This window comes from Acinonyx jubatus, chromosome A2 (genome assembly GCF_027475565.1).
Source record: "Acinonyx jubatus isolate Ajub_Pintada_27869175 chromosome A2, VMU_Ajub_asm_v1.0, whole genome shotgun sequence".
Taxonomy (NCBI): domain Eukaryota; kingdom Metazoa; phylum Chordata; class Mammalia; order Carnivora; family Felidae; genus Acinonyx; species Acinonyx jubatus.
Genome location: NC_069383.1, coordinates 164,703,562 through 164,764,509, shown reverse-complemented (window position 1 = coordinate 164,764,509; position 60,948 = coordinate 164,703,562). Strand labels below are relative to the sequence as shown.

General features: G+C 63.5%; 2 protein-coding genes and 1 long non-coding RNA gene across 17 annotated transcripts; 1 reads left to right on the top strand and 2 right to left on the bottom strand.

Annotated features, from left to right (window-relative positions):
- Nucleotides 1–283: 283 nt before the first annotated feature.
- Nucleotides 284–2,719, bottom strand: LOC106983706 (cytochrome b-c1 complex subunit 10). Of its 2 annotated transcripts, none has more exons than XM_027049512.2 (3): nucleotides 2,563–2,719; nucleotides 1,014–1,162; nucleotides 284–566 (listed from the first exon to the last, which is right to left on the bottom strand). In XM_027049512.2, the coding sequence occupies exons 1-2, from the start codon at nucleotides 2,610–2,612 to the stop codon at nucleotides 1,042–1,044; spliced, it is 171 nt and encodes a 56-aa protein (XP_026905313.1). In that variant the 5' UTR covers nucleotides 2,613–2,719; the 3' UTR covers nucleotides 284–566; nucleotides 1,014–1,041. The 2 variants fall into 2 exon arrangements, with proteins under 2 accessions (XP_026905313.1, XP_026905314.1); XM_027049513.2 differs by having other exon boundaries at nucleotides 284–420.
- A 5,708-nt stretch (nucleotides 2,720–8,427) lies between these two features.
- Nucleotides 8,428–39,701, bottom strand: TCF3 (transcription factor 3). Of its 14 annotated transcripts, none has more exons than XM_053220196.1 (20): nucleotides 39,394–39,699; nucleotides 37,389–37,520; nucleotides 34,032–34,104; nucleotides 23,189–23,262; nucleotides 22,913–22,991; nucleotides 21,135–21,202; nucleotides 19,850–19,979; nucleotides 19,181–19,230; nucleotides 17,933–18,035; nucleotides 17,731–17,837; nucleotides 17,524–17,656; nucleotides 17,162–17,220; nucleotides 16,977–17,055; nucleotides 16,097–16,170; nucleotides 15,602–15,760; nucleotides 15,388–15,511; nucleotides 12,065–12,200; nucleotides 11,653–11,888; nucleotides 9,039–9,228; nucleotides 8,428–8,998 (listed from the first exon to the last, which is right to left on the bottom strand). In XM_053220196.1, the coding sequence occupies exons 2-19, from the start codon at nucleotides 37,458–37,460 to the stop codon at nucleotides 9,086–9,088; spliced, it is 1,899 nt and encodes a 632-aa protein (XP_053076171.1). In that variant the 5' UTR covers nucleotides 37,461–37,520; nucleotides 39,394–39,699; the 3' UTR covers nucleotides 8,428–8,998; nucleotides 9,039–9,085. The 14 variants fall into 14 exon arrangements, with proteins under 14 accessions (XP_053076171.1, XP_053076173.1, XP_053076172.1 ...); XM_053220198.1 differs by lacking the exon at nucleotides 11,653–11,888 and adding an exon at nucleotides 9,375–9,598; XM_053220197.1 differs by lacking the exon at nucleotides 11,653–11,888 and adding an exon at nucleotides 9,375–9,601 and having other exon boundaries at nucleotides 39,394–39,698.
- LOC128314978 (uncharacterized) lies at nucleotides 19,133–20,994 on the top strand. Its single transcript, XR_008297375.1, has 3 exons — nucleotides 19,133–19,292; nucleotides 20,292–20,642; nucleotides 20,845–20,994. It is a non-coding gene; the product is annotated as an uncharacterized LOC128314978 (long non-coding RNA).
- Nucleotides 39,702–60,948: the final 21,247 nt, after the last annotated feature.

Below are 60,948 nucleotides of genomic sequence, written 5' to 3'. Positions count from 1 at the left end.
GACTAAGTTACTCCTAAATTCTTGCCCACAGAAACCCAGAGGTAATAGACGTTGCGTTTGCTGTTTTACACCAAGTTGTGGGGAAATTTCTTAAGGTAGCGATAGGTACGCTTTACAGGTCTTACCCATTGAGCATCTTAAGTAACCAACTTCTGCCAGCCATTGAGAAATTTCTAATTTGCAAAATTTTGGAACTGAAAGGACCCCAGGGGTCGGTCACTCGAGCCACCAGGGCTGCGGTGAAGGTTACCAAGTCGCCAGCATGACCACGTCGGGGGGGGGGGCGGGTTTCAGAGCACGGTTTAATGCTGTGTGCATTCAAACATGAAAGCTGCTGTCAGAAACACAGAGTCCTGAGTCACGCTGGGCTGTTCCAGGCACCACAGGACCTCACGTGGGAGGGGGCAGCACCGCGGACACCTGGAGGGGAGACGGCAGGGTGAGCCCCCGGCTCCTGCTCTTGTAGGAAAGGAGGCGCTGAGTGGTGATGAGGGACAGACGCCACTGTCGGGCTCCAAAATCAAATCCGGTGATGCCGCTTGGCTGCCGCAGGCCCGGGGGCCCTTCTGGAAGATGGGGACGTAGGAGTCGCTGCAGCCTGTCATGCGGACTGCAGACTGGCACACAGGCAGGCCAGCAGCTGTGGGTCAGCTCCCCCCTGCCCCGCTTGTAAAATGGGGTATCCCTCCATCACGCCCGGGGCTGGGCCGACCGGGGCGGCATGGTGTGGGATGCGCAGTCAGCCCCCGGGCTGGCCGTGCGGGGGCACTGCCCCTTCCCCAGTCCCACGCCCAGGGGTGCTGGTTGGCAGTTCTGCGTTGGCGGGCAGGAGGTGCGTGCAGGGCCCAGCCCAGAGCCCCACCCTCGGGCAGGATTCTCCAGGGCCGACGGTGCAGGTGAGCCTCCCGGACGTGCCACCCCAGCTCTGGGGGTATGGAGAAGCAGCCCCACGGAAGCCCCCTCTGCCACGTGGGAACCGCAGGGTTCACCTGCTGACGGCTGCCGAAACTTACCACAGGGATCCGAGGAGGGTCAGTCTCACTAATCGTCCTTCTTAAACTTGCCGTTGATGTAGGGCACCCAGTCCAGAATGAGCCGCCAGTCCGTGGCCCACACCAGCCCCACGGCGCCCACGGCGCCCCACATGCCTGCTGTGGGAATCCTGCCAGAGGACAGCGGGGGTCAGGTCCTGCCCGGGAATGTCCCTCCCAGCTGTATTTCTGGGTCTCTCCCCGTCCCCAGCTGCCACCGATTCAGCACCCACCACCCCCCAGCCCCTGCCCGGTGTATGCAGAGCCTCTGACAGCTCCACGGGGTGGGCACACAGCAGAAGAGCCTGAGTGGCCTTCACTCCCATCTGCTTTTGCACTGGGATCTTCTTAAGGTTTTTTTTTGGGGGGGGGGGGGGATTTGCTTAAAAAAAGTTAAAACCCCAAGCTCATAACCACCCATCACAATAGCTAACGTCTGCGTGCAGGCACCAACTATGAGGTTTACAGTTGACTCATGACGGCCATAGGACTGAGGGGAGTATCAGGGTCTTGGTCTTAGGGACGGGGAGCACACAGCACAGGAAGAGCAGGTCACTACCCCAAGGATACTCGGCCACATGGTGCAGATCCAGGGCACCGAGCTGAGTCTAGTTCTGACCCACCATGGCCACTCCTCACTATGTCCTGTGATTTGTGGGAGTCCACAGTGGCTCCCACAGTCCCCCCTGATGTTCATGCCTGGTGTACCTCCCCCCTCGGCGCCTGGGCAGGACCCAGTGTCTGGTCTGTAATGAGCGAGGTTCGCAGGGGTGACCTTATGAACACAAGCTTCCAGCACAGGCGCTCTGGCTTGGTCCTGCTCTCTTTGGGGGAAGCCAGCGGCCACCTGAGCTGCCCTACAGAGGAGCCCACATGGCAGAGAACTGAAGGCGCCCCTCCGGCAATCACACACTCGAGCCTGGGAAGACCCCCGAGCAGAGCCTTTGGACGAGACTGCAGCCTCCTGAGACTGTGTGGTGGCCCCAGCCCAGGGGTGCCCGCATCCTTGACCCACACAGACTGGGACAGGATACATGCTGGTAGTTTGAAACTGCCCGCTCTGCGGAGCCACTAGCTATGTAACTATTCCAGGTCCGTCCTCACCTGGCCGGATCGTGGTCAGCTGCGCGCCTGCGACGGTGGGGGTGAGGGCTGGAAGGCCCCCCACCTCGCCAGTGACGACCCCCGAGTGCGGCCCACGCCCCCCACCTGGCGCCTCGGCGGGCTCACGGGTTATTGCTGATGTGGGCACAGCCTCTGGGCTCAACTTTTCCTGCCGCCGCCCCACGGCCGCGAGGCTTAGTGATGTCCCAGGAGCCTTCCCTCTAGGGAGGGTGTGCGCCACCCGCCCCGTGTCCCTGCTGTGCCCGCGGGCGCCCGAGCCGGGGGTGCTGCAGAGACCCGGCGGCCGTGTGCGCCCAGGCGGAGGTCAGGAGCCTGCCGCTCCGCCGCTCTGCGCCTGTCCCATCTGGGACCCGACTCCAGAAGGGGTCCCGGTTGGAGACGACGGGGCCCGGGGGCACATGCTCACCAGTTTCTGGCCAGCTCCCGGTAGCGCGGGCCCAGGAACCTGCTCAGCATCGCGGCGCGGTGCGCAGCTCAGGGTGACCCCGGCTGCCTCCCCGTCGTCCTGCGCACGCGCGGCCGCCGCAGCGCGCAGGCGCACCGGAAGGCCCCGCCCCGGGCGAGCCGAAGGCGCTACGCCCGGCGCCCCCGGTTGCTGCGCGCGCGGACCCGGAAGACATTTGCAGCCACTTCCGGGGAGAGTCGGAAGTCGTTACGGATGCAGCAGAGAGTGGGCAGGGCCGGGAGGAGGGTGCGGTCTCCGCGCCCGCGGTCCGAGTGGCCCCCAGCAGCGCAGCCGCTGGCAACATTTGGCTGGTGATTCTGTGTCTTGGCTGCCTGCCAGAACTTCGTTCGCAATTAAGGAGACGGGCCCCGCGGGGAAGGGGACTTGCCCGGGGTCGCACAGAGGGAAGGGTGCCGCTTGAAGCCACGCCTGGAACGGTCGGCGGGACGTAGGCCACATGGCCGCGCCTCCGCAGCCACAGTGCGCGCCCCGGAGCTGCCTGCCGTTCGGAGGCCCGGTGGGCAGCTTCTCGCACGTCGACCTCGCCCTGGCGGCGGAGGGCGGCCCGGCTCCTGGAGCCGCAAGCGTCCGTTCTGTTCGCGGACGGCCCGCCGGGACCGGTGGGTCCCCCGGGCCCGCCTGGGCTCGCCCGCTCCAGTCACTGCCTCTGCGGCCCCGGCACCGAATGCAGGAGGTAAGGACCGGAGCCCCGCCTTGCCCCGCTCCGGGCGGCCGCTCCCCGGTTTCCTGCAAGACGGCAGTTCCCATGGGGGCTGCAGGTCCCGACCCGGCCCTGGCCGCAGACAGAGACCACGGTCGGGGCTCCGCAGGTGCTCGTTGTTCCTGGATTGGACGTCGTTTCTCGTCTTTACAGTTGCTCTGGGGTTTTGAGCTTGGGATCGCAGGGGATCTGTCGGTTGGTGGAAACTTAAACCGGATATAGAGGCCGTCACGAAGATTGTTGAGAGAGAGACAGAATAACGCTGCCTGAAAAAGTGAGTAGAGATGGGCATAGGGACCTGAGGGCTGCAGGTCCTGGGTCCAGCAGTTCCTGAAGCCTTGCCTCATTGCTCCTTCTGCCTAATGCACTTCAGCTCATGAGGCAGAATGTTTTTCTTTCAAGTGATACAAACCAAAAACCAGTGTAAGAGAAAAGAAGGAAGTTTTATGGCATGTTGGATGGCTTCAGGCACGGCTAGATCCAGGAGTCTGGCAGTATCATTACGGATCTCTCTTTCTCCATGTCTCAGCTCATCTGAGAGCTGTCCCTGCCCTTTGGTGAGCTCTCTCTGAGCAGTGGCGTGTGGAAACTCTGGGTTAACGTTCCAGCAGCCCTTGAAGGAAGACCGCTCTTCTTCCCCAGTCATTGCAGGAAACGTTGTGAGGCCTGTTGTCTTTGGCCTGCTGTGGAAGTGGAGCGGAGGCAGACACTCCTCAGAGGACGTGAGCTGAAGCTGGGGCGGGGAGGACCCCCAAAAGGGAATAGCCAGGATTCTGAGAGCCCAGGAGGTGGTAGATAAGCGAAAAGTGCCCTCCTTTCTCACATCCTGCTGGTCCTCTGCCGGGGCCTCCAGGACTCCCTGTGATAGTTCTGTCTGGCCCTTGGGGGAAACGGGACTCCTTTTCTTTTTATTGCTGTGGCATTCATACAGTTAACCGTTTTATTTTTATTATTTTTTTTTAATGTTTATTTTTGAGAGAGGCAGAGACAGAATGCGAGTGGGTCAGGGGCAGAGAGAGGGAGACACGGAATCGGAAGCAGGCTCCAGGCCCTGAGCTGTCAGCACAGAGCCCGACGCGGGGCTCGAACCCACGAACCGTGAGATCATGACCTGAGCCGAAGTCGGAGGCTCAACCGACTGAGCCACCCAGGCGCCCCACGTACAGTTAACCATTTTAAACTGAATTATTTTGGTGGCATTGAGTGCGTTCACAAAGTTGGGCAACCACTCCCTCTGTCTAGTTGCAGACAGATTTCATCGCCTCCAGAAGAAGCTCCGTTCCGTCCCCATCAGCTGTCACCCCCCCCCCCCCCCACTTCCCAGCCCCCGGCCGCCACGAGCCCCCTTCCTGTCCGTGGATGAGCACGTTGTGGATATTTCACATAAACTGAGTTTCACCCCGTGTGGCGTCTCGTGTCTGGTTCCCTCCCTGAGTGTCGTGTGTTCGGGGTCTGTCCGCGGGGCGGCGGGTGTGGGCGCCTCGCTCCTGCTGTGGCCGAGGGACGTGCCCTCGTGTGTGTGGTGGACGCATGTATCTGTTTCCCCGCTGATGGATTTTTTTTTCATTTAAAAATCTTTACCGCTTAATGAGATATACTTGACCTACAAAAACGCACGTCCTGAAAACATACAACGGGGTATTGGACCTGTGCGTGCGCACGGAAGCACCGTGGCGGTCAAGGTGCCCTCGAGCCTTCCTCCCGCCCTTCTGGACCCTCTCCCACCCCTCCCAGCCCCAGCAACCACCCTTCTGTCAGTTCACCTGCATCTTCTAGACTTTTCTATGCAGTATGTTCTCCTTGGTGCCTGGCTTCCCCCGTGCGACACGGTGACTGCCGAGTGCTCCAGCTTACCGTGTCTGTCACTGGCATGTTCCTTCTACCCCTGGTCGTGTTCCGTGGAAGGGTGGACCTGTGTTCACTCACTCACCTGGTCAAGGGCATTTGGGTGGCTCCCGGTTTGGGCAGTTCCAGATGTGGCTGATGAACAGTCACGTCCGGGCCGGGAGGCACGGGTAGGCGTAACTGATGTGCAACATGACCTTAGCGCCGGGGGCACGACAGCGCATTTTTCCGAAGCAGTCACACCTGTTGAGGCTCCTGCCAGAGACGTGTGAGTTCCTGCTGGATTTGGGTATTTTGCTGCTTTAAAAAGGACACCCACACTGTTTGCCGTGGTCACACTGGGTGGCTCGAGACGACAGACAGGATTTCCGGGGCGGTGTCACGGGGCTGCCTCCATCTGCCTCTTCCAGCCCCTGGGGGCTCCAGGTGCCCCTGGCTCGCAGTTTCTCTTCTCTCTTACGAGGATGCTTGTCACTGATGGGAGGCCCATCCTGCCCCAAGATCCTTAATTACATCTGCAAAAGCCCTTTTTCCAGACAAGGCCACGATCTCAGGCTCCGGGGTTGGACGTGGGCATCTCTTAAAGGGCCGTTGGCGTCACACCGTGGCGTGGGGTGGTCTCCGAGGACAACTAGCGGGGAGGGGCTGTCCCTGTCTTGGTGTGGCACGTGCTGTTCTGCCCTGGCCGGGGTGGGGGAGGGGGCAGCAGGACTGCTGGGGGTTCTGGTCAGGCCTGGGCCGAGTGCGGCCTCCCAAGAGCCGGGAAGGCCTGGGGCTGTCTGGGGCCGGGGCGAAGGCACGCGGCAAGAGCACAGTGACCTGCACGCTGCGACTGTGCTCAGGACACCACTGCCGCTGCTAGGTCGTGGGCACATCCGTGGCACTGAGTCTCCTGTGGCTGCTCCCTGCCTCTGCAGTTCCTTCCGGCGGGTCAGACAGTGCTCCTCCCAGAATGCCCATGAGATGGTCCTGGGGGGGGGGGGGTGATGCCCACGGAGCTGGTCCTGGGGGGGGGGGGTGACGCCCACAGAGCTGGTCCTGGGGCGGGGGGGTGGTGCCTCACTGAACACTTCATTGTTTTTAATGTTTATTTTTGAGAGAGGAGACAGAGACACAGAGCATGAGCAGGAGGAGGGGCAGCGAGAGAGGGAGACACAGAATCCGAAGCAGGCTCCAGGCTCCGAGCCGTCCGCACAGAGCCCGACGCGGGGCTCGAACTCACGAACCGTGAGATCATGACCTAAGCCACTCAGACGCCCCCTTTATCATCTGTTTTTAAACACCTTTTTTGTACAATTCATACACCATCCAACTTACACAACGTGCATAATCTAGTGGGCTTTGGTATATTGCATTATTTTAAAAATTAACAGGCAGTATCTCAGGGAGTGGCTTTTGCCCCGGTGAGCCAGGCCCAGGCCCAGACCCCCAGGAGCCCTTGTTACAAGTGCAGATTTCCCGCCTGACCTGAGCTTTGGTTCTGGAACCATCATGCTGAGCACCTTTCCTGTCACTCTGTGGCTTTCCTTGTAAGAGGGGAATTTGGACGCAGACATGTGCAGAGAGAGAGAAGCCACGAGAAGGTGGAGGGAGTGGTGTGGCCACAAGCTGAGGGCCACCTGGACCACCAGAAGCTGGACGAGAGGGAGGGCAGGCAGCCCCTCAGCATCTTGTCCTGGGACTTCGCTTCCAGAATGAGAATAAATTCTTGGAGGTTTAGGCCACATCCGTGTGTGTGTGTGTGTGTGTGTGTGTGTGTGTGTGTGTGTGTGTCTGTCACGGCTGCCCCCGGAGGCTCGCATGCCCAGGGCCGCAGCCTCTGTCCCCAGACCCCCAGCGTGGCCACCTGCCATGGGACCCTCCCCTGTTGCTCTGTAAGCGCAGCAGCTGAGAGCCTTGGGGCAGCTAGCATTGTCATAAAATGTCACTTATTGCTACAGTGCTGTTATGTACAGGACAGCTCTCCAGGTCAACTTCAGGGAGGATTGCTTAAAAACATCCCAAGGAATCCAGCCGGCTGTGGTGACATCTGGATAAAATCATTTTTCTTAAAGAGCTTTTTTTTTTTTTTTGAAAACCAGTTACCTTGAGGCACTCAGCACACTTCCCCAGAATCGTGGGTCTCCCCTCCCCCAAGGCTGCTTACACGGAATACAAAGTCAGGTAGTGGGGGAGTGGGGCAGAGGCTCCTAGGCAGGTTCCCCAAAAGACACACGAGACACACACAGGCTGGGGGTGCCAGCAAGGAGAGTCCCTCACAAGCCCACGGCTCCTCACTGACCCCTGGCCAGTCTTGATCAGTCTTGGATGGGGAACCACCCAGCGGGAGGCCCCAGGGGACCTCGGGATGGGAGGTAGCTCTGGATGTCCTGCCTGGTGCTTCCCTTGCGGGCGCCCAGCTCCCTAGCCTCGGGGAGTCCCAGGGCTCCGGGAGTGTGTCAGGCTGGTGTGCTGCGGTGAACCCTGGGGTCCATACGACCCGTGTGGGTGTGGGGGTACAGGGAGGAGCCCAGCAGGCCTGATCTGCACCCAGAGATCAGACGGAGGGGCCAATGGTCCTGGCTTCCCTGGGGCTGCAGCGACTCCGAGGACAAGGGCTTTTCACTATAAGCCCCGGACGGTCCTGGGCAAGCTGGGAGGAGCTGGTCTGCTGGGTGACACGTGAGACCAGAGTGGGGACTCAGGGAGACCTGGGCCTGGGATAGGGCCGCCAAGGGCCGAAGGGGCCCACCCTCCTGGTCTTATAGGTGAGCAGGTGCAAAGCCTGAGTGCTTTTTGGGGTCTGGGGACAGTCACCTGGTGGGTGAGGGCTTCTGAGCCAGCCCTGAGTGGTATGCAGGCCAGGTCCCCAGGTCAAAGGAACCGAGGACGGGGTCTCGGGAGGCCCTTGTAGCACCGGGCTCAGCGGTATGGTCCCTGTGCCCAGAACACTGGTCCCAACAAAATCCAAGTTGGGGAGGCCTGCAGACTGGGAGGGCAGCTTGTGGGGTCCCGGGGAGGGACATGGGGGCCCGCAGGCCGTGGGGAAGCGCCTGGGGACCAAGCTGCTTTCAGGAGCTCCTAGGCAGTCCTCATGGGAGGACCACTGCCTCCCTGCAGACACCACCCCCCTTCCAGAGGGAGGGGAGAGGCCGGCCCACCACTTCACAGTCTCTGCAAACCAAGGGAACCACCTAGACTCTTAAACACCAGCTGGGAGACACTTTGTGCCCGACAGCTCCCGGGGTTTGGGGGAGGGGGGGACCTCAGGTTTACAGTGGTCTTTTCAATACACTTTTAATAATCTGTTGATCGTGAAATGCAACGCTCAGCTCTAGAATCAGCAGCAGAAATAGCAAGAGACAGGAGACTTTTATACAAAAAAATTTGTTGCTTACAAAACATATGCAAAAAAGCTTAAAAAAAAAAGATCAAAGGCATCCTTGTTGCTAATTTCCTAATACATTAAAAAAAAAAAAATCTCCTAACTAACGTCCTTTGTTTTCCTTAAGAAAAGAGTCAGGCGTAGGCACGTTCGCCGGCTCGTCCAGAACCGGCCGGTCTGTGCAGCTTCCGCGTCCGGCGAGCGGCAGGTTCGGACTCCCCCGCGTTTTAGACTTAAGGCATTTTTTGTCTCTTCTGACAAAGTGTATATCTTGCTCACTTTCTGGTTTTGTTTACAAATAAAAAACAAAACAAAACTGCCCCTTTGGGCCGGGCCTGGGCTGCAGTTTCAGGATCCGTCAGGTGAGTCCCCAGGTGTCAAGGCCGTGAGACCTGGGGGTGGGGGGCTCAAGGCCGGGGAGGGGCGCCCCCCCCTGCCCCCTCCCCCCCCCCCCGGGGCGGTGCCGGCTCAATGCCGGACCACAGGCGCGCACGGGGCGTGGGCCGGTCACTCGTCCCGCTCTGTCCCGCACTCTGTCCCGCGCGGCGCCCCTCTCACATGTGCCCGCCGGGGTTGTGGGGCTCACTGAGGCCCGGGTGGGCCGCCGAAAGCACCATCTGGGGGTCTCCGACCACGCCCGACACCTTCTCCTCTTCTCTGCGCTTCAAGCAGGCCGCTTTGGGGTTCAGGTTACGCTCTGGGGGAGGGAGAACAACGTGGGAAAGCGTCCCCTCCCGAGAGAGCGAGCGAGCGCTGGAGGAGGGGGCGGGGGAGCGGAGCGACTGGAGCCGGGGCGGGGGGGCGGGGCGTGGCGGGGGCGGGGCCGCCCGGCCGGGAGCCTACCTCGCACCTGCTGCTCCAGGCCCAGAATGACCTGCACGGCCTGCTGCAGGATGAGCAGCTTGGTCTGCGCCTTGTCCGACTTGAGGTGCATCTGGCACATGCGCCCCAGCTCCCGGAAGGCCTCGTTAATGTCGCGCACGCGCACCCGCTCCCGCGCGTTATTGGCCATGCGCCTCTCCCGGTCCCTCAGGTCTTTCTCCTCCAGGGACAGCACCTCCTCCGTACTGCTGGGTCACAGCACCGGGGCCTCTGTTAGTTACGTGTGGGGCGTGCAGGCAGGCACCTGCTGATGTGTGTGCGCGTGCGTGCTTGTGTGTGTGTGTATGTGAGCACGTGCGTGCTCACGCCCACAAGAACGTGCTCATTTGTGTGCACAGGGCACACACTCCTGGAGCGGAGACCCTGGGCGTGTGCCTGTCTCTGTGCCCACCCTTGGGGCCGGCTGTAGGCAAGGCTGTGTGTGTGTGGTTCCTTGCAAAGGAGACCGACGTGTGACTGTTCCCAGAGAGGGGAGGTAGGGCCTGGGGTTCCCATCTGGGGATCTGTGGGGTGCAGGAGGGCATCCCTTGCCCTCTGCCCATTCCACATGCCCAAGGACTGGCCGGGAAGGCAGGGGAGGAGACCCGGGCCAGGAGGATCCCGGAATGATCTTCCCTGGCCAGAGCAGGCTAGGAGTGCCAGGCCTGAGCTGACCGGACCAGCGTGGGTGGGAGAGGCAGAGGAGACTCTGGCTCAGCAGGCAAAGGCCTGGCCCCCACCTCCTGCCCACACCGGACTCTGGCCGCCCCAAGAGCCGGACGTGGCGTGGCCACAGGCGCCCTGTCCACAGGCCCCGACTCTGGGCTGGGAGGGGGGGCTCCCTGGGCCTTCTGCTCTCCCCACTACCGCGAACAGCCCCACCTGACCAAGCAGTGGCTCCGAGTTCCCGAGCACCTGCTGTGGACCGGGCCGCACTCACACGTGACTCTGGAGATCAGACACCTGCCTGCTGGGTCCAAACCCTGGCTCAAGCCCTACAAACTGTGTAGCCATGCGGTTCTGCCCAAGGGACTTCACTCCGTGCCCTTGTCAGTGGGGTGGGGGCACATCGCACTTGGGACACTGCCACGCTTGGTCCCACGGAACATGAAACCGACACGGCGAAGGCCGGCTGTGGTGTGCGCCCAAGACGCGGAGGAGCAGCCCAGGCACCTGCATCTGGGCGGCTCCCTGCTGCCCTGTCCTGCTCCTGTGTTGGGGTGCTGCTGCCCTGCCCCCACCCACCTGCCCTGGGCCTGAGCGGATCCTGCCGGGTGGCAGCGGCGGCGGCGGCCCCCGGAGCCCAGGACAAGCACGCAGACCAAACTGACAGGCCTGAGGCTGGCGCACCCCTTGGTCTCCTTTCTTCCCTCAAGTCCCGACTGGGGGGCTTTGGGGGGAGGAAAGACCCCCAAGGTCGCAGCCCTGCCATCCGGGGCTTGGGCAGCAAGTGCGAGGTAAGGAGGGGCTGCCGTGGAAGCAAAGGGTCGGGTGGGCGGAGACTGGGGGGGGGGGGGCGAGAGGCAGAGAGCAGAGAGCTGGCGCGGGGAACACGGCGGGGGGGTGCCCACACCACCATGGAAACACGGAAACCTCAGAGCTGAGGGGACAGCAGGCCGGGTGGGCTAGGGCCCCAGCTCCGGTCCAAGCGACAGCACTGCAGGAAAGAAAGGGTTAACGGGCGCGCGGGAACAGGAGGCGTTAAGGAAGCAGCTGAGATGGGGAGCCAAGTCCCACGGGGGTCTTTCTGGATCCACACATAAAGCCCTGGGAAACGGGGGTGCGAGACCCCCACCTGTAGATGGGGTCTGACGGGGTCTGATGGGCTGACATGGCCCCAGAATGTGTCTGCTGGGAGCGACAGTGACCTTTGCCCTGGGGCACAGGGGCCTCAGCCAGAGAGCTACAGGCTTCCCAAGAGGGGGAAGGGCTGGGGTGGGCGGGGATCCCCGGGCTCCAGGGACGCAAGTCAAAGCTGCAGTGTCCGGGCCTGAAGGGCTAGGGGTCCGAAGACGGTCCTCCTGTGCCACGGGGGACCCTGGAGCCAGGCTAGGCGGCCCTGGTCAATAGCGGGGACAGCGACTGGGGGGGGGGGGGGGAGGTCACAGCAAGGCAGGACGGTGGCTGCAGGGGGAGGTCACAGCAGGGCAGGACGGTGGCTGCAGGAGAGGGACAGTCACAGCAGGGGAGGCTGGCTCCAGGAAGTGGGGGGAGAGCGAGGGCAGCAGCGGCGGGGGAGGGGAGCGGCGCCCCCACTGACCTCGCACCTGCTGCTCCAGGTTCAGGATGACCGACACGGCCTGGTGCAGGATGAGCAGTTTGGTCTGGGGCTTCTCACTGTTGAGGTGCAGCTGGCACATGCGCCCCAGCTCCTTAAAAGCCTCATTGATGTCTCGGACCCGCAGCCGCTCCCGAGCGTTATTGGCCACCCGGCGCTCCTTCTCCCGCTCAGCCTTCTGCTCTGGGGGGAGAAGGTCGTCCTCGTCCTCGTCCGGGCTACGGGGGGGAGGGGGGGGGCCCGGGGGCCAGAGGGAGACAGTGAGGCGGGGGGGCAGGCGGGGGCCCGCCGACGGCCTCGCGGTGTGGGCGCCGTGTGCGTGTGCGCGTGTGCGTGCGTGCGTGCGTGCGTCCTGCGGGGCGGGGCGGGGCGGGGGCTGAGGGAGGGCTGGCACCTGGTCCGAGTCCGGGGGGGCTTCGACTCCTTCTTCTCCTCTTCCGAGTTGTCAGCCACTGAGGCGTCCTCCTCGTCCTCCTTCTCCTCCCGTTTGATCTCACCGGTACCCGAGACGGCACTGGTGCGCCCGAGTCCTAAGACAGGCCTGGGGTTAGGGTCCGGGGCACCTCCAGGGCCACTTAACCGATCCCTTCTGCCCCGTGTGAGCTGTAGTGAGCTCTCCTGGGAGAGCCAGGCCTTTGTTTGCAAAAACAACAACAACAACAACAACAACAACAAAAACCAAAAACCCAAAACTCCCCCCAACAAAACCCAATGAAACAGCAATAACAAAAAAACAAAAAACACACCCAGAATCAGGTCCCTCCCTCACGCCACAGTCATCAGTTCCAGACAGACCAAGGTCTGGTGGGAGAGGGGATACTCGACAACCTTTAGAAGAAAACGCGTGGAGACTCTGCTATGACTTAGAGGTGGGGGAACTAGTTCCTGAAATACTAAAAGAGCTATTCTCGAACGAAGAAAGAAATTGCTAAACTCAACTATGTCCATTGAGAATTTCTGATTACCAGGATACCATACCAAAAAAATAAGAAAATATGCCACAAGCAATACTTGTCACGTATAAATCAGTGAAGGCTTGGGCTCCATAATATGTAAACAGCTCCTACAAACCAATAAAAGGACCAGCGGCTCAACAGGAAAACAGGGAGGGTTCCCAGTGGGCAATTCATATACAAGGAAGCGGCCATGGCACCACACCACGAAACTGAGAAAATGCAAATCAGGATCCGGTAAGCCATTAAATCGGCGGACTCGGCAAGACCTAACAATTTGGAAGGACTGCCCGTGGGAGGGAAGTTGGCAGGGCCAGTTTGGGAAATAATCTGGCGTTATCGGAAGGGTACATGCAACCCCCGATCCCCACAACCTGGAATCACACTCAAGAAACTCTTGGGCACAAGCTTCGGAATGTGGCAGAAAGCACCACACGACAACAGAGTGCGAAACAACGTAACGGTCTACACTAGGGCCAGGGCCCATCCTCAGCCACCGGCAGCAAGGTGGCCCTCCCAGCCAGTGCATCATGCCAGCAGGGTGCCAACTTCACGAAGCCCAACACCGCACGATGAAATCTAGGCTTTGGGGTGCCTGGGTGTCTCAGTCGGCTAAGCGTCCGACTTCAGCTCGGGTTATGATCTCTTGGTTCATGCGATTGAGCCCCGTGTCAGGCTCTGTGCTGACACCTTGGAACTTGGAGCCTGCTTGGGATCCTCTCTCCCTCTCTCTGACCCTCCCCTGCAAAATCAACAAATTAAAAAAAAAAACAAAACACACACACAGGGTTTAAAGGCACACAGCAACGTTGAACTTGGAGCTCTGCAACAGGTGAACTCGGAGGGCAGGGCCAGGTCGGGGGGGGAGGGGAGGACTCGGGGATACAAGATTCAGCTCATGGAATCCCCCCAACACACCACGGACATCAGGGCATCCTGGGCACTGTGAGGGGTCAAGCAGCATCCCTGCCCCGCCCCCCTGAACTCAATGCTAGGAGCTCCCCAGTTGCGATGACCACACGTGTCCCAGATACCATCCAGTGTCCCCTGAAACCCTCGGCATAGAGTGATAAAAATCAAGACATGCAGAGGGGGCGCCTGGGGGGGCTCAGTCGGTTAGGTGTTGACTTCGGCTCAGGTCACGATCTCGCGGTTCGTGAGTTCAAGCCCCACGTCGGGCTCTGTGCAGACAGCTCGGAGCCTGGATCCTGCTTCGGATTCGGTGTCTCCCTCTCTCTGCCCCTCCCCCACTCACACTCTCTCACAAAGGGATAAACCAAAAAAAAAGAGAGAGACAGAGAGAAGCTGCCCTGACGTGGGCTGCGTGGCCGGCTCCTGGGGGCTCCAGACAGCAGGTGGCACTATCGTTACCCACATCCTGTTACCGTGTGATGTGGCATTTTCCACAAGGTGGGCACGTGATGTGTGCACTGCCCAGCAGGCCGGCCCCTGTCTGGACCTCGGTTTCCCCCACCACGGCGGAGCCAGTGTCAGCATGGCATGTGGGGGGGGGCGTCGCCCCCCCTCCCCCCCCCGGGAGGCCTCGGCCACAGCGGGAACGATGCCTACTGGCCACGGGCCTCCCTCCAGCCGCGTTCAAGGCAGTCACCTCCTCGGTCCTTTCCCTGGAAAGTTCACACCCCATGGCCACCGGCCACGACCCTGACCCCACGTTGTCCAGCTTGGGGTCCTCATCTCAGGAACCTGTGGTACAGTCGCCCCACCCCCCACCCCCAGCCCTGAACTCCACCAAACGCCGAGAAGGCCTGGACCCCACTCTGAACTCCAGACCCGAATCCCACCACCAACCCCGCATCTGAAATCCTGTGGCCTCTGTGCCTTCCGAATACCCGGAACTCGCCACCGCGCCCCCCGCAGGCCCAGCACAGTCCCCTCCACCCTGGATTTCAGGTGCCACACGGGTCTGTTCTCCTTGCTGCCACCAGAGGGCACCCGTGAGCACCGCGTCTGGCAGGTCCCTGCCCTTCCCACAGCCATCTGGGGCTCTCCTGGTACCTCGGGGTTAAAGCCCAGTCCTCCCCCAAGACCCTGCGAGACTTGCCTGGTCCCCTCCCTGACCTCACTCTCTCCTTGCCCGTCCTCCCCTTTCTCCCCCTCACTCAGCACAGGGCTCCTCACTATTTCTTCAACACACCATCACCCAGCCCCAGGGCCTTTGCACACGCCTCACTCAAGTACCTGTCAGCTTTTGCTCCTGCCTATCTCGGCTCAAACGTCACAATCTCGCACCCCTTCCTCCCCACTTTTGCCCCTTTCCTTTTGCATTGAGTCCACTGTTGATCTTCCCACTCCAGTGTCACCCCCGCAGGGACAGGCTTTTTTGTTTAATTCTCAGTTCACCCCCCAGCGCCGAGAAGAGCCCCAGGCGCACAGCTGACGCTGAATGTATATGTGCATGTGCCGGGAACCCCCAACGAGCGAACGTGAGGACATCAGGCTCCACCTCCCTGAAGGAAGGAACAGACAGGCTGACCTTGCTGGCCTCCTGAAGGGCCTCCCAGTGCAAGGTGTGGGGGATGCTGTGTATGGTGGGGGCCCCACCCCGGGGCCTGGCAGAGAGCAGACCCCTGGCCTAGCCCTAGCCTGGCGGCTCTCAGCAACTCTGCCACCGTTTTCCAGAAGACGAACCCCATTCGGGGGCACAACGCCCGCTGACCGGGCCTCGCACAGGACGTCCGGGCACAGCTGACCCCAAGGCGCCGGCCACCCCTTCCACCGTCCCAGCCGGGACGCGGAGGCTTACCACTGTAGGAGTCTGGTGGCCGAGAGAGGTCGGGGAGGGGGCCGGGCTGGCTGGGGAGGGCTACGTGGCTGTGCGTGAGGTTGCCGCCGCCTGTGGGCGTGTCTTCCGAGTGGCCGCCTCCCACCTGCAGGCAGGGGACACGGCTGGTCAGTCGGCCGGCCCACCTTGCCCCCCCACCCCCGTTCCCCTCAGCCCGCCTTCGGACAGCACTCACCAGGCTGGCGTGTCGCCCACCCAGGGGCAAGACGGGGCCGGGGAAGCCGGAGGCCAGGGCCCCATGGCCAGGCAGCAGCCCGTGACCATCAGCTGCCGTGCCCACCGCGTGACTGCGCAGCACGTGGATGGCCTCGTCCAGGCGGTCCTCTACCTTGTTCTGGAAGGGGGTGTTGGGGAGCTGGTGAAGGGCCGACTCGGGGACCCTGCATGGTTCTACTCCACCGGCCGGGAGGCCACAAGCACGGTCCGCCAGCTTTGTTCCTCCCGCCCCATGAATCCACCATCACCGGGGCGTCTACAAATTCCGCTGGTCACGGGCCATGGTTTCGAAGTCACAGAAGCCACTCACAGCAGACACGCTGAGCCGCCCTCACGGGTGACCCCTCTATCCCAGGAACAGGTATCCCTACCGATGTCACACCTACGAGGACCATGCCCCCCGCCCCCCGCCCCCCCCCCCCCCCCCCCCGGAAGGCTGGGGCAAGAGGCTCACCAGGCTGTGACGACCCCCATCGTAGCTGGGCGATAAGGCACCGGGGGCTCCTGTTCGGGTCCACTGAGACGTCCCTGGAAGGGGTGGGTGGTGCGTCAACGGGGGCACCCGTGGCTGGGTGTGTAACCAGCCGGATGGGAGCCGGAGGGAGAGAGCGGGTAGGGAGGCGGCCAAGGGGACGGTCACGCCCGGGCCGGCCACCCGGGGACCCTGATGCCCGCAAGGCCGGTCTAAGGGCCAAGTTGGGAATTTAGCTCCGGCGGGGAGGCCAGGCGGGGCTCCCGGGAACCCACCGTCTCCGAGACCCACACCCCGCCTCCCACGAGGAAGGCAGCCCGAGGGCACACGTGGCAGGAGTCTCAGAAGCCAGAGCAGGGCAGTGGTTGACCGAGGGCCCCTGCACGGGCCGAGGTGAGGCGAGGGCCCCTGGGGCTCCCTGCCGCACAGGTGAGGGCCTGCGGGGTTTCTAACAAAACCACCCGGCCTCCCCGAAACTTCACAACGAGCTGATGCCCGGGTAGGTCTTCCTGGGAACAGGAGGACCCATCCCCCCCTCGGCAGGGTCAAGCAGAGGGTCGCGCGACTGGTGCCTACCTATCGTCCAGGAGGTGGACGAACACCGACACGTGCGTGACCCAGAGTCCGGCTGCGGGGCTCCGCCTGCCACTCTGGCGGGTGGACCCCATGCCCTGGCCCTGCGAGATCCCATCTGCCCCTCACGGCTCACACAGCGCGGACTGGCTCAGAGCTCACCTCTCTGTCCCAGAGAGACAGCCTCTCTGGGATGCCCACGGGAACACGAGCTCCGGGGCAGGTGGCCCAGCCAGGGCCGGGGTACCAGATGTAGCCCCCCCCCCCCTCCCCAGCACCGCACACAGACCTGCCAGGCCCTGAGGGGAGCCCACGGGGGTCGAGGGGCTGGCGGAGAAGTTATTGCTCGAGTGATCCGGGGAGTAGATCTGCGACAGGGAAGAGAGATGGGGCCACCCGCCGCGTGGTCAGGGGCAGGCTCCGGCTCCCGGCTCGCCAGCCCCGCCTCGCCCGCAACCCCGTCCCACGCCTCACCGAGGCCAATGCCTTCCCGAGGGCGTCCCCAGAGCTGCCGGCCGACGTCCCGCGGGAGCCTGGGGGTGGAGAGGCGAAGCCCCACGTCAGGGACGTGGCGGCCCCAGCACCCAGCCGGCCCCACGCCCGGCTGACGGGGAGCCCCCGTGCGCTTGGTCCTTCCGTGCCTGACACAGGCGCCCTCGCCCGGCACCGGACAGCCCGGCCTGGGTCTGGGTTCTGGCCTGGCGTCCCACCACCCACCTCCACGGAGACTCTGACGCAAGGCAAAGCGGGACCCGCCCTTCCAGAAGCCGTTGCGGCCCACAACGCGGACACAGAGGGCGGGATTGGGAGAGGGAGGCGGCAGGACGAGGCCGTACCCAGGAGGCCGTCGGCCCCGCTGACGGGGGGCGTGTGGCTGGGGGCGCTGCCGTAGGCGGCCGCGGGGGCCAAGGAGAAGGTGGGCACCGCTGGCAGCCGTCCGTTCACCTCCGCTCCGTGCAGCTGGTAGCCCTGGGGGCGGGTCAGGCGGGGTCAGGCGGGGCGCCCCCTCCCCCCCAGCCCCCCACCACCCAGGCCGTACTCACCATGCGATCGTGTGGCTGCAGGCTGCCAAAGCCCCCGCCCAGCACGGGCCCGAAGCCCGCCTGGCCTGGGGGATTCCAGAGCTCGGCCGCAGGCTGCAGGCTGCCATCTGCGGGGGGGGGCGGGGGGCAGACGGTGAGGCGGCGGGGGGGGGGGGGGGCCGGCCCGGCCGGCCCCGGCCCCCTCAGGCGAGCCCCCACGTACCTGCCGTGTAGAAGGGGGTAGGGTAGGTGCCGCTGGGGGTCTTGGCGGTTGGGTAGGCGGCGGTGTCCCTGCCGTAGTCATCACCTGAGCTGGACGGGTACACCTGTGGGCAGGTGGGTGCGGTCAGGTGGGGGGGGGGGGGGGGAGGACACCCCACCCCTCTGTGCAGCTGACCTTCCCCAGCACTGGAGGCTCTGGTGGCGCCCTTACTCCTCTAGTTCCTCCCCTCCCCACCTCCTGTCTCCCCCTGCCCCCCCAAGTTCCAGGCTCTGGCACCTGAGGTCTTTGCAGACGGGACCCCCTGCTGAGAACGCCCCCCCCCCCCACCCCCCTCAGTCCGGAAGATGCTCTCGGTCCATCAGAGCAGAACCTGGATGTGATGCCCCCAGCCCTTCCTTCTTCCTCAGCCCCCTGCACCGGAGCCCCCCCAAGGCCGCAGCCCTGATCACAGAAGACGTGGGGGCCTCGGAGGCGGGGCCCTGGACTAACACCCAGCCCTTGGTTCCAGAGCGCCAAGAAGGCAAAGTAAGCCCTAGGGTCATGCTGACGTCGGAGGAACACTGCTTGAGGCGGAGGCCAGGCTGGCAGGAAAGCCCCGGGTCGGCTGGGAACGCCCGCCCTGGCCCTGGAGCGGAAGTGGGGTCAGTGCCGGTGGGGTGGGCCGGGCCGAGTCAGGCTCAGGGGGCTCTCAGCTCTGATGTCCCAGGAAACCGGGGCGGGGGCTCAGATGGGGAAAGCGGGGGTTGAGGTCTCAAAGGAGCTTGACCCACACCTCCCAGCTGCAGACCAGAGCGCCAACCCTGTGACCCTGACCCCGGGGTCTGGTGCAACCTGCGTCGGCCTACAGGGGCTGTGCCCAGCCCGGGGGGCCCAGGGGCTCCCGGACGCCGGTGCAGGAGCCAGACACCCCAGCAGATTGCCGTTTCTTCCAGGGAGTCCGTTGCCAGAGCGTGGCCCCCTGCCAATCGCCAGGCGGCAGGGCGGGGACTCTCTGACCTGGGCCTCCAGGGTGCCCCCGAGACCCCATCACACTCAACCCAAGGTGCCTTGCCCACAAGTGCCACGTGGCTCTTACAGGAGGAATCCAAGCTAGACCCGAGAAACAACGTCCTGGATTCCTGCATACCAGCTGTCACAGCTACGACCTCCAGCCTGGGGGCCACCCCCTCCCCCCCGCTGACGTGCGGTGGACCCCCAGAGGGACGACCCCGAGCCCGGGAACGTGGCACGTGGGACCCCGCGACTCACCGAAGACGGGAGACCTGGCGGCACCTTCCGGACCTTCTTGGGCTGTGTGTCTGTCAGGAGCAAGGGGAATCAGGGGTCCTCAGGGCGCCTCCTGCCCCCACCACGTGCCCAGGTCTCTGCTCCGTCCCTCCCTGCCACCTTCCTGGCTCCCGCCCTTGCAAACTCGCCTACTGCCCAACTCAGGGACCCAAAATCTCTACGTGCAGGGCTCATGCGGCCACTCGGGCACGCAAACCACAGGGACAGCGTGAGCCACCAACACACGTGGCCCAGCCGAGGAGGAACCGGGCAGTGCCCTGCTTCTGGAAACCAGGTCCTCCTCACGGCCGACTGAGTGCCCGGAGTCTTGCACCTTTGGGTCTTGTGGGTCCTGCTGCCATTTAAGGCGTCCCCAAGCACGGTGCCGCGGTGCGGGCCGGTGTCCCCAAGCGTGACAAGGCCACGATGTGGCGGCAGGGAAAACCCGCACCGGGCGGGTCACGGGGCTGCTGGCCCAGAGCCGAGCGCCGAAGGACCAGGAGGAGACCCTGCACGAGGCGTGCCCGGGGCAGACGCTCCCAACGCGGGGCCCGAGCACACCCGCTCCTTCCCCGCTACCACCCGTCCCTCCAGCCAGGCCCCGCAAGCAGCGGGGGGGGGTGGGGGGGGGGTGGCGGGGTCCCCACTCACCCAGTCCGCTCTCCGCGGCTCTCCGCCGAGGGTGGCCGGCGTAGGAGTAATACTGGGAGCTGCCCTTGGTGCCCGAAGGGGACAGTGGCCCCGGGCTGCTGAGGGCCAGCTCGCTAGGCAGGAAGCCAGCCTGGGGGGGAACGAGAGAGAGAGAGAGGTCATCGTGGGGCGCCGGGCCGGCATCTGGCCCCGCTGCTCGGAGCCGCCCGAGGGGTGCCGGCGGCCCTCAGCGGAGCCCCTTCCTGCCCTGCTTGGCACGGTCCCCTCCCGACACCAGTGCCGTTTCTCTGATCTCAGACGTGAGCGACCGTAAGCCTCAGGCTCTTTCCCAAGAGGGAGAAAGAAAAGCCGCCAGCAAACCGCAGCCCTTCTAGGACGCCGGGCGTCGAGGCGTCAGAGAAACCTGGTGGCTTCACTCCACGCGTTTTTTGTTTTTTTAAAGGTACCCGGCTTCGGCTTTGTTTTGCGTGTGTTAATTTGAAACAGACTTCCTTTCCTCAAGGGCAGAAACGACCAGGGTTCCAGCTGGTTCTGCAGCTCAGGTGAGCGGCCGCTCCACGCCTCACCCTTCCTGTCTATACGGCGGGCACTCTGGCTGCGCCCACAGCGCACGGGGCCCAGCAGCCGGCTGGCCCTCAACAGCTGCACCCGCTACGGCTCCTGAGGGGACACGGCACGCGGACAGGTGGCACCAACCGGGACAAGGCCCGGCCGCACCGAGCTGGAAGAGTCCCAAGCCGGGGGCCACACTGGGACACGGGGGCTGGTCACTGCCGCCCTGCCTCTCAGCTAGGTCAGCGTGGTGGGGCTTTCACCTGCGCCGGGGGCTCCCTGGGAGGCTGTGGGAGACCCAGGGCCAGGCTGAGAGGCGGGGGGGCATGGGGGGCGGGTTGCAGGCCGGCCTCAGCGTCCCCGCCCACGGCCTGGGGGTGGCACATGTCTCTCAGACCCTCCAGCCGTGCACGGTGACCCCCGAAACCATTGTTGCCCTACAGACTAACTACGCCAGGTCGGGGAGCCACGGGACAGGGGCCGCGGCCTCCCCGGCACCCCCTCGCCCGGTCCACACCCAGCCTGCCGGCCTCCCGGGGTCTGGCCGTACTGCAGCCGACTGGCTCTTGGCTCCACCAGGGAACCTCTTGCAGAGAAGAGGTCCGGGACGCGTCTGTTTACAGTCACAGCCCCGGCGGGGGGAGAGGCGGGGGGGCAGACGCGTGACGGGAGCCCCCCGCTCCACTCTCCACAGCAGCGGGCCCAGCAGAGGGGCCCTGGCCCCAGACCTCACCTGGCTCAGGCCGCCAACAGCCGCATCTCCCCCGAAGGCAGTGTATGTGCTTCGCTCGCTGCCCTTGCCTGGAAGAGGAAGACTCGCTGGGAGCTGACCCGGGGGTGGCGCGTCCCAACGGCTGACCCACCGCCAGGCACGTGCCTGCACACAGCGGTCACTGGATGGGTGCGCAACACCAACAGGGCTCCGGAGGAGCCCTGGTCCCCCCGTCAGGCTCGCGGACAAGCAGAGGTCCGCACAGACGCTGTCCCAAGACGACCTGCAGAGGATTTGGTGAACCGCTGGGGGCCCCCGCGTGTGCTGCCCCCGAGGGGGGACGGACGGCAGGGGTCTGCACTTGGCCTTCGCCTTCTCCATTCACGGTCCCGAGGCATCCACTCCGCAGAGTGCTGGGCTCCCAGGGGACAGGCCGGCGTCCCGTGCACCCGCAAGGTTCAGCACCAGGGCCCTGGGCTCCACCCAAGCTCCTGAAGAGCGTGTGGCGGCCCCTGTGTGGACGCAGCCTGCCCATCGGTACCAATGTCAACGGAGGCCTGGACCTACCACTGACCTGGCCTCGCGGAGGCAGAGGCCCAGGCTGACCAGGACCCGAGCCCCTTAAAGCTGATTCAGGCTGAAGCTGGGCGCTGGTGACGACTGAGTGGAAACCATAACCTGCCTGGACGTGAGTGAGGGATTCAAGTGCTCAGCCGACTACTGGATTTCCTCTCAAGCTACAGGAGAACGTTCCCCAGTTCCTTTACACAGAACTACAATTTCAGCCCAGCTCCTGGAACAGGTGCTGCTGGGGGGATGCCCCACGGGCTATGTCCCCAGTCCCACCTCCCCAAGACCCAAGAGGCCAGAGGGGGTCTGTCCCGGTCCCGGGAGTGAACGGTGGTGCCCTGGCTCCCGTGCCCCCGGGGTCAGCAGGGCAACAAGGCCACGGCTCTGGGCTCGGCCCAGGAAGGCGGCTTCCCTCCCAGACTCTCAGCTCCCCTGCAACAGGAGCGGGTTGGGGTCCGGGCCCTGCGTACAGCAGGCACCAGACAGGGGCTTCCTGGGAGGCAGGACGAGGCTGGAGAGGTGCGGCCACGAGCCCCTTGGGCCCAGAGAAGGGACCTAAAGCTGTGCGCTGGGCCCGCACATCAGGGTGGGAGGACCGTGGCCTCACTGCGGAGCTGGACCAGGCTGACAGCGACAGCATGAAGCCCAGGGCGGCCTGGGTGCCACGTGCTGGGACTGGGACACAGCTGGGCTCTGGGCCCTGGTGACCAGGCCTGGCCGTGGGAAACTGCCCACGTCAGGAAGAAGCGGGAGGAAGGAACAGGCAGAAGGGAAGCGGCGTCCCGGCAGGCGCACAGGCCACCCGAGGCCACGTGCTGGGCCCGCCTCCGCCCTCCCGGTCTGGGAAACGGGCAGACTCCCGCCGCACAGCGTGTCCTCGGACGCTGCCCCCCACTCCCTCCACAGGCGCCGCGCACCCTGTCGTGGGGACGTGCACGGCCACCCGTCCACCCAGGCCCCGGGGGGTCCCAGGGGCCGGGGCTTCTGTGAGCACCCCAATCCCACAGTCGGGACACCGAGGGGACAGTACCCCCCTGGGTCCCAGTGGGGAGGGACCACCTCCGTGAGTCGCCAGGACCCCTGAGCCCATTCTCCCGTGGGTACCAGGCCATAACCACCTGCGTCCTCTGCTCCAGGAGAGCCCCCTGCAGCACGGTGCCTGGAGTGTGCCGGCCACACCCGGGGGCCACACTCGAGCACGGGGGGAGGGGACCGTGTGGCACACTCACCCGCGAGCCCAGGTCCCAGGAATGTGGACGGAGACAGGCTGTCGTGGGGCTCAGGGAAGTGCGTGCCTTCGCCGTAGGCCTGTGGAGAGACACGCGGGCGTGAGGGGAAGCAGGCGGCTAGTGAGTGCCCGACTTGGGACTTGAACCCACGTGTCTGAGCCCAAAGCCACGGGACACCAGGCTGGCACGTGACTTCCCCGTGAGCCTCAGTTTCCCATATACTCCTCACGCTGGAGAGGAGAAAGCCAGGTCTCAGGCCTCACAGAGGTTCCTTACCCGGCTGGGGTCAAAGGAGGAGCTGTTCTGGTCGCCGGTGCCCCAGGAGCCCGAGCCGGGTCGGTCCTCGAGACCTGCAGGGCAAGAGAAGAGAGTCAGGGTCCCCGTCGCCGCCGCTCGATTCTAAACGTGGCTTTGGTCCCCACCGCCTCAGGGACAAGCCCTCATTCGACTCGGCAGGTCTTCTGGGCCCTTCCTGATCCAGCCTGGGCCGAAGCCCATCTGGCCCCACCAACCCCAGCGCTGCCCCTATTTAAACTGCTGACGGGACGCCTGGCCGGCTCAGTTGGTCGAGCGTCTGAATCTGGATTTTGGCTCAGGTCGTGACCTTATGGTCCCGGGATCAAACCCGGCGTCGGGCCCTGAGCTGAGCACGGAGCCTGCTTGGGATTCTCTCTCTCTCTCTCTCTCTCTCTCTCTTTGCCCCTCTACCGCACCCGTGTGCACATACGTGTGCTTTCTCTTAAAAATAAAATCTTAAAAAACGAACCAACTGCCCCTGGTGGGAAGCACCCCCGACATCCCGGCAACTAGCATCCCTTCAGACCCACAGTTCAGACTAATTCTACCAGCTACCTCTGCTGGCAAACTCCTACCCGTCCGTCAAGGCCCCAGCCACTATGCCTGCCCCGGGCAGGGCCCTCCCTCTCAGAGCCTCCTCCCTCCAGCCCCTAGTTTCTCCCTCTGGCCCAGCCCTGACCCCAAGGGACTCGGGCCTCTGCATCAGGCTTAGTCCCTCCTGACCCTGAAGAAAGGTTCACGAGGACGTCAGTGAACGGGTGAAGAGTGACAGATAACCTCTGATCTCAGGCAAGCGGGAGGTTCTCCCTTCCCACCACTGACAATTCAGGAGGGGGGGGGGGGCGTTCCTCGGTGGAAACAACAGCACAGCTGTAACCGACTACCTTCCAGACACAGGCCGGCAGCCCCTTAAGGGTGGAGTGGAGCCCCGGTTAGGTCCGGGCAGAGACAAGGGGCTGCTGCCAGCCCGGTGGACCCCCAAGGCCGACGGCGCAGGGGAGTTAGCCAGAGAGGCAGAGGGCCTGGGTCTGTAGCGGTGGGGTGGGGTGGGGTGGGGTGGGGTGGGGTGGGGCGGGGCGGGGAGGGACCCTTATCTCCCCTAACACTCCCAGGCACCACCCAGTAGGCACAGACCCTTAAGGACCGGGGCTCTAAAGCTCACTGCCTGACAAACACATGCAGAGAAGTCTGGGGGCCCCCAGACTGGCCCCAGGACCACTCTCCACGTGCCTCAGTCTCCCTCTTGTGTAAACAAGAGGAGTATGAACAGACCCTACTCCACAGGACCCGAGTCAGGCTAGAGGGTGACGGGGTGGAGGTTTGTGCCCAGGCCCTAAGTCTCAGCCAGGAAAACCACCTCAGTGGCCCCGGGACCCGACACAGCTGGACTTTGGGGGAGGCTGCAGGAACCCCAGCCCGGATCCTTCCGCCAGCCCACCCAGCCTCCCGTGCTCGTCTTGACCAGAAACTCCTTTCAAATTTCACCCTATTGCGGTGCCTTTGTGTTAATCGTCTCTCCCCAAGCTGGTGTTTAATTGCTACTGGATTTGCATAATTATGCATATTAATCCCTCAGCCTAATGAATATTCATATAGCCCACATACGTTTTATTTTCTAATCAAAAAATCCCAACGCGATTGCAGTGGGGGGCTGCCTTAGCTGGGGTGGGGGTGGGGGCACACCCACAGGGGCTCCCGCAGTCCGGGGGTCTACCCAGCGTTTGCCACCAGGTTTGAGGGTCTGTACCTGAGGTCCCGGACCCCTACCTGGGCTCTGGGAACAGAGCAGCCGGTGAGGCAGGGCGACCTGGGGCACAGTGCCAGCAGCCCGAGCCTCAGTCTCCTTCTGCACCCAACTTGCCAGTTACCCACCCCTTCTGGAGCAGCCCCCACCCGCCGGGGCATCCACAACGTGCCCCTGGAGGCAGCAGACCCCGCAACAGTGAACAGGGAGGCCACATCCGAGACCACAGCAGACCACGTCAGAGGAAACAGCCTCGGCACCCACAGCCCAGCCCCCGCAAAGCCCGGCAGCCTGAGGGGCACCCCAGGACCTGTTGCCCAGGGACTTGCACCCACAGAGCCCATGAGCTCTGGGCAGAGGTAACGGGTGTTGTTCTGTCCTTTCTGGAAAAACCCCTCATGGGCCACTGGCCTCCCCTCTTCTAACGGTGACAAAAACGGGGACGGCCCCTCCCTCCCCCACTGCACGTGATTAATCATACACTTTAATAATCATCATGAATATTCATCACACCCCTCGTTCAAGTTCTAATTAAAACGTACTAATAGAATAAAATGCTGCTGTCAGACTGCAATTTTTTTTACGCCTTTTTTCTTTTCGGCTGCACGGGGCCAAGAGGCTGCCTCAGACTAGAGCAGGAGTGGGATGGGACAGAGCTGAGGGGTGGGGGTGCCCCGCCAGGGCCACGTCTCGGGCCCGAAGTGCCACTTAACCTGCCTGGGCTGCTCTGAGGACAGGGGACCGGAAGCGCTGGGGGGGGGGGGGCGGGGCATGCTGGGCCCTTGGCAGACCCTGGTCCCCACCTGGCGACACGGGGCGGCAACGCTGGTTGGGACCCAGTGGCCCACGGCATGTGCTGGATTCCCCAGAAACTGGGGTGGCATCCTGCAACCCAGGGACCCCCACAAACCCCTTCTGCCTGCTCTTGGTAAATAAAGTTTTACTGACACGTGACCACGCCTGTTTGTTCCTGCAAAGACAGAACAGATTAGCTGCTGGCTCTTTATGGAAAAGCTCAGCCAACCCCAGCAGGAAGGAAGATTCCTGAAGCTGGTTACTCTGTACAAAGAAGCCTGAGCCACAGATGTCGGGACCGGGCGCGAGGCTGGGGCGTGGGGCAGGCAAGACCCAGGTGGTTGTCAGCCCAGCTCAGGTGCCGGGGGGTGGGGCTCAGTCAGTCAGGCATCCAACTTGGGCTCAGATCACGATCTCATGGTTCCTGAGTTTGAGCCCCGTGTCGGGCTCTGCGATGTCAGCACAGAGCCTGCTTAGGATCCTCTCTCTCCCTCTCTCTCTCTGCCCCTCCCCTGCTTGTGCTCGCTCTCAGATTAAATGAACCTAAAAAAAAAAAAAAGACGCCTTAAGAACCGCCACTTGGCAGACGCTCGGGAAATTCGCCCTCTCCAGCTCCCCAGGCGGCCGGTGCACGCTGGGCCCGTCAGCCCCCCTTGGGCCCTTCTGTCTCACCATCAAAATCTTCCCAAGCCGGGGGCTCGTCGGGCAGCACCGAGGGGCTCGTGTGGGGGCAAAACCGACACCAATTTGGACTTGGAGACTGGGGCCGTGCACTCCCACGAGCCAGGGGAGGCCTCTCTTCCTGGGATTTTGGGGGCTAGCCGTTCAATTCCTGTGTCACGCTGGAGCTGGAGAAAAGCTGCGAGGGGCGCAGCGGGCCGAGCCCTGAACCCAGGCTCACTTAGCCTCCGAGTTCCCGGCCCTCTGCTTCGTCCTTTGCCCTGTTCATTTGCAGGAACACTTGGTTTTCTGGGCTGCATGGTTTCACATTTCAGTAAGGTCTCCAGGGCTGGCCACGACCGGAGGCCACCTAACACCCCCCACCCCCTGCTGTTTTCTGGAAAGGAGGAGACATGGCGTGGAAAACAGCAGCAGCAGGAGAGCCCAGCAGTGTGCACACCCCAGGCACTGACGTTCCCACCAGAGGCACCAGGTTCCGAGCGGCTGGGGGCAGGTGCCCCGAGTGGGGGCAGGAAAGCGGGTCCCCTGCTCACAACCCGTGAGCAAGCAGATCGGAGACAGACAGGGAATTGTGGCCACGCCCCACCCTTTGCAAGACCAGGAGGACCCCCAAGCCAGGGGCTCTGCCCCCCCGGCCCCAGCAGCTCGCAGCCCTCCTGTGGATCCCACTCGTATGTGATGCACGGGGAAACGGGGCCCCCCGCTGCAGAAACCGGGCCCCCCGTGGATTTCAGACCCGTGACTGACTCCTAACGGAAAGACCCTCGTCCTGCTTCAGGCTCAAGGGGGACCCATGGGGCATCCGAGTGTGGGGACGGGAGAACCTCCCCAACCTGGGGCCTCCGTGTGGGAAACGGACACAAAACAGAGACACGCGTGGAACACGGAAGAAAGACCAAGATTCCGGAAGATCCGCAACGTCAGCAACAGCCACGAGGCCTCAAGGGAAGGCCCGGAGCTGGCGCGGCTCGTGGAGACGAGGTTTCAGGGAGACAGAAAGCCCGCAAAGCGGCAGCGGCAGGAGGGACGGGGCTCGGGGACCACGCACGGAGGGACGTGGCGGGAGACCCACGCCCACAGAGCTGGCCTTCCGCGACACCGGACTCCGAGGCGCAGCCGACCAAGCATTCCTGGGCCCGGACCCCAAACGGGACGGGGACGAGCGCCGCACACGCGGTCCTGAGCGCAGAAGACGGGCCAGGGCGGCCCCAGAGACGTGGGCGCGGGCGGCCGTCAGCCAGGCGAACCCGCGCGAGGACAGCAGCCACCTCCCGGCCTCGCGGATGGGGAGCGGGGGCACGAAGAGCCCAAGCGGCAGGGTCGGCGCCCCGACGGCCGGGAAGCCCCACAGGACAGGGCGTCCGGCTTCCCCGCTGGGAACGGGAGCTTTGCCGCGGTATTACAAACCCTGGAACAGCCACCCGCGGGGCCGCAGACAGAGCGACCTCCCAGAGCCGATTCCAGAAGGCACACGCCCGCCAGGAGCACGGCAAGGAGAGAGCACCAGGGCAGGAGGGCCCGCGGAGCGCAGGGCTGACGCGCCGGGCAGAGCCACGGGGGGGGGGGCGGGACGCGCATGGGGCAGCCTGGCTCCAAGGCGCCTTCCCGGAGGATGGGCCGGATCGCCCACGAAAACCCCACAGAGGGAGTTCCACGGGCCGTGCCTTGCGGCGGCCAGCACACACACGGGCCCGACCCACGGATGCCAGAGAAGCCGGCGCCGTGCCTGGTCCTGGACGCGACACGCGTGGAAACCGCGATCGGGCTGCGCGTCACACCTCTAGGCCGCGAACGACGACAGAGCAGCCGCTGTGGCAACAACAGGAGGCTCCGGCCACACCCGGCACAGCACCGGCCGCCTTGAGTTAGGCAGTCGCAGAAGGAGCACCCGCTCCCTGCCTGGAAGCCAGAGGTCTCCACGGGAGCCTGACACCACGAGCACCTCTTCCAGACAAACGACAAGTGGGTCTAAGAAGTAACGAGACATGCATTTCGGTGGCCAGCGGAACGAACGCGCACGCGCACACACAGCGAGTGGGGGAGGGGAAGAAGTCCGGGGGAGGAGAGCAGTCTGACGGCAGAACCAAGTCCGGAGGAAAGCGAACACGACGAGAGAGGAGGCAGCTTAACCGAGGACGAAGAACGAGAAGGAAAACCAAGCAGGCTGGGAACCAAGATGGGGCCTGCCTGCTCACACACCACGACCCGTGGCCGCGCAGCTCCTGGAAGGCTGACGCGTTAGCCACCTTCAAACGTGTCCGAAGTGAGATCTTCTCCTGAGAAAACGCCACAGTTGACAGGAGGCAGGGACACAACCTCAACAGGCCCATCGCTGCAGGACCAAATGTGGCTCGAGAAAGCATCCAAGGCAAAGAGGGCGGAGGGTGGTTCCCCAGCGCCCGCGGTCCCGCCCGTCAGAGACTGTTCCCGAGCCGGGTCCAGGCACGGGCCCCACGCACCCTGGGGACGAGGGCAAAGTGAGGAACGTCCCAGGGGAGAAAAAGGGCCGAGGACAGTGCCAGGACATGGCAGAGGAGGACCGCCGAGGGCCGGACCACGACGCCCTGACCACACTCACGGATGGCCACGTGTGACCAGAAGGCAACGCCCCGAGACTGATACACACACACACACGTGCGCACACGGGAAGATCTATCTCAGAGCCACAGCCTGCGTCAGACCCGGCCCCGCTGACGAGCCGACAGCAGGCGCCGGAGGATGGCCCCGCTGCACCCAGAAAACGAAGCCCAGGCAAAACTGCGAATCATTAAGGGGTGTCGACCCGGTAGAGGCAAACCACACAGAAACCTCTCCGACACCTCGACGACCCTCACCGGAGGAGCAGGGGCGGGAAAAACAAAAGCACGCAAGAACCAACCGCCCCATGCTTCAGCTTCCAAGGTTTATCCTCTTCTTCTAATATTTTACTCACTTTACACTTGAGACAGACCGCACGCGTGTACGAGCAGGACAGGGGCAGAGAGAGGGGGAGACACAGAATCGGAAGCGGGCTCCAGGCTCCGAGCCGTCAGCACAGAGCCCGACGGGGGCTCCAACTCATGGGCCGTGAGATCGTGACCTGAGTCGAAGTCGGACGCTCAACCGACTGAGCCCCCCAGGCGAACCTCCAAGGTTTATTCTTAAAGCCCTAAGGGTCAACACAAAAAACCTACACGGACGGGGAAGGAACCCGGGAAACAGTGCTGTGGAGACAGCTCCTCCCGGAGTCTCCGTGAGTTTCACAGGGCGGGGTGGGAGCGGGCGCGAGGGATTATTCCCGAGAGTCTGCGGAGGCACAGCTGAGGGGGGACCAGGGCACCCCGGGAGCACTGGGCGGCCACAGACAGTTCACGGCTGCCCCGCCCACCCGCCTGCACCCGAGGACGCGCCCTTCCAACCACCCTGAGGCGTCCTGGGCCTGAGTCTCCCGCTGACACACAACACGCCTCTCTCCGCTTGATCCGTCCTGGCGAGGGGTCCTTCCCCCGAGCACGACTCTGGCCATGCCCGCGAGTCCACCCCACCTGCGGGTTTGAGTGCCGGCTTTAACCCAACAGGTAGGTTAGAAGGAATTTCAGCCTTTCCGAGAGGCCAGACCTTTTCTACTTTCTGGCCTCTTGTCTCCTTCTCGTTTCACTGCCCTGTTACCACAGAACACGGTCTGTGCTCCCGTCTTTCCTTCTCGTTCGTCAGATGTCGCGCTGTGACCGGTACGTGGTCAATCTTCATAAAGGGGGTGTGGTCCGGATGTCCCGGGCCCGGCCTTTCGAGGGCACGTGCTTCTACCAAGGACAGGCCCTCCTCGGAACTACCCGGAAGCTCTTATGTGCCCTCTGCCAGCCTCTCCATCAGTGGCTCAGGCCCAGGCCCGGGGCCGGGGCCGGGACCAGGACCAGGACCAGGACCAGGGCTGCGGGGGGGGGGGGGGGGGGGGGGTTGTCATGAGCAGTCCCAAAGGTGAGCCCACGTGTGCACACAGCTGGGAACCTAGATCACTAACCGCCCACTTTCGCGTGTCTGCTCCACCCAGGACGGCCAGAAGCTTTCCTGCCCTCCTCCAGTGTTCCCACACACTCCTCTGCCTGACCCAGCAAGGAGCAGGCGCCTCCACGACCCTCACGTCTGCACTGCTGAATGGACCGTGTCACCTAAGGATTTTTCAGAAGTGGCACCCAGGGTAGGACCCCGCAAACGAACAAGATCCGACAACGTAAAAATAACCGTAAAACACCGAGACGTGCTAAAACTCTCCACCGTTAACGAGCTATAATTAAGAAAAAAGCTGCAGCCCCGGTCACAAAAGAATGACGTCCTTCCTACATAAAGAACTCTCGCAAATTCCAAGAGCAGCACAGGGCAGGGCTAAAGGAAGCTGCCGAGAGGCAGCGCTGGGTGGTTTCTCGGGACGGTTAATACACTTGGGAGTTTCATCTTCCCTGTGAAGACTCGCGCAGGGTCCAGGCTTTGCGCCTGGAGCGTAGTACGTAAAAACCACCGAAGGCTGTCGTCACCAACACGTGTCATCGCTGCCGGTGTCCCGCTGGTCGGGCAACAACACAGAAGGAAGTGATGCGGCCGGCAACTTGGATGGGTCTCCGGGGAATCCCACTCGGCCAAAAAAAAAGCCAATCTCAGAAGGTTCCGTGCCGTACGGTTTCGCGTACGCGACGTTCTCAACGTGACAAAACCGTGAGCCGGATGATGGTAAGTCAGCTGTCGCCAGCGCAGTGGGGACAGGCGGTGGGTCAACGGGCCACACGTGGGGTGAGGCGCACAGGACCGCCCCGCACACCTGTGCAGACACGCGTGTGCACAGCACAGGAGACCGGACGACTCTGTGCGGTACCGAGGTCAGCTCCCACACCACGGACGAGACCACCGCGGGGGGAGAGGGCTGCACTCGACCTCCGGGACAGGTCTTCGCAAGCTCCTGTCCATCGACGAGGACTTCAAAACAGATGATCGATTCCCAAAAGGGCTCAAGACGGTAACGGAAAATTCATCAAGAACTCACACTTTTGAAAAGTCGGCCAGCCAACCGTCTTTAATCACGTAAACGCCCACTGAAACGGCGGATTCCTGGTCGCCTACCAGGCCGGAGAGCTTTGAGGACAGTGCCGGCTGAGCGCAGGGCCCCGGACGGACGTTCTCGCCGGGAGCTCACCAGGGACACCTTCGGCAGCCAGTGCTGGCGCAGCGCTCACCGGGACCTGGTGCGCAGCGTCTGTCCGAGTGCCGGAGACCTACCCTGAGCACGTGTTCTGTCCCCGAGCGCGCAAAGCAGCAAGCCAGGGAAGCCACGCGGGAAAGAGCTGTCCCCAGCTCGGCAGCAAGCACTTCCTGATGCCCCGCGGCCCGGGCCCCTGGTTTCTGGCGCCAGAGAGCTCTCGCCCCAGGCCTTCCCGCAAGGGGGCCAACACAAGTATTCGCCCTTTCGGCGTCCCCCCCCCCCCCCATCCTAACCAGAAAATCCCACCTCCGGTAGGCTGTTTCCACTTCCCTCTTTTTTCCGAAACAAAGACCGCGCGGACGGACCCCCAAACACGGCTGCCGCCGGACTCTGCAACCACTCAGCTTCGACCTGAACCACGTTCACAGGCCTCCCACCAGGCTGGCGCCACGGACCGCTTGCCACACCAGGATGCGGCAGCAGGACCAGAAGGGGCACGGGGCCGGCGCGCCACCAGCCGCTCGCAGCCCCTGCGAGCACGCACCCGGGCCCCCCCGCTCCCGACAGAGGGGGACCCGCCCCTCTCCCGGGCCTCCAGCACCAGCAGGGAGAAGCCTCGGTGGGGGCCGGCCCCCGCCTCCGGCTCCCCGGTCCCCCGGTCCCGGGCCCAGAGGGTCCCAAGACACACCCCCATCCCTGTTTACAAAGCACTCACGCCCACAAGCTCACTGAATCATCTGGCCACAGCCAGATGTCCTTTTACAGATGAGCAAACTGAGGCTCAGTCATGCCACCCACCACAGGTGACACAGCACGTCCTGTGCCTGGGGCGGCAGTGAGGAGCGGCCCTGAAGCTCGGGTCTTGGGGCCCCCCGTCCCACGCCCTGGTGCCTGCTGAAGCGAGGGCTCGGGCCGCAACGACCACACGACATCCATCCAGGGCAAGGGGCCGGGGGGGGGGGGGGGGGAGAGACGGGGCAAGACCATCCCCGTCCAAAGGGGTCGGGGCAGGGCCAGAGGGCAGGCCAGCCTGGAGGCGCCCCTCGGCTTCGGGGACTCGGGGCTGCTGTCCAAGGGGACACTGAAGAGAAAAGGCAGCGGGGGCAGCAGCCTGGGGGAGGGGGAGGGGAGGGGCACGTGCCTGTGCCGTGCACCTCCTCCCAGGAGGCCCCCAGGGCCTGACCGTGTGCCCCCAGCAGAGAAAGGGTAGCACACCGGCTCCCGGGAGAGGTTTCTAGGGGGAGGGGGCGGGATGGCCTGTGGGGACTTCCGTATCCCAGAGAGGACTCTGTCCAGCCCTGCAGCCACTTCCTCAGGCAGAGGGGAAGGCCAGCACCGGCGGGGGATGGGAGGACACAGCACGATGTCCCTCCCTTCGTTGGGGGGGGGGGGTGGGGGGAGGCTGAGCACAAACCACCCTTGAAAACCCCCTCCTCCAGCCAAAGCACACGGGATGCCCCGATGGAATTCACGGACGACTCCAAGAAAGAATCTTCTATTCCAAATCCCAGAGTCACAGAAAAACACGGTCCCGATCCTGAGACCCCAGAAAGATGGCCAAGTTGCCCAAGTCCTCTCATCTCCCTGAAGGGCTCCCCCAAATCCCACCAAACAGGGTAGACTCCTCAACGTGCACAAGGCATCACTCTCTGCCCAGAGCCCTCCATGGCTCCCACCTCCTGGGCAAAAGCCCAAGTCCTCCCAGAGACCCCAAAGGCCCGGAACAACCTGCACCAGCCCCTTCTCTCTTCCTCTAACACGTCAACCCAGATCCTGCCCCAGGACCTTTGCAAGAGCTGTACCCTCTGCCTTGAACCCTTTGGTCTCCACTCAAACATCACCTCCTTAGAGACTGTCCCCGACCACCTTGGCTTTGAGACAGTCTCCTCCCTGACGCCTCCTGTGTGTTCCTTGAGCAGAAAAGAACGGTCTGTCCCTCCCCCCCAACCATGTCAGGGGCCTTCAGTGCCCGGGGAGAGTAACCAATTCATCCAGGTTTGCCAAAGACCTAGTTTGAATGCTCAAAATCCCCAATCCCGGGAACACCCACCCCTGGGTCCTCGGCAGGATGGCTGGTCACCCCAGTGTCAGATCCTGTATACGAGAGACTCGTAACACGAGCTTAGAAAAAAAACAGCCAGAAGCTGGGCCTTTCTCCGGACTCACAAGGTGAGCAAGAGTTAGCAAAACCTAGATTCCGTGTCTCGTATCTTCTGGACCTCAGTTTCCCCCTTCAACTGGAGACCCAAGGCCCGCTGAGGCCACGGGGACCTGGGAGGCTCCAGTCCTCACCTCACGTGTGCCCCACTGTAACACAGGCCCCCCACCCCCAGCGGCCCGCCCCCAAACACCTCCTCCTCTGGTTCCGAGTCTGAGAGTGCCTCTGGTTCCGCACCCCCACCCTGTGCCGTCCCGAGGCAGCGGAGTCCTACCTGAGCCTCCAAACTGGGCACCAGCCAGAGGGGTGGGCCGGCCCTTGCCGTTGGCCCCTGGCAACGGGAACATCTGTGGGGAGAGAGAGAGAAGTGAGTGTGGGGGCTGGGCCATCCACGGGAGACCCCAGGGGAGAGAAGGCAGAAGGCCCACACTGCACGCAGAAAAGGCCCTTCCAGCAAAGCCCGAAGGCACAGTCTGTGCCAGTGATGGAGATCTGGTAGGGTCTCAAAGCTGTCAGGGTGCCCGGCTGGGGGAGCACACGCCTCGATTCGGGGTTGGGAGTTTACTTAAAAGATGACCGTTAAAAAAAAAAACAAAAAAACCCCAAAAACACCAGAAAAACAAACCCCAAACCTCTGCTGTCTATGCAGTTTGTTTTGGGGCCGGCGTCACCGATCTCTGCACTTAAAATGGTTTATCCGCCCTTAGAAACGACACCAAGTTTTCCTTAGGTTTCCTCCTGAGGGAGCCGGATCATTCACACTCCACGAGCGTGGGGGCAGCGAGGCGCAGGGGAGCTCAGGCCTTCCCCGAGGCCGGAAGCACCTCCCGTGTGCCCCTGACCCTGAGCAGCACGCAGCCTGGCCACTGGGCGGGAGGAGGGTGGCCTGGGCCAAGTGTCCCCCACATGCCAGATTCTGCACTCAGGGGCTACCCGGGGCCCTCATCACCAGGCTAGGCATCAAGAGAAACTGAGGCCCGAAAGGACAGGAAGCTGGAGGCATGTGGGAAAGGCTGCAGCACCCCCCCGACAGGTGACTGAGTGGTTCTCCCTAGCACCTCCGGCCCCTACCCCACCCCCACCCCCGGTTACCCGATGGGCGTTAAGTCCCTGGAGATTAAACAGCTTAGCAAGATGAGCCAGGAAAACCCAACATCAACAAACCCCTTTGCCACACAAAAACAAAACCTGTCCCATCCCTGCACCGAGTCTAGGTTCTCTAGATTCCACCTAAGGCCCGACTGATCACGAGTGGGTGGAATCAGGGCCAGGGGCTCATCGGGGACCTGCTGATGCTCCCACCTCCCACCTCCCACCCCACCCCACCCCACCCACCAGGGGGTCAGGGCAGGGGGCCTGCGGGCAGGACTCTCAGGCCAGCACAGCAGGCCTGGGGAGGGCCCCGGTAAGTGGGGTCCTGTCCCCACGCCCCATTCTACAGGAAGGAAACGGAGGCCACGTGCTCACCTGGCCCCGCGGGCGCAGGAGCAGAGCCTCATGGGAGGCGTGGAGCCTGGCGTGGAGCCTGGCGGGAAGCAGGTTCTCAGTGGGTCTGCGCCCCCTCCTGGGGGCGTGGCTGTGCTCATTCAACTGGCCCAGCCTCCCCAGGGCCCTGTTCTCCCGGAAAAGGCCCTGTCCCACTGGGTAAACTGAGGCCTGCAAGGAGAGATGGGTTGGCCTGAGCCAGGACCGGAAGTCACCAAGCCCCTGGGGGAATGGGGGCCCCACGCCAAGTGTCTGGTTTGTCCTCTAGGGTACCAGGGGCTCCGCGGATGTGGCACTTGCCACCGGGGCACTGACAAGGCCCCTCGTACCCTGCAGCCTGCCTTCTCTTCCGTGAAATGGGCTCGGGGCCCTGAGCACGTGGGAGGCGGAAACCCCATCACACGAGGGCCCCGTGGGCGCACGGGAGCCTCTGCCAGTGCTACCTCCCTCCGGGCTACCGAGCCGCGTCACCGGACGAGCGATGCCCGCGGCACGGCCCCGGCCCCTCATCGGCCTGCTCGGGGAGCGACCGCTGTAACACCGTGGCTCCCACCTTCCTTCCTCCCCTTCTGACGGCAGCCTCTCCCACCACTTCCCGTGACCCGGCCCCGGCGAGCCTTCCCCTTGGAGGTCTTCCCTCTTCCAGTCTGAACCCGGCTATTTTAAAAAATGTAAACCAGCTCAGTTTCTCGGAGGCAGGCGGGAGGGGGCAGCTCCAGATGGACAGAAGGGGAGGTGGGAGATGAGCCGGGGAGCGGCCTCCGTGCTCTGGCCAGGCCTCCCTCCCTGCAACAGCACAGACGGTGCGTGGAAATCCAGCTCCCAGGTCCCTCCGGGGGAGGCACAGAACACCTTAACCCTCAGTCTCAATTTCCTCACCTGCGAAACGGGTTGTGAGCTGGAAACACGTGCACGCGCGAGATGTTTGGACCCACCAAGCACAAGGGGCAGGGGAACCAGGGGCTCAGGGCTCCTGGACAGATGAGGCGAAGGGGCCAGGTCTGAACCCATGCCCACCCCCACCCCAGTCTGTTCCAGCCCAATAGTCTGTGACTTGTCAGTTTAACAAAAAAAAAGAAAAAGAAAGAAAAAAACTGAACCGCACTCTAGGTTACTCAGCCGGGAAAGCAAAAATAAAACGGGGCTTAAAAATGGCTCAAAAATACCAGTACGGCCCTTCCGGAGCTGTAGCCCCTCTGTCCCATGGGCTGTGTTTTTCCACAGGATGGCTGGTGTCGTTTCGGTTCGGGGACTTTTGTTTTCGACAGGCCTCCGTGGCCGGGGCCTCGTACTGGCACAGGAGTGAATTCACACCGAAAGCGCCCTCCCCCAACGTTTCAAATGGGTCTAGCGCTTGCCTGGGAGGTGCGGGAGCGGGACAGATGAATCGTGCGCGCACACGCACGGTGCGGAGTTTCTGAAGAAAACGCTGGCCACCCCGACACTTGGGACAGGTGGCCCACGGCACAGATGGGCAAACGGAGCCCCCTGGTCCTTCACAAGGCGTCCCGGCTCCAGTCACCGAAGGAGCTCTGGCTCCCAGCCTCACCGGGCCCTGCTGAGCTGTGTGGCGTCGGGAAGCCAGCACCCCTGGGAAACTCCGTCCAGCCAGGCAGGACACAGGCGTTCCGGGAAGCATGAGGGAGACTGCCACCCGGGCCTGCCTCCCTGTGACAGCCAGGACAGCAGTGACAGCAGCAGCTCCTGCTACCCTGGGATGCCCACGCTCTCCAGATCTCTGACCGCCTGCCCGCTGCTCCCCTCCCGACCATCGCACGAGCTGCCATGTGGATGAATAACCGAGGTCTTAGACCTCCAACACCCGTGTCCCTGCCTCACTCGAAAGGGCCCCCACACCCGTCACCTGGTGCTAGGCACCTTTTTCTTTTTGAGTCCACGCTGGAATAAATAACCCTGATCACACCCATTTTCCAGATCAGAAGACCAAGGCCGCTGCTTACCCACAACCAATGCACCCCAATTCCCCCAACCAGCCCCCCACCAGACCCCTCCGCCCAACCAACGTTGAGGCTCGGCTCTTGACTGCTGGGGTACTTCTGGCAGAAGCTTCTTTCCCAGGAACCCTGGGTGCGCAGACCCACACTGAGGCAGAGGAGGCACCCAGGAAGGCAGGGCCCTGGCTTACCATGCTGAAATCCAGGAGATCACTGAGCTCCTTGTCCGTGCCCACGGGTGCCATCCTCTGTGGCTGGTTCATTCTCCAGTGGCAATGGTGGGCTCAGGGGGCAGGATGGGCACCTCGGCCCTAGAGACGGCCCTACAAGAGCAGAGGAGACAGACACACAGAAAAACAGAGAAAAAGAAGAGGTCTGAGTGACCAAAACAAGAGGCAGACAGATGGGGAACCGGGGAGCTATTTAAAAAGCCCTTCCTCTAAAGGCCCGGAGGGCTTGGGTCTTCCCAGAAGGAGCCCCTTCACGACCCTGGGGGTGGGGGCAGGGCAGGCAGGACTGGGTTTGGGCCCCTGGAGACCTCTCCCCAGAGCCCTTGGGGAGTCTGAAGGATGGTGGGGGTGGGGGTCGAGAACCTGCAAACACACACTCCCTAAACTCCCTCCTAGACCACCAGGGAATCAGTTGCAAATTTTAAACTGGATGCAGGGTGGGAGTGGTCCCTTCCCCAGTAGGCCAGAACCCGCCCCTCTCCCCACATCTCTCCTTTCCAACCCCCCCCCCCACAGGCTTCCCCACCGCCTCTCTCCCACACCCGCCAGGGAAGGGGGAGGGGGGCCCAGGCTGCATCCCAGGGGAAATTTTGTGACCCCCCCCCCCGCCCCACAAGCAGCTGTCACAGCGTGCTGAAAACCAGGTTACCCCAAACTCAAACGCAAAAAGAAGTCTCGAACAAAAAAAAAAGCAAGGCAGTTTGGTGGGGTGCCCTGTGCAGAGACCTACCTACAAAGCTTCCCTCCACCCTTAACTTCCTACCCCCACACAGAAAAACAACAGAACTCAAAAAAAGAGAAAAAAAAAAAAAAACACAATCCTAGGTTGTTTTATTGTCACGACGTATCCGGGAATTATTTTTAAGCAACTTTGAAAACATCCCTTGCCTCCCGCTGGAGGGGGGTGGAGAGGGGGTCCCCCAAACCAGGGTTTCCCCCGCACGGTCCCAGGGGCCTCCGCTCTACAACGGGGGTGGAGAGTCACCTGCCTGGCCCCATCCCCCGCAGAGAAGGGAACGGAATATGTCTCCGTCGTCCCGCGGACAGAACGCGGGGCCCCTCCGGCTTCGCTGCCGAGCTCCCAGGCTGGGGGTGGCCCCACGGAAACCACGCAGGCTGCGAGGGAGAGGGGGTTCCAAGGTCGAGGGAGACCCAACTCCAGGAGCGGAGGAACCCCCGCTTTGTTTGCCAACCAGGGGCGAGGTGTGAAACGGCCGCCCCGGCGCACCCCCTCCCCCAAGTCCTCCCTCTCTCGCAGGGCGTGTGAAACTGACTTTGTTGAGGAGTACGAAACCGCACTTTTTTGTGGGGTGGTTGAAACCGATTTCAGGGCCGACCCGGGGGAGGGGGGCACTGGAAACTTGTGGGGTGTCGCCGGACCTCGGGGGGCTGCAAACGGGCTCGGGGCGCAGAGGGCCCGGCCGCCGGCCCCAGGGGGAGGCCCCCGCGCCCGCGCGCCCCGCCCGCCGCGCCCCGCCCCCACCCCCCCGCCGCGGCCGGTGCAGGCGCGCGGCCCGGGGGCCTTTGAAGCCGGGCCGCCGCCGCCCCGGGCCGCGCTAACGCGGAGCAGATGTTCGCGGCCCCCGCCCCCCCCGCCCGGCCCGGCCCGGCCCTCAACCTGCGCCCGCGGGCCGCGCCGCCGCACCTTCCCCGCCAGACAAAAGGCCGCCCCCCCGCCCCCCACCAACTCCGGCGCCGGCGGAGGGGGCCCCGCCGCGGCCCCGCCCGCCGCGCCGCAAACTTTCGCCAAGTGCGGCCCGGCGGGCGGGGGGCGCGCCGCCGAAAGTTGGAGAACAATGACGCCCGGCCCGCGGCGCGGCGGGGGCGAACTCCCGGACGGCGCCCCCGCCCCAACTTCCCCGGGCCCGCGGCGGCGGCGGCGGCTGGGGGGGGGGGGACGGCGGGGGCGGGGGGGGGCGACCAACTTCGCACAAAGCCACCGGGCCCGCAGTCCCGGCGTGCTCACCTGCTCGGCGCTGCCCGGCCCGCAGTGCGCGGGGGGCGGCGGCATGAACGGCCCCCCCGGACAAAGGGGCGTCGCGCCGGGCCCCCGAGGGTCGCGCGTGGGCGGCGGCAGCGGCGCGCGTGGCCCGGCCCTCCCCGCGGCCCGCCCCGAGGGGCCCGTGCGCGGCCGGGACGCTGGCGGGGGCGGCGTGTGAGGAGCTCGCGGTGCCCGCCGCCCGCGTCGCTGGGCTCGGTCCGGCCCGCTACGCTCGCGGCCGCCGCCGCTGCCTCATCTTCCTGCGGCGGGAGACATGTTCCGCCCCCCGCCCCGCGCGCTGCCCCGCCCCCGCCAGGCCCCGCCCGCGCCCCGCCCCGCGCCCCGCCCGGCGTCGCTGCGGATCCCTCCGCCGCCGCCGCCCGCTCCGCCCGCGCCGGTCTCCGCGGCTCGCCTTCCAGCGCGCCCGCGGCAGCGGCTGAGGCTCGTGAGGCCCGGGCTCTAGGAGCAGGGGCGCCCGGCCGGGCCTCCAGCAAAAGGCTCGGGGAGGGGGCCGGGACTATCTTCCAGCGCGGAGGCGCACGCAGGCTGGAACACACCCGTGACGCAAGTGGGAGGGGAACGTGAGATGGAAAGATAAGACACGGCAGCAGTGGCCAATCGGAGGGCGCGAAACCGTGATTGGCGGGCTCGTCGGCCATTTCTGGGGCTGCCCCGCCCCCTGCCCCGCCTCCGCGGCGTCTAGCGAAGAAGGAGGTGGGACTCTCGGAGCGTTAGGCCTAGAGAACCGGTGGGGGGGGGGGTGTGGGTTTTGGGGTTTTATTTGTCAGGTTTGCTTTGCCGCCCGCGCGGCCTCTTGGGCTGGGTCGTGTCTCAGTTCCTAGGGCTGGCCCCTGGTGCTGGCTGTTGAGAGCGGGCATCCATGTCCGGAGGACAGGATTTGGACCCATTTTGTTGGTAGAGCAATGGAAGCCAGCTCGGTTTCAGGGTCAGAGAGGCCCACAGGGAACCCGCACTGTGCGTGCCTCTGACTTGCTGGTTGCTTTGGCCTACCTGATTCTCAAGTTTGCTCCTCTGTGAAACGGAATCTGGACGCAAGCCTTTTGGTTCTCAGCGGGCTGTCTGTCTTCTGGGGTCTGAAACTCTTCCCGCCTCCAGGGGCAATTCAGCTTTTGAGGACCACAGACCCTTCAGAAAGGGGATGATAAGATTATAAATGAAAATATGACAAGCTCTCGTGACTTCCTGGGTCCCCAGAAAGCCACATTCCCTTCCAGGCCTGGGAAGAAGCCATCATCCTCCTGGCCCACTGGGCTCTCGCCACCAGGGGCCTCTTTGCTGGTTTGGAAGCTGCCAGACTCCTTCTCACCTCCGGGCAGGCCCCGTTGTCCTTGCGCTGCCCTCTGTCTGGCATGTTTTTCCACTCACACCTGGAAACCCCAAATCACCACAGTTCAGTGCTGCTCCCGGCCCAGGAAGAAAAGAGGGGGTCCAGGGTGAGGAGTGAGTGGAGGGCTCAGGGGCCTCCTAGTAAAGGCACAGGCCCCTCACGCTGCACCCCTAGTAGGCTGACCCTGATCCTTTCTAGCTCAGAGAAGCTCCCTGTGCCGCACGCCTGGAGAGGGAGGTGTGGGTCTTGGGGTCTGGGTTCGAATTCCTCATTCCTTCCCGCCTCACTGCGACCTTGCGCAAATTCTTGACCCTCTCTGGGCCTCAGTTTCCCCCTCAGGAAAATGGAAGGCACAGCGATGGGTACAGAGTCGGTGCCCACAGCTTGTGCCCGCATCCCTCAGCCTCTCCCCACTGGCGGCGGGCCTGCGTCTGTGGCAGGGTAGTGGCCCCCTCAGTCCCCAGCTGTTCCGTGTGGCCCGACTCTGACCCCATGGGCCTATTCCTGCTCCGGCATCCCCCCAGCCCGGGGAGTTTCTTGAGGACCAGGCTGGGGCCAAGGCCTCTCAGGGTCCCAGCCTCAATCAGCGTACCTCAGTTCCCCCTTGCCCGAGAATGCTCAGGGTCTAACCCTTAGCGTTGGGGTTAAGGTTCCTGGAGTGGCCCTCAACACACTCACTGGAGGTGGGGGGGAAGATCCATTCGTGGACCATGCAATTATCGAGCACCAACTGGGTGCCTTTCTTGGTGCTGGGCATTGGGCCACAGTGGTACCTGTGCCCTGCCCAGCACCTGCCCTCCAAGGCAAGAAGGGCCATCAGAGGTCCTCCTTTGGTTCCAAATGTGGCTCTTTCCATCCATATGTTTGGCTGTCAGGTCCTCATGCCCGAGAGATTAAACCCATTGTACAGATGAGGATAGCAAGGCTTAGAAAGCTCCTCCCTGGGGCCTGGTCCACCCTGGGGCTCACACCTGCCAGGAGGCCCTCCCGGCACCCACAAGCCACCATTGTCCTCCCTGGGGAGGCCCAGCATGGGCTGAGTCACTGGGTGGAGCAGTCCACAGGGGCCCCCCACGCTGCCACCTCTGCCCAGCCCCGAGGCCTGGGTGAGCCCTGCAAGGCCTTGGCATGAGGACAGGCAGCGGGTGGCTGGTGCCAGGGGCCCCTTGAGGCCGGCCCACAGCCCGCCCACCCCTGCCTGCCTGCCTGTGGCCTTTGTTCTCCTCTGGGTGCTCGCCTGCTGGGCCTGGGCAGGCTGGAGCCGGAGCCCTGCCTCCCCACCTGCTTCCTCCTTCCACCCAAGCCACACCCCAGGCCGGGGACCCCACATTGAGGGAGATAACCCTATTTCTGGTTGGCAAAACTAATGCCAAGAACAGATTGTCACCAGCGAGTGGGGGGATAAGGGACAGAACACAGGCATGGTGGTGGAGACTTCCGGAAGAGACACAGAAGGCATACAAGCCACGGTTGTCCACAGAGGGAATGTAATTGACTTTAGGACTTTGGGGGCATCCTCCCGACATGTGTTTTCGTTTGTCTCCAAAGTGGGTATCTTCTCCTGGGGTGTGAGCAGACCCCACCCCACCCCCTGCCACCTCTCCTCCCTGCTGTTCAGAAGCCCTGGCAGGATGGAGGGGCACTGTCACTTAAGCCGGACCCCCGGCCCAGTCACCATCCCCGGCACACACTCACACAGGGGTGATGACGGCCACAGAGGCTGGGGGCTTCTTCGTCCATTCAGGCCCCTACAGAGGGTCCTGACCCAGGCACGTCCACATGCTCGCCCTGACGCCCCTCCCCCGGGGACCTGGGTCAGGGTTCCTTCCTTCCATCCTTCGTGCATTCTCCCTGGCTTTGGGAGGGAGGTTGGCTTCCATAGGGCCTGATGGTTGGGCCTGGGGCTGGGGGTCTCCCTGGATATACCTCCCTGGAGGTAGGCGGGAGGAAGGAGCCGCTGGCTATGCGGCTATGCGAGATGTAAAGGGGGGGGGGGGTGGATATAGCTCTAGCCCCTCCCCAGGCACAACTAATCTGGCTCTGGAAGCTTTAAGGTCAAGGAAGGAAGGGAACCCAGTGACCTGCCCAGCCTCTCTTGGGGAGCCGGGGGCCAGGGGAGCTGGGAACCGGCCGAGAGCGGCCAGCCCCCCAGCCTCATGCTTCCCATTGCCAAGTGTCGGTAAATATCCAGAAGGGGCTCTTTATGTGCCCCACAGGCCCCTGACCTCCCTGGGGTGTGTCCCCGGGGCAGTGACACTTGGGTGTGACCAGAAGGATGAGAAGAGTCAGCGGGGGGGGGGGGGGGGGGGGGGGGGGGGGGACTGCAGGGGCAGAGGCTGGGAGATGGGGCCGTGTGTCATGTGTGTGAGGAGCCCTCCAGGCCCGCGGGACCTAAGCCCGGAGAAATGGAAACCAAAGGAACTAAGGCCAGAGAGGGGTCGGGCCTTAACGGTGAGGGCACTAGAGAGCCATGGCAGGGATTTGAGCAGAAGGGAGATGTGGTCCCTATGGCTGCCCTGTGGCGGGCGGTTCAAGAGGGGAGGGGTGGAGACAGACATCGGGGGAGAGAAGGGCTGGCCTGTGGGGGTAATGAGCAGCAGACGGGGCGGGGGGGGGGGCTCTTGACGGCGTGGGGGTGAGGACACAGCCACGCATCGGCGCTGGGTGCGGGGCCACCCTCCGAGCAGGGACATCTCGGCGTTGGTGGCAGGAATGACTGGGGCATGGGAAGTTCACGTGCCGTCCGTGCCCAGGCCCCATGGGATGGAGCCAGCGCCTGGCCGCAGGGCTGTGCACCAGGGGCAGCAGGTGAGTGGGTGAATGCATCAGGGCTGAGCCCCAGCCCCAGACTGAACCCCGACCCTGGCGGGGCCCCCGCTGCGGACCAGACCCCACCACACCGAGCCTCTTTCCCCCGGGCCCCAGCCGCCTCCGAGAGCCGGGCCACCCGCCGAGGGCGGCCCTTCCCCCCTCCTGACTCAGGTGCCCCCAGGGCCTGTCCTGCCACATTCCGGGGTGGCCTGTGTAAACACGGATGCCTCCTCGGCGGCCCCCATGGGCATTGTTCGTCCTAGTTCCCGGGGACCAGGGCGTGGGCAGGGGACAGGGAGCCGGCCGGATTCCCGCCACCTGCCCGCGCACCCACCCACGGGGCGGCCCCACTCACCCCTGCCCCTGGCAGCGAGGGGGCCCTCCTGTCTCTCCCCGGCACGCGAAGCGCGAGCTTCTCTTCCTGGCGTCCTCCAGGTCCCCTGAGCTTCACAGATGAGGCGGCGCACACAAGCCCATGGCTCAGCTGGGGAAACGGAGGCTCAGGCCCCAGCCCGAGGCTGGCGAGGCTCACACACCGGGTTCGCCTGCCCCGCCAAGCCGTTCCACGTGCTTCCTGGCGTCTTCCAGAAATGCGGGGAGGGCATTCCCTGCCGCCAGCACCGCACCACTCCAAGGAGCTTGGGTGCTTCTGGGAAGAAGCCAGGAGGGCAACGTGGTCTCTCTCGGGGCTCACACGGGGGAGCTGGCCCTCAAAGGCCCAGGCTGCTCAGGGTGACCAGGAAGAAGGCGCTGCTGGGTAATTCTGGAGCTGGTGTGGGGACTGCATGCTGCTTCCTGGGTGTGTGCTGAGGGCCACGGGGAGCCCTTGGTGGTTAGCCGCCCCCCCCCCCCCCGCCCCCGTCCTGGCCACCCTGTCTGGAGCCGGGACCCCACATGGACTCTTCCCTTACCTGGCTCAGCCCACCCCCCCACCTCACAGCCTCACCAGCCCCCTTGCGGCTCCCCAAACAGCTCGTCCTGGCCGTCTGCTCCTCTCATTGTGCCCGGCTAGCTCTTCCTCGTCCTTCAGCTCTCAGCCTGGGTGCTGCCTCCTCCAGGAAGCCTCCCAGAGCAAGCCAGGCCCCACTCCTCTTGTAGGAGTTTTTGCAGTTTCCGGTTACGGTTACTCCTCCATGGAGTAATCGCTTGATCGCGTGATCACTGGATTAGGGTCCCCCAAGGGCGCGGCGCGAGGCTTTCTTACTCCATGCGGTATGGCGCACAATGGGTGCTCGTGGGTCTGGAGGGTGGCCGTGAAGACAGAGGCAGCGTGGTGTGGGGGGTTCCTGGTTCTTAAGGCCAGGCTTGGGGCCTGGGCGACGGTGTCCAGGGGAGGGAAGGAGCAGAAGCCGCTGGGCCCAGCTTGCCAACAGATCTGGGTTCAGATTCTGGCTCCGCCATGTTCTGGCTGTATGCCTGGGGCAGAGGCTGCCCTTCCCAGGCCTTGGTTTCCCCTTCTGAAAATCAGGGCTCCGGGAGGTCACTTCCAGGCCCTAATGGCTACTCACACCTCCCTTACCCTGTGCACACCACACTGAATCTCACTTCGGCCCTGGGCAGTGGTGGCCACTAGAACACCTTTTTGCAGGTGGGGAAACCGAGGCACAGAGGGATGCTCTCATTTGGCCAAAGCCACATGAAGGGTTCAGTGCCCAGGACTGCCCGAGGGAGGGTCCCAGGTGGGTGTCTACTCCTGTTCTATGGGAGGGGCAGGCCATTGGAGTCAGCAGGGTCCTGGCTTTGTACCTGGCACCGTGCCCTAGTTTGTTATGCCCAGCATCTCCTGTTCCCAAGGAGTGGGGGGCTGTGATTGGCCCCATCGTGCAGAAGAGGACACTGAGGCCCCCCCCCAAAGCTGAATTAAACCACATGTGCTCCCTCCTGGCTGGGGCTTGACATTGGCCTGACTGCATGTTTGCAAAGAAAATGTAAAAGGTTGCACAAATAGGTCCCAAGAGGCCCAGGAGGGAGGCAGGCCCTGGTTCTTCCTCTTGGAGGTGATGACCACCCCTCTGTGAGTTCCCAGGCATCTGGGCCCAGGCCTGGCCCCTACTTGCCTCTGTGTAGACAGGAGTTTTCTTTTTCTTTTCTTTTTTCCAACGTTTATTTATTTTTGGGACAGAGAGAGACAGAGCATGAACGGGGGAGGGGCAGAGAGAGAGCGAGACACAGAATCGGAAACAGGCTCCAGGCTCTGAGCCATCAGCCCAGAGCCCGACGCGGGGCTCGAACTCCCGGACCGCGAGATCGTGACCTGGCTGAAGTCGGACGCTCAACCGACTGCGCCACCCAGGCGCCCCTACAGACAGGAGTTTTCGAATGGCCAGCAGGGAGTGTGTGAGGCGGGATCTGTGGGCGACAGGTGCCTGGACTCACCCGAACTCTCTGTACTCCTAGGATTGGAAGAGTCTCCAAACTGGCACGCCTCGTGTACCCCTCCCACCTCCTTGCCCTCTTGAGGGGTGGGAAAGGTACAGAGCCAAGATCTATAAAAAGAAAAATCTTCAAATCTGGCTCTATAAAAACTACATGCTTCTGAATCAAACAGACACGCAGCTGAGGTTAGATGAGGTGAGACAGCTGGGGAGAAAAACATTTGTAACACTGTAACAGAGGGATTCATAGCCTTCCTATACAAAGAGTTCCTACAAATCAATAAAAAAAAAAAAACCCACAAAACAGCCATACAGAAAGCCAGGCAAAGAAATGAACATTAGTTCAGGCAAGAAGAAATACAAATGGCAATTAAGGGCCAGCAAACAAGAAGCTTAAAGTCACTCATGATGAAAGAAATGCAAACAGATACTCAAACAAGAAAACGCCTACTGTCTTTACAACTGGCAAAGTGGTAGACGATTGGTCACGTCCGCTAGTGATGAAGCCAAGTGTGGGGGCTGCGTATTTCAATAAAGAAACTCTAAGGGCGCCTGGGTGGCTCAGTCGGTTGAGCGTCCGACTTCGGCCCAGGTCATGATCTCACGGTTTGTGGGTTCGAGCCCCGCGTCCGGCTCTGTGCCGACAGCTCAGAGCCTGGAGCCTGCTTCTGATTCTGTGTCTCCCTCTCTCTCTGCCCCTCCCTGACTCATGCTCTCTCTCTGTCTCAGAAATAAATAAACATTAAAAAAAAATTAAAAAAAAAAAGAAACCCTACATCCCTTTGAACTCCCCCTCCAATGTCAGTCCTAACGCTAATAAATCTGGTAACAATGAGAACACAAGCAGGGATGTGCATTAGAATTGTGGTTTGTGACGGCGAACGCTTGGAAACACTTGGAAACGACCAGGAAGAGAGGACACAGGAGGAGACCACAACGTTACTGGGAATGCCGTCCTTGCCTTAGGGCCCGTGGGGTCTGCACGCATATTCTGAGCAAGCAAGAGGTCTCAGGTGGACGGTTGGGATGAAATGCAAGTTTGAGACCCACGGCACCATTTTGGGGGTAGAGATTTTGTAAAGGAAAAAAGCATGTATCGAAAAAGTGCAGGAGGAAATGCCCCCGGGCTCAGCGGTTACTCTGGGCGTGGCGGGGGGGGGGGGGGGAGTTTCAGTTCTTACTTGATATTTATATTTAAGAAGTGGAATTAGCTGAGAAGTTGGACATTATTTTCTGGGTATGTGTGTGTTGGTATTTTTTAAACGAAAGGAAAGCTCAGTTTTCTGCCTCGCGGCTCAAATTCTGTAACCCTGCAGAGCCACGGGATGGGGGTGGGTTTCTGCCGGGGGTATCCCCAACCCCCTCAGTGACAGTGCCCGCTAGGTGCTCCCTGAAGGGGACGGGCCTCCGGCTGCCCTGGGGTCCTCTGGGGGAAAACCCTGGTGCTCCAGGGAGGAAAACCCTGGTGCTCCAGGGAGGGCCCCCACCCCCGCCCCCCGGAGGGATCCCAGAGCACAGGGGGCATTGCAGAGTCCAGCGAGGCCACGCCCCCACAGAACCCCTGGTTCCTGCCAGTTAGAGGGGATTCGTCTGTGCACCACACACCAAGGTCGAGGGGGAGCCTCCCGGTCCCCAGCAGGTGCTGGGGGAGCATAGAGGGGCAGCCCCTTCACTCAGGGCAGGGACAGCCCCTAGCACTGCCCAGGAGGAACTGGGTCATGTGGGGTCATGGATCCTCTCCTGTGAAGGCTACTGGTCTCAGTTTCCCCGTTTGTACCGAGGCCAGAGGGGTGTCGAGTCCCGGCCTCTGAGCCCCGTAGGTCCCCAGCTCTTGGGTTCTCAGGGCCTGGTCTTCCCTCCCCGGCTCGTGTCCATTTCCTCCCACCCTCAGCCGGCCCCGGGGCAGGACAGAACTCCAGGTGCCAGGCTGGCCCATGACCTCTCTGTGCCTCATGTTTACGAGGTCTGCAAAATGGTCATGAAGAGCAAGAAACTCACCCACCAGCTCCTAATCCCCCCCGCCTGTGGTCCGGCTGTGCGAGCAACACCAGGGCCCCAGAGCCGAGCACACAGCCCAGCCCGTGCTGGGGCCTGGGCAGCCCGGAGGGGAGAGAAGAATCCAGGGAGGGGAGCGAGTAGAGGCCAGGCACCTACCATGTGCCCTAGGCCTGGTCTCCCTCCAGCCCTTCTCACCGCGGCTCCTAGGGCCTCGCGTCTCATTCCCACCTCAGGGCCTTTGCACAGCTGGTCCCCTGCCAAGAGCACCCGCCTCCCTCAGCCTCCAGCCTGTTATGCGGGGTTAGTGCCTCTTCTCCTTGCATGTGGCAATACCCACAACTCTCTGATTTGCTCGTTCAGCGCCCCCCACCTCCAGTTCCATTGGGGCGGGCCCCCGGCCCGGCCTGGGCCTGGCAGACAGCAGGCACTCAATGGATGGGGAGGACACGGTGGCCCTCATTTCACAGGTGGGGGACCTGGGGCTCAGAGGGACGGCCTGAGGTCAGATAGAGAGTGGTGCCTGGCCGGGGGGGTGGTGGGGTCCCGGGACAGCTGGTGGGGCCCACCGGAGTGGCCTGAAGGCTGCCATGTGCAGGAGGGAGTGGGGAGGGAAGGAGGGGAGGCAGCAGCTGGCGGCTGGCCCTGGGCCAGCTCTGTCCTCGGCTGGGAGGGGCCTCGTGCGGGGCGGTCTCTGTCTCTCTGTCTCTGTGACTCTCTTTCTGTGTCTTTGTCTCTGGGTGTCTCTGTCCCTGTCTCTCTCCCTCTCCTGCCTCTGTCTCTCCGTCTCTATCTCCCCTTTCCTACCCTTGTCCCCTCACCCAGCCGTCAGGGCTGAAGGCGGGGCCCTTCACCTCCACCTGCCTTTGTGAGTGGACAGGACCCGTCCCTGCCTCTGGACTCCCCATTATGGTCCCTAGTCTTCCCCACACGGGGAGCCTGGGAGACACTCCTCATGGGCTGGGGGACCCTGAGCAAGTCTCCCTATTGTGAGGCTCAGTTCACCATCCGTAGAATGTTTGTGGCACCGGGCACTGGATGTGCTGGACATGGGTGCTGGCGGGGAGGCAGGGGGAGGGGAGGGCAGGCTGAAGGCCCTGGCCCCTCAGGGCTCGCAGCCAGCCTAGGGGAGAGACGATGACGATGGAGTCACTTTACAGGCATCCGAAGCTGTCCTGGGGGTCAGAACAAGTGGCCAGAGAGGGTCTCAGGGAGGGGCTATGGAGGCTGGCAGTGATCCTGGTGGGCTCACGGCTAGTGCAAAGGCCCTGAGGCCCGGGGCCATCTTCAGCCAGGCCTCTGGGTCCCTGACTCCAGGCCACACGGTGAGCTCACTTGCTGACCCTGTGCACTTGCTCCCCAGTTAAGGGCCCCCCCCCCCCCCGCCAGGCCACGGGGAAGGCGGTGGGCAGGGGCTGCGGCAGAGAGCACTGGGGAGAAGCAGAGAGCTGGGCAGCCCCCCACCAGGACGATCCACGGTCCAGATCTACATCTCCCCAACCCTGCCGGCACAGCCATCCCGCCGAACCTCCAAACCTCGCTGACAACAGAATCCATCACTGCAGAAATATCCTGGGGCCTGCGGCTTAATCACTCTCTGATTTGCATTTTTGCATATTAACGACGGCAGAGCAGCTCATTTTGCCGCAGTATTTTAAAGGTGCAGAAACTCTGGAACTGTGCAGGGGGTGAGGACAGGTCCCTCAACCAGCCTGCGGGCTGTGGGCTCCCAGGGATAGGCTCCCTGCTGGTCAGTGACACCGCTGCCCTGGAGTCACAAGGACCCCACCCCTCAGGAGTCACGGTGTCTTCCGCTCTTGAAATCGGGCATCAACCTCGGCAGCGGCCAGGGGAACGCGATTCTGAAATTTTCCGCGGGTGGCTGCACCCTGAGCACCCCGCACTGGGAAAGCTTAGGATCAGAATCTGTCTTAAACCTTTGGATTCTGTCGCAGCCTCTGATGGCGCTAGCATCCAAGGCCTCTCTGCAGCTCCAGCAGAGAGCTGCACCCTACATCTGGCCCTGGCGGGCTCTCAGCTCAGCCCCGGGCGTGCCTTTCAGCTCCCACTGGTTGCCCACCTCGGGGCCTTTGCACATGCTGTTCCGTCACCTGCCGGGCTTTTCCTTTTCCAACATCGTCTCTCCGGAGAGGCCCTCGTGCCACCACGCATGGGTCCAGTCCAGTCACCTACACATCCCCACCGTGAAGCCGGGAAACTTGACCGGCCAGGCCTGTGCTCCGGGTCACACGGGGTCCTCCCGGTGGCCGCAAGGGTGCTGGGCCGCGGAGGGGCTCCGGGAGTAGGGCGAAGGCCTGAGGTGCGCCCTTGGGCTCGTGCTGCCACCTAGTGGCGCCCCTGGGTGAGGCCGCGGGTCTTCCGCGGAGCCCACACGGCTCTCGGGGACACCTGGGAAGCCCCTGGGGAGACGGAGAGACTACCTCGAGGGCTGGACTCCCACGGGCGCGACAGAGGGGCTTCGACGGCGAGGAAGCAAACGGGGGCCGACCCTGCGGCCCCGTCCTCACCTGACCGCCAGGCGCGCGCGCAGCCCGGCGGGACGCGCAGCACGGCCCGCGCCGCGGCCCAAGCCCACCAGGGGGCGCCCGCCGCCCGCGGCAGCCGGGCCCCCCCCCCCCCCGCGCGTGCCCGTGCTCCGCGTGAGTGCCCGAGGACGCGCGCCCTGGTGCTCCCGTGCACGTGCGTGCACATTTGCGTGTCCGCACGTGCCAGGCCCGTTTGTGTTTGTTCGCGGCTCATCCGTTTACCTGCCCTTAGGGCACAGTCACAGGTGCGCGGCTTCGTGTGCTGCCCGGCGCATCCACGCATGCGCATGTGCCGGTAAACGTGTCTGTCCGCAGGTTCTGGCATTTTATGCATGTTCACGTAGGTACGTGTCCCAGCTCGGCGTCCCCTCTGGTTAGCGCTGGCCGGCACTTGATCCTCTGCCCCACCGCCTTGCTTTCCTTTGTTGACTGACCACCGCCTGTCCTCCCGTGTCGAGCGGTGCTCTCAAGGCACCTCTGGTGTCTGCGCCCGCTGGGCACCCAATAAACCGCTCCGAGGCCCCCAGAGGCATGATTAGGGGGAATCTATGCCCAGCTCCAGCAACCCAGCGGAAGAGGACCAGTTCCGGACAGCCTGCTGAGCTGGGGGGGGGAACCCCTCTCTCGTAGCCCACCTGCCTCCACTCCTCTGGCGTGGGAGGGGCCTCCTCCCTCCTTACCATTCCCTCTCTACCCCACGAACTCCTATTCATACTGCAGGGTCCTGTGCTATTGACCCTTCACCTAGGACGCGTTCCCTGGTCCCCCGGGGTGTGAACGCTGAGCGGGCAGGGCATCGGCTTCCCCCCGGCTCACAGACCTGCTGGGTGAGCTCCGTGGTGGGGTGGTGGCTGCTGTAACTGGGCTCCCAGACCACGTCTGCAGACAATGGTTCATTAAAGGTGACTCCCAAGGATGGGTGAATGCTGGTTCCCAGACCCCACCCTCGTGGCTGTTAACGCTTAAGAGGCTCTGATGTGAAGCCTGTCCCTCCCTCTCTCTGTCCTTCCCTCTGTCTGTCTCTCCTTCCCTCTCTCCCTCTGTCCCTTCTCTTCCTCTCCTCCCTCGCTCTGTCCCTCTGTCACCCCCTGGCCCTGGCCACCCCTCCAGCCCCCGTGGGCCATCTCCTTGGCAACGGTGGCCACAGGGTCAGCCATTCGATCAATCTCCTCTCACCCCGGAGGCCCCAACCCTGGACCCGGAAGGTGACGAGGAAGTGGGGTCAGGCGTGGGTGTCTGGGTGGGGGGAACGCCGTGGGGTTAGCACAGGGGTCACTCAGGCAGAGTGGCGGTGGGGTCAGCAGGGTCAGAGGTCAAGCGAGCCCTGGGCAGGCACTGAAGGTATGACCCTCCCAGGGCGTCCGTTTCCCCAAGGCAGGGGCTCTCTGGCTCACAGCCTCTATGCGGGGTCCAGGCCGGTTCCTCGGAGCCCTCGGGGTGTGTGGGGCATGGCCCCCCCCAGGCGAGAGCAAGGCCCAGTCCTCACCCCAGTTTACAGCTGGTAACAAGACCACCCTGCCAGGAACCGGTCAGGGCGGAGGCTGGAAACCGGGGCTGCGGACACAGCACGCGGGGCGAGCAGGTTCACATCCCACCCCCTGAGCTGGCTGCCCTCACTGTCCCAGAAGGTTCTGCCATCACTGCCTCTGAGCAGTCCACCATTACTGCTTCTAGCATATTCCATCGTTACTGCTTCTGGAACAGTCCTCCATCATGGCCTCTGGAAGAGTCCACCTTTCAGTGGTGAGAGGCTCACTGTTCTCGCAAGGCAGGAAGCTGTCCGGGGCCTTTAAGGTTCTCCCTTTCAGAAGCGGGGAGGCAGACGGGCGGGCAGGGGAAGGTCCCCCAAACACGCCAGGAAGACGTGGCTTTCTCCCGGGTTCTCCACAGCCGTGGGGACAGCTCAGCGGGGCAGCTGGGCGATGTGGGGGCCACAGGGCCCCCCACCTCAGGTCGATCGGCTGGGCCCTGCAGGGACATCGATTGCTAAGTATGTTTGTATAGATCCTGGGACAGGTAGCCCGGGCTTGAAAGGGGAGGGGAGGCAGGGCCAAGGGGGCCCTCTGGGGACCTTGGGGGGCTGAGTGGAGATGCTGGTGGGAGAGGGGGCACCGGCGTGCAGAAGATACCTCATCTGCTCGCTCCCCTTTCTGAGCCGCAGTTTCCCCATCCGGACAAGCGGGAGGGGGTGCAGATGTGGAGGAGGTTTGCAGTGGGTGGGCCTTCTGGGGTCCCCCTTTCCAGAGGAGCCCCCCCCCCCCCGCCCCCCAGCCGGAGAGGTCAGGCTGCTGGCTCCGGGCCACACAGTCTGGAGGCGGGGGCCGCCGCGCGCTTCGCGGACGCGGGGAGACGGTCTTTCCCCAGAGGCTCCCCCCGCCGCAGGCTCCGCGGGACGCTGGCCCCTCCCCGCCAACGGGGCGGGGCTGCTGGCCCTTTAAGAGCCTCGTTTTGGCGGCGCCTCGGGGTTATCGATCGCAGCCTTGGAAACGCGATTAGATTATCCGGCTGGGAACGGCAGCCTGGCGGGGGCCGCGAGGGGGAAGCGCGAGGCTTCTTGTAAACGGCTCCCCGCAGGGCGCGGGGGGCCCGGTGGCCGTGCTCCCCCGGGAGGGGGCGTGGCTAGGCGGTGCCGGGTCTGCGGGTTCGGACGCCGAGGCGCGAGAGGGGTCCCCTGTAGCCGGGGCGGGGGGGAGGGAGGGCCTCGCGTACCCCGCCGCATTTATGGAGTGCCTCCTGTATGCCAGGTGTGTGCGGAGCGCACGAAACCAAGAGTCGCTACATAGAAACACGTAATCCGTTCCATTATTATCATTAAACAGTAATACGGCTCAGGAATGTTCCCTGCGGTCCCGTGGAGCCTCTGCGCGCCGCATTTTTTTTGGGGGGGGGGAGGGTCTATGATTCCATTATAGAGACGGGGAAACTGAGGCTGGGCCAGAGAAGCTGAGCCAGAACACGCATGCCCCCGCTCGCTCCCCGGGGGACTTCTCTGGTGAGGTCATGTGGAGAGCGACGTTTTGGGGGACCAGCCGGACCACCGTCCCTACCCCTTTCTGCGCCTGCACTCCGGGAGGGGGCTGGCCCCGGGGGCGGGCAGGACTGAAGGCACGTCGACCCCCAGTGTGGACTGAAGAGGCTGCGAATGGGAAGGGGACGAGTGGAGAGGAACTGACCGTCTTCTGGGTGCGGGGCTGGGGGCGGCCACTGCACCAGGTGTCCAAGCATCAGGAGAAAGCTCCACTCACCAGAGGCGCAGGCGCTGGCGGGGGACCCGCCGTGAGCTGTAAGCCCCGGCCTCCGCCCACACTCACCCCTGCCAGGCTCTCACAGGCCCAGTTCCAAATGCTCCCACGGCGAACGTTTGCTGATCGACTCCACAACCGTACTTAGCAATAACGGTAATAGTGGTTTAAATCGCAGCTGTTTCGCTTTGGCTTTGGATCACGATCCCGGCCTCGTCCGCCTAAAAACCTCTGTAGGTCAGTCGTTCCCAGCATGTACTGAGTGGGCCGTATGCCCCAGTGACCCACTGTGTCCCCGCAATGGCCCCAAGGCCGCAAATAGCACCGACCTGGTCTACAGATGGGGGACAGAGACTCAGGAAGATGAACACACTTGTTCCTGGAACCCAGGAGACGAAATTCCAAGCCTGAGCCAGCTGTGTCTGATTGTCGGGCTGCCTCTGAGGAAAGAGGCGTGATCATGGGTTTTGAAGGCTCCGAATGTGGGGAAACGGAGGCACAGAGTCACGGAGGGGCCCAAGGGCCTCCCAGAGCTTCAAGGAGAAGCCAGGAGGAACTTCCAGGCAGACGGTGACGATTAGCCAAGCTTGGGCCACAACCACACAGTACAACCTTGCTCACTTCACCGGGAGCCTCCTACCTGACCCTGAAGGGGCCTGACCACTGGGGGAGGGGGCAGGGAGGAGGAGTCTCAGCAGCGGGAGGTCCAGGGAGGGGAGCAGGCTCCTGCCTTGCTACAGGGGGTTCCAGACCTGACAACCAGAAAGGCCCTACACACAGCAGGAGCTTAATAGATGCAGAGCAAGGCCCTGCCCAGGGCTCCCAGGCCTTGGGGGAGGATCAGAGGAGGGGGGAGGGGGCCCAGCCATGCCGGCTCAGAGCGCCCCCTGCCTCCCCACGGGCCCAGGTGGGGCTCCCCCTCCCTCAGGCTGTCTCGGACTCTCTCTGCCCTCTGCCCCTCTTTTGTGCTGCCACAGCCGAGGGCCCTGCCTCTCCCACTTCTCAGCTCCGCCTCGGCCCCTCCCAAGTCCCACTCAGGAGCCATTAGCCGGGGCCTCTCCAGGTGCCCCCTCCCCCCCAAGGGCCTCTCCAGGTGCCCCCTCCCCCCTCCCCCCCAGGGCCTCTCCAGGTGCCCCCCCAAGGGCCTCTCCAGGTGCTCCCTCCCCCCAGGACCTCTCCAGGTGCCTCCTCCCCACTCCCCCCCAGGGCCTCTCCAGGTGCCCCTCCCCCCCAAGGCCTCTCCAGGTCCCCCCCACCAAGGGCCTCTCCAGGTGCCCCCTCCCCCCAGGACCTCTCCACGTGCCCCCTCCCCTCTCCCCCCCAGGGCCTCTCCAGGTGCCCCCTCCCCCCTCCTTCCCAGGGCCTCTCCAGGTGCCTCCTCCCCACTCCCCCCCAGGGTCTCTCCAGGTGCCTGTCCCCCCCAAAGGCCTCTCCAGGTCCCCCCCCCACAAGGGCCTCTCCAGGTGCCCCCTCCCCCCTCCCCCCCCAGGGCCTCTCCAGGTGCCCCTCCCCCCCAGGGCCTCTCCAGGTGCCCCCTCTCCCCTCCCCCCCCAGGGCCTCTCCAGGTGCCCCCTCCCCCTCCCCCCCAGGGCCTCTCCAGGTACCCCCTCCCCCCTCAAGGGCCTCTCCAGTTGTCCCCCTCCCCCCCAGGGCCTCTCCAGATACCCCCTCCCCCCCCCCCCCCCCCGTCTCTCCAGGTGCCCCTCCCCCCCCCAAGGGCCTCACCAGGTGCCCCCACCAAGGGCCTCCTTTGGGGGGGGCACCTGCTGCCATCAGGCCTGCCGCAGAGTTTGTGTCCCACGCGGGGCCTCCCTATGGGCCAGGCGCCCATGGCGGGGACAGGGGCACAGGTGAGCCTCACAGTGTCTGGCGTCTCATCTCCCTTCTGCCAAATCTTCCAGGCTGTTCTCCCCCTCACGTCCCGCTAGGGAAACTGAGGCACAGACAGGGCAGAGGTGCCAGAGGAGGGCCAAAGTCCCTGGGGATGGTGGAGACGCCTCGGGCGGAGGCCGGGGGCTTGACAGATCCCCCCAGGTTCCTTCCCGGTCAGATCCCCTGTCCCGCCAGGCCCCCCACACCCCCACTCGAGGGGCTGCAGCCTGTGAGGAGCAGGCTTTGTCTACGCCAGAGGGGAGACAGAGTTCTTGGCCAAGGGAATAGCAGGGGCAAAGGTCCCGGGGCAGGAGGCAGAATGTGGAAGGAAGAAGGAGGCAGCGCTGAGGCTGGCCGGGCTTGGGCCTCTGGGGTCTGCTGGGCTGTGGTGAGGGCTTAGGTCTTTGTCTGGGGTGCACTGGGGAGCCGCAGTGAGGGGGGATGAGGAAGGAACCATGCTTTGACCAGGCCCTCTGGGTGCTGGGGGGGAAGGGACAGTGGGGGCAGGGGGGAGGCAGGGGCCAGGCAGAGCCTGAGCTAGGGCAGAGATAGAGAGACAGGGAGAGATAGGCCAGGTCTGCCTTCCCGCCCAGACCCTGAGCTCCAGGGGGGGAGCCGGGTGGCCGGGAAGGGGTTCCGGCCAGTGGCCATGGCCCTGCTGGCCCCTCTGAAGCAGTAATTAAGGGCTCCCGGCGTCCCCGCGGCATGATGTATGTGCGCCTTAACTAATCATTTATTAGGTCACTGATGTTTCGTCAATATTAATTCATTTATTTAAACAACTCGGCTCCGTAATGAAGATGTTGCCCGAGAGGGGAGGCCGGTGGGTGGCGGGCCTTGGCTGCAGGGAGGGGGCTCAGACCCGGGTCTGGGGGTCTCCAGACCCCCCCCCCCCCAAGCTGGGCGCGGGGAGCCAGCTGAGGGTGAAACGTCCCCGGAGGTCAGGGTTATGCCGACACCCTCCTGGGCCAAAAGGGAGACTGAGGCCAGACCAGAAGATGAGTGGCCTCGAGGCGCCTGGGCAGCCCGTGAGGATGGGCCGCGGACCCCCGCCCTGCTGCCCTGAAGGCGGATCCCAGCTCAGGGGCCACCACCTAAAATGCTTTTTCTTAACCCCTGCTGTGCCCAGTGGCCCCCGCCCGCCTGCTGGGGGATGTGTCCAGGGGGACATCTCAGAACAAACGTCATCACATCCTTCCTCTGCTCAAGAGCTGCCTGTGTCTCCCCAGGCGGAGAAACCGGAAGGCCTCTGCCTCTGCTGACCTCCCTGACCCCCACCCTGCGTCCCAGGGGCCCCCATCACGTCTCTATCACCACTTGTTTGGCGAGTTATTTGTTGAAAACCTCTTTGTCATCTGCTTTCCCCACCGGCCTTGCCTTGGGGAGGGAAAGGACACCGTCCCAGCGTGTGGGTGACACTCAGCAAACGCCCCCTCCCCCGCAGCAGGCACTTGGGGGGTCCGGTAATTTCACCGCAGCACTGCTAATGGTTCCTGGCGCACCCGGGGAAGGGGCCCTTCCGAGTCTGCTTGTGGAGGCACCGGCCGGGAGGGCCCCCGTGACCTGACGGCTGAGCGCCAGTCCTTTGCCCGTGGCAGTGACCACTGTGCGGTGGGTCCCTCACAGTCCCCCACTTTGAGGACAACCCGCCTCACCGAGCGAGCCTGGTCTTGGGGTCGGCTTGCGGGGACCCCGCACCGAGACGCCATGACTGCAGTGTCTGAGGTCCCCGAACAGGAGATACGCATCGTGAGGGGTTCCGTGTCCTTCCTCGGATTCTGCCGTGTCACAAATACACGTAGGGGCGTCTGGTGGCGAAGCGGGTGAAGCATCCGACTCTTGATCTCAGCTCAGATCGTGATCTCTGGTGAACCCTGTGGCGGGCAGTGTGGAGCCTGCTTAGGATTCTCTCTCTCTCTCTCTCTCTCTCTCTCTCTCTCTGCCCCTCCCCTGCTCGCGATCTCTCGCGCTCTCTCTCTCTCTCCCAAAGTAAATAAACATTAAAAAATTATGAAATGCACGTAGAAATCAGACACTTACCGGCAAACACAGAAGTGAGGGTGGCAAGCAGGACGCAAAGAGGCCCAGATTCCGGGTCCCCGGGATTCCCGGATGTCAGAATCCCCAGGTAGGAGGATTTGGGAATTTCAGGATTTCGGGAGCTCAGGGTGCTATGAACTTTGGAGTGTGTTTCTTTATTCTCCCCCGGAGGTAAACACGGACTCTGGAGGGGGGAGGACACTTCTCTCCTGAGGGATCTGGGGCCCCTCTGGCACCAGGGGAGGGGGCAGCACTGGCTTTCCTTCGCGGAGGCTTGAGGACTTGATCGGCCGGCGGGCCCGAGGCTGTGGCTACGACGGGTGACTGTGGCTGCGGCCACCGTCGTGACAATGACGACTGACACCTTCCTCTTGGTACCCACAGCCACCAACACAATCATCGGACCATCATCGTCCCCTTTGCACAGAAGGGGACACTGAGGCAGTGGGCGGGTAGTTGGATGATAGGTTACACGGCTAGCCAATGTCGAGGCCCGGATTCAGACACCCAGTTGGGATTCATGATCTTCGTCTCTCCCCACGCAGGCCGTTGCTAACACTTCCATCTACCAGGGCCCTCTCCTGCTCTACAACCTGCCAGGGCTCCCACTGCCCACAGTGTCAGATCCTGGGGCCTCAGCGCACACAGTTCCCTCCATCTGTCCCCCCGCCCTGCAGGCCGAGCTCGGGCCCTGCCCTGGGACCGGGAGTCTTGACTCTGGGGAGCCTCAGCTCACCCCCTCAAAGGGCACGTGCGAGGGGCCCGGGGAGGCCGGCCAGCAGCTCTCTCCGCCCACCCGGCTGCAGCCTCTCATCGAAGCTCTGGTCCAGCCTGCCACTGCAGTGCCTGCTGTACAGATGGGGAAACTGAGGCCCAAAAGCTAGCAGGCTTACCTAGCAGGCACTGATAACAGCGAAGCAGCAATAATAAACCCCCCCCCCCCCGATGGGGTTGTTGTGAGGCTTATGCAGGTTGTTCAATCGCCCACCTATACACCCAGGGGCATCGCTCTGGCCACGGGCCCGTGTGGAGCCCCAGCTGCTGACTCCAGGCAGGGCAGAGGCACAGATGGACACGGGCATTCCCAGCCCTGTGGGGTCAGGGTGGGGTGAGGGGGGAGAGTCAGAGAAGGGCTGAGGGTCTGGCCTGGGCGGGGAGGGCTGCAGGGAGGAGGAGCCTGAAGGAAGACAGAGGGGGCGTTTGCTAAGAAGAGGGCAGGGAGTTCCTGGCGGCGGGGTCAGCACGTGCAAAGGCCCGGGGGTACGGAGAGGCGCCCCCCAGAGATCCTGCTGTGGCGCGGGCGGGGCTCGGGCCGGTGTTCCAGGGCCTGGTAAGGCTCCACGCTCCTTTGGGAGGGCACAGGGGAGCCATAGAACGTCTCGAGCAGGGGAGGGACGTGCCCCTAATCTGGCCTCCGATTTATAACTCCACTGGCCGAGCACCTGCTGTGTACCAGCCTTTGTCCCCCTCTCAGATGTGACGTCACGCCGAGGCCGGACGCCTCAGTCCGACGCTCAGCAGGGCCGCGTCATGGGCCGGCCCGGCCCCGTCTGTGCACCGAGCGGGGGCCTCCCGCGCCTCGCAGCTGGGGGTTGTCGAAGCTGGTGGGAGTCGGGGGCGGCGGCCGGAGGACGGTGCTGGTTCGGTCCCGGGCCGGTCCGGGGTCTCCCTGATGCCCGCCGGGTAGCGAGCCCTGCGGTGCTGCGGGAGGCGGGCCCAGGGCGTTGAAGCTAACTTCCTCTTAAGCAGACTTAATTAGTGTTCTCGGGTCCCACATAAATTAAGCGTGGCCGGCCACGGAGGCCGGAGCGCCCGATCGATGGGCAGCTGATGACAAGGAACCCCGTCAGGTCCCTCCGCCTGATAACGGCCCACGACGCTGTCTTCTCCAAGCAGGCCTGGGGGCCCAAGATCTGGCTGCGCCGCAGCCCCTCTCTGAGCCTCAGTTTCCACGTCTGTGAAATGGGGCGAGCCTCCGCGGGTTCGTTGTCCTTTCCCTGGTGGGAGTGGTCGCGAGAGCCTGGGCTTTGAGCCCCAGAAGCTAGTTCAGCCGCGTCCTGAGGCACCTCCATCTCCGAGGGCTGGGATTTGGTGGGTGGACGGCTGTGACATAGATTATGCGCCTGCTGTATCTGGAGGAGGAGGCCAGGAGAGGCCGGGAGTCCTCCAGAAGGTCCTGCACCCCAAACTCTCTCAGGGAAGAGGTCCCCCAAGTCTTTAGCAGTCAGTAGGCTGGAAAAGTCTGGGCGGGGGTCGGGTCCCGGGTGCGGGCAGCTCATGGGCCATCTCTCTGGACAAACCTCATCTAGCAGACCTGCCCTCTCAAGGGGGCAGGCAGGGGTCTCCACGAGCACTGTGAGTGGGACCGGGACCCGGCATTCTGGCGTGTCTACACAGATACACCAAGATTACCTCCTGGGCACTGACCCCTGGGCTGGGTGCTGGGAGCAAGGCAGTGACCACATGGGAGTGCCCTCTTTCTGTGGTAGAGACAACCAAATGAATGTCTAATTAGAAAAGCGGAGGGTTCAGGGAGGGCTTCTTGGAGGTGGGGACATTGGCTGAGACCTGGAGGAAGAAGGGCTGACGGGAGGCGTGGCCAAGGGCAAAGCGATGCCACCAGGAAGGGACGAAGGGTGGGGAAGGTACGCGGAGGCCCCAGAAAGGCCTGGAACTTGGAAGGGTTCCGGAACCGAGAGGAAAGGAGGGCCCACAGTGGCCTTGGGGGAGCGTGACTTAGCAGGGTGCTGATGTCAGCTCACAGGATCGGGGGCGTGGTCTGTGTGGGGGCATGGCCTGGGCCAAGGCGACCATCAGACAAGGTCTCCCCTCTTTGAGGACCAGGGCTTAAGTAGCAAATACTCCCCCACAGGGACACCTCTGCCCAGAGGCCAGTGGCAAATAGAACTGCACACAGACTGCCTCTGGGCTTGTGGGGCCAGAATGGGGCCCGAGGGAGGGGAGCGGGGCTGGGCAGAGGACCCCAAAGGGGGCTTGGGAGGCAGGGAGAACAACCCCCCCCCCCAACCAAGGAGAGGGCTTTCAAGGAGGAGAAGGAGCTGGCTAAGTGACAGGAAGACATGTGCAAAGGTCCTGAGGCAGGCACAGCAAAGAGTCTTGTTTGGTGGGGCTAGGGACTGGGAGAGCTTCAGAGATCGGGTGGAGGGGCGCCTGGGCGGCTCAGTCGGTTAAGCGTCTGACTGTTGATCTCGGCTCAGGTCATGATCTCACGGTTCGTGAGTTTGAGCCCCACACAGGCTCTGTGCTGACAGCTCAGAGCCTGCGTGGGATTCTCTCTCTCTCTTGATCTC

Coding starts and splice junctions, on each gene's coding strand:
- LOC106983706 (XM_027049512.2), bottom strand. CDS start 2,612: ATGCTGAGCAGGTTCCTGGGCCCGCGCTACCGGGAGCTGGCCAGAAAC. Junction 1,163..2,562: donor CGGGAGCTGGCCAGAAACTG/GTGAGCATGTGC, acceptor GTCCTCTGGCAG/GATTCCCACAGCAGGCATGT.
- TCF3 (XM_053220196.1), bottom strand. CDS start 37,460: ATGAACCAGCCACAGAGGATGGCACCCGTGGGCACGGACAAGGAGCTC. Junction 21,203..22,912: donor CCTGGGACCTGGGCTCGCGG/GTGAGTGTGCCA, acceptor TTCCTCTTCCAG/GCAAGGGCAGCGAGCGAAGC. Junction 19,980..21,134: donor CTGTTGGCGGCCTGAGCCAG/GTGAGGTCTGGG, acceptor GTTCCCCCCCAG/GCTGGCTTCCTGCCTAGCGA.